This window comes from Cajanus cajan, chromosome 8 (assembly GCF_000230855.2).
Source record: "Cajanus cajan strain Asha chromosome 8, NIPB_CcT2T_4, whole genome shotgun sequence".
NCBI lineage: Eukaryota > Viridiplantae > Streptophyta > Magnoliopsida > Fabales > Fabaceae > Cajanus > Cajanus cajan.
This window is the reverse complement of record NC_138524.1, coordinates 52,508,002-52,579,354: the sequence shown is the minus strand read 5'-3', so window position 1 is coordinate 52,579,354 and position 71,353 is coordinate 52,508,002. Positions and strand designations below refer to the sequence as shown.

Genomic DNA, 71,353 nt, shown 5'->3' with positions numbered 1-71,353 from the left:
AGCCAGAATTGGGTTCGGGGGTCAGTTACGTGTAAGAAAGGTATTATGCACCCTACAATGCCCTAACTCAATACCCTATGGTAAAATTAGCATAAATGTAGAATAATAATGCAAATTTTTACTCCCTATTAAACTATTTACATTTGAATTTAAAATTACACAATCTTAGTTAATATGTCTACATGGTTGTTTTTATTGATTAGCAATGTTATATGACAAGAATAATAGATTAAAGGAAAGACTTTTATAAAATACCTCTTGATGAGCTTTATTAGATTTTCAATGGCAGAATCTAGGTGTTTTTTGGCAGCTCTTTGCACTATAATTACCTCACAAAATCCAAGAAATACAAGGGGAAGAAGAAAAGAAGTACATAGACTCTATAAAGACTCTCAAAGACTAAAATTTTAAGACCTTAATAAGCCAAAAACTCCTCCCCACACTATTCACAAATTCCTTATTTATAGTTTCAACTCATACCGAAACAGCCTGTTTAGGTGATCGAAATGCCCCGTTCTAGATGAGTTTGCTATGGACAATTTTTGAATTTGAAACGGCCCGTTTCGAGATTATAACAACCTATTTCGAATTTGAAATTAACCTATAACAAATTGGGTCAGAATGGCTTGTTCTGGATTAGGAATGACCCATTCTAACTTAAGGTTTTCAAGCTATTCTGGAAGCTTGAAATGTACTGTTCCTAACTGAGAATGGTCCGTTTCGAGCTTCTAACTTATTTCTTTTGGGCTTTGGGCCTTCTGATGCTAATATGTTTTGATGTTGTTTTCGGGCCTTCGAGAATTCCTTATTCTCATGTTAAAAGTCCATTTTCTTGTTTATGCGTCCTGGAGGAAATTAGGTGTCTATAATACGAAGGTGAATATAAATGTGTATATGAAAGTTTGAATTATGATGTATGTATGTTTAACTATTCTTATGTCTTATATGTGTTATACATTATGAGATGTATTCTCACTCTCAATTTGTCATTGCTTTTTGTGTTTGGATTGATCAACACTTACAGGCTTAGATCAAGTATAAGAGGAAGTGTTTGGCAGAGGTGAGACCTAGTACTTTGATGGTTACTCTATGATCTTGCTCTGATAGCGTAATATTAGAGTTAGAGAGTTGCATGTTTTCTCTATTTTGATAGAGTTTATGTAAATGAGAGGAGTTGCCAAGTTTTGAGAGTTTAATTGTGTTTTAATTTAAGAGTTTCATTTATTAAGGTTTTGCGAACCTTTTTACTAAAATGATTAAGTCTATTTTATTTTTATGAAAATGTTTTTAATTTTTATTTTTTTCAATACGAAAATTTCTTATTGAATTTGGGTTAGAAGGGTATCATAAACCACGTGTGAGCAAATACTTTGTGAGAAATAGAGAATTCTTGGATAATCATTCCAAAATTTGATATATTAAACACTTTAAAGAAATTTAATAAAGAAAAATAAATAAATAACCAACCTCTAAATGATTTAAAGAAATTATATTTAAAATTTATCTTCAAATAAATTTGGTCCTAATTTTAATTTTAAATAACTTAAATAAGTAAAAGAAATTGAAATAACATTAATTTCTTTCCAGCATCATATCTTTAGTTTATATTTAATTAAAAATAGCTAAATTTAGTGAAAGGAGGGGAGTGGCTCACCTCTTGGAACCCTACCTAATGAAAACATTTTGTTTAATTTTAATTTTCCTTAAGATATTACTTAAAAACATTGGTCTAAGATTTTATTTTTATATATGAATATTTTGAAACCCAAAGTCTTTTTTTTTTTAGTTATGCTTCAAAGGTCGTGGCCGCCAAGTCGTTTGTTACATTGAACGGAAACCTCAATTTAAGGTAGCAGGTGTGGGGTCACATGATATATGTGGCTTAAAACTTAACGTGAATCTTCACCTATTTTATTTTTTATTTATTTTATTTGTTTTTGAACCCCATTGTCTTGTCCGTCAAACTTTCTATTTCTGTTTTCCATTCCGATGACTTTCAAGTCATCAGTTTGACTATCATTGGTCATGTTCAAGGCATAAAGAAAGGAGAAATGTTATATTTTCATAAGATTATTTAAATATTTTATAAAAATACTATATCAGAAAGTGAATGTATTTAATATGTTGGAAATGTAAAAACATATTTAATACTTATCATATAAAATAAATGCAAAGATTAATAAAATTATTTTAAGGAAATTTAGAACTTAGAACTACTCACCCAAAAATAAATAAAATTACTACATTTGACTTCCGGTACTTATTTGGCGGCTTTTGTTGGTTTAAATCCCACCTACCTGTTTAGCACCGAAGCATATCTTTTGGGGGTGCAAATAGTGGTTTCATCTTTCATGGTTTGCTTGAAGACAAAAAATAAGTTAATTGTCGTTCTATATTCATTGGTATTTAAGGTTAATACATATAGTTTTTTAATAAATATAAAATTTATACTTTTTATTAATATATATATATATATATATATATATATATATAATACCATGGCAACATATTATACCTTTAAAAGTTTTATATTTTTAACATAAATGTTATCTTTTCTTTTTTTTATCAATGGAAAAGACTAAAAGAGAAGGAGAATGAGAAACTAACTACCCCTAAGACATAAGGTTCTTATAGTATTTGCATGGACAAAAAGAGATAATTGTCTTGAATACTAAAACAAGCCAAAACATTCATACGAAGAATTGACTTCTAGTTTTGTCAATTAATCAACGCATTTATTTCTTTCTCTATAAATATGTCTAAAGGAGATGTTCAGAAAGAGATAGAAAAAGACTTTAATTTTAGAAATTAGAGGAGTATAAAGGTGAAAGAACAGCAACCATTGTTTGATGAACAACAACTCATTTATTGAATATAAGTATGTGTGACTCACAAATAAGAGAGTTATATCTCGTCTCATACGGAATAAAAAAACCATGATAAATGTCCAACAGTTTATCATACATATTAGTTTAGATACCACAATATCTAATGAATTCTTGAATCCATTCTCAGATATGATAATAAAAGACTATCAAAACTTGACTTGTCAAATATTAAAAAATAAAAATAATATTTTTATATTTTGAAGGCATAAAAGACAAAATATATTTTGTAAAAACTAAAATCAAAATTTACTTATTTTATAGAGACTAAAAACATAACTTCAAATTTAAAAGATAAAAAATAAAAAATAAATATATAAATTTAAATCAAAATTTACTCATTTTATAAAGATTAAAAATATAGTTTTGAACATATTGCTAATATTTTAAAATTTAAAATATAATATAAGATTAATAGTAAACACACATAATTTAAAAATATTATATATACATATAAATTAAAATAATTATATTGAATAAGAGTATTTTTTAAGAAGTATTTAAACGATAACATTTTGAATTCATTTTCTTTGGATTTTTTTTTGAATATTTATTTCTCAAACTCTTGTACCTTTCGATATATTTTTATTTTTAGTTTAAAATTGGATTTCAATATTTTTAAAATTTTAATAGTGAAAAATAACTTTGTATTACAATAATTTTTTTTACTAATAATTTAAAATAATTTATATATTAAAAATATTTATTATATGTTAAAAACACTTATTTATTATAAGTTATACTTATATAAACATTTATCCTATGCATTGTGTATACTTAAATGCTAGTAATAATTGAAACTAGAATCGGTAATTACTATTATTGATTTTAAAAAAAATATTATAAGAGTTTAAAATTTATTAAAAAAATATTATAATTATCCAAATATATATATATATATATATATATATATATATATATATATATATATATATATTCAGCCATAAAGTAAAAACTAATATATGTTCATTTACGTTTATCAGATACTTCAAGTGTTCAACAGATAATTTTATCATACAATTATAATTCAATGAAATAATTAGACAATACAAAAATTATTATTAATGTTTAAATCTTTTTATATTAAAAGGAGTGCAAGTAAACTCAGTATTTAATACGCTAGATACTAAATAAAATAAAATTATTGTGGTGTCAAAAAAAATTATTGTAAAAATTATCTCATCATATCTAACACTAAACAAATGTTTATTACTGCGTGCATAGATGATTAAAACAACAAAGAGAACAAAATATTATACTATGACTTAACTAATTGTACTCTGATATCAACATGCACTAAGCATCATGAATAATACTCAAAGAAATTGTCATGTGTTCTAAACACTTTGTGAAACTTTTTATTTTTATTATCCACTTTTAGGGCTCCCTAGTCAATGCATACTATAAATGTTTACTATATTGCAATTTTGATCATGGTTTCAACAAATAAATAAATACGAATAACATTACTATATAAAATTAAGGGTTTGATCATTAGATCATCTTGAACATGCTTAAAAATAGTATATGAAAATCCTTTTTTTGAATAATTTGTTGTTTATGATACAAACCTTCGAATTACTTCAGCCACGAAGACTGATTTAAAAAATGGTAAATTTTGTCTCATGGTTCATGAACAAAATATTAAAAAATTATTATAGTATTGAGTCGACCTTTCTGCTTTAACAGAGGGAGGGTATCATTCTGTCATGCATCTTAATCTGCTCCATTTAACAAAGTCAAACTTAATCACCAATAACTTGGTTCGAGTGTTTCCACACGCAATGTTTTTTTTAAGTAAGATCTTTTTTTAAAATTTTGTGAGTGAAAAAAATATTGTTTGTTGTTGCACTTTTTTTCTTTTGTTGCATTTGTCCGATGTAACATTCTGGATTTTTTTAATTTATATAATTGTGTTAATTATTATTTATTTTATATTTATTTAGTTATTTTCTTATAATTATTTTAATCAATTAAAAAGGTTTTATAAAATATTTTAGAGATTTTTAATAATAATTTTATTTTATGTATTATTTATTAAAGAAATATGTATTTTTTGATATTTTATTATAAAAAATGTTAAAAGAAAATATATGTTTTAATTATTTACGTAATTAAATATATTTTGAAAAATATGTGTTTTATGATATTTTAATATATATTATTAATTACTATTATTTTATTTTGTTATAATAATTATTTGAACTGATTTTGATAATTGTTGAAATTATTGTATATAGATATATATATATATATATATATTTGAATATGTTATAAGGTTTTATAATTAAATGAATTATTTATTTTAAATTATTTTGAGGGGAAGAATTTGTAATTTGGTTTAAATGTCTTAACTGTTGGGTTAAGAGGAGTTAGGTTTTTTAAATGGGAGTTATCTTATCAGTTTTCATTTTACACTTTTTCTTTCTTTTATGCGTTTACACTCTAAAGGCTTAGGAGGATCATAACTTGTAGGAGAACACACAAGAGATTCACATTCATCTTCTAGCACTCATCAAGGTAAAGAGGAGTGGATAATCCCGTTTTAGAACATGAGATAATTGTTGAATACTGAGGTTGAGTCGCAGCCTGTGTCTATTGTATGTGTTGCATGAATGGCGAAATCCCAATTTTTTTTGTACTCATTTATGACTTCCTTATGATTCTTTTATACGCTTATAATTTTTTTGTAATTATGATTATTCATGGTTAATTTCATGTGTTAAAGTTTGTTGATGTGATTTGAGTTGCTTGTGAGTTTTTGTGGGAACCTTAAGGGATTTGGGTAATTATATGAGGAAATGTTATGGGTATGCAATTATGTAAAATTGAGATTGAATTCTAGTAATTGATGGTACAATAGAGAGATATTATGCTTTAATATATATTTTTACTGATTTGATTGAGAGAAAAAATTTGAATATGAGTTGTGCCTAATTCTAAAAATTTTGGTATGAATATACCTTTTTATTTATGTGATTTCTCTATGTGTGACTGATGAAATAGAGTTCCAATTAGAATGCAGATATTTGAGACTATAATTTAGACTTAAGAATTACATAAAAATGTTAAAGAATGACTGAATTATGCAAGTTAAAAGATGAACTTCCTGTTCTATGTGCGAATGTAGCATGTGTATGTTGTAAGCCTTTTGAGTAGATTTAAATGTCAAAATTAGGTTTTTTAATATTCATGCAAGTTGTGCCCTGGATGTTACCTTTATGAAATTGTTGAAATCATCTAAAAAGGAAGTTATAATCAAATTAGTGAGCGAATGTCAAGCTATCAAATTTGGTCTGAAACATTATGATTTTGTATTTTTTTTAAGTAGTAGATAACAAGTTTAGCTCTTGAGGTTAACATAAAAGTTGTAGATAATTTTCTTAGCTTTTTAATAAAATTAAGATAAACTTAATAACATATATATAGCTCTAGATAAGGAGTTTGGACTACACAATATATTAGAAGATTAAGTTATGAAAATATAATTTATGAATGATGATGAATAGTTTTACCCTTTAAGTGTTTGATTAAGAAGGAGAAATCATGATACAAAATAATAATAAATAAGTTATGATATAAATTGATTGTTAATGACTTGAAATGTTTTAATGATAATAATGTCTAAGGATTTGATGTGTAATATTAATAAGATGCTTGATTAGTTTTAATGATGTTATCTTAGTGACAATGGTTATATATGTAAAAGAATTATCAAGTTAGAAACAAATCAATAAATTTATTTTTTCATAACCTGTTACCATTTTATTTACAAATCTCTTCTTAACATTTAATTATTAATAGCGTTTTATATAAATGATTGGATATAGTATAAAATGTCTGATTAAATTAGTCTCTAAAAAATATATATATATTTTTTAATGAGAACACTCCTTAAAAAAAATAAGTTAACCCCATAAAGTCATAAGACTAATGGAATTACTGGTAAAAGAATAATAATACATCCTCCAAAATAACCTTCGAATCATTTTTCAAAATATTAATATTTTTTTAACAAATTTATTATAAAATAATTATTTAATTTAATATTTTATAATTTAAACTAATATTTTAATCATTCAAAATAATTTTGGAAACATGATCTATCATTTTTCAAATTTTTTACGGATATAGAAATTTAAAAAAAAAATACCAAAAAAGCATCTGTTCAGCTTTATTTACATATATAGCACTATTTACTGTACACACTCAGAATTCGGTTCCCCACTTCAATTTTTTTTTTTGTTTTTTTTTTAGGTTTGTGGCCCAGTTTGGGCGAATCTGGGAAGTGGAACGGCCCGTTCCGGAAGCAGAACGGGTCGTTCTGCTTGCACACATAGACTGATATTTTTGAAAGCAGAACGGGCCGTTCCACTTTTAAAAATACCAGTCTACGTGTGCAAGCAGAACGACCCGTGCTGCTTCCGGAACGGGCTGTTCCACTTCCCAAATTTGCCCAAACTAGTTCTGAGTGCAAAAAAAAATATTTAAAACTACTCAGCATTCAGTTTCCCGGGAACTGAATTCTGAACACACTGTTGGATCCACTCGAAATTATGGGACTCGAAAAAGATTGATAGCGCTGCCCGAGAAGTAAAATCAACACATGCTGAATACTTGTGACAAATCTCACGTGAGACGTGGGAGCACTCGAGATAGAATCGAACAAGCAAGTGTTACTCGAGAATAGTTGAAAAATTGAGACTCTCTCAGAACATGGAGGTTAAGCCAAAACGGTTACCAAAAAATCAATCGAAGAAACAAGAAACGTGGGAAGAGCGGTTAAAGGAAGTTATAATTCAAGACCACGTAGCAAATATAGTGGATAGAGGTTATGAGTTAGAGGCGTACATGCACAGAATTAACCGCTCTTGATTGCTCTATAAATACAAGGATTACGGACCTTTACAGAGGTCGGAAAAACTCATACTTAATAGAACTCTGAAGCACTCTCCGCCTGCGCATATGGCTTTCGTGCACAAGATCATTTTTGGGTATGATTGCTTCTTGACCACTTTCCTTTTTTCTTTCTAGATTAGGATTAGTTTAGTCTTCGTTCTTCTTGTAATCACATAGTTTAAATTACGTAAATTCTGATGATATTGTAATGTTGGCAAATTATGAACCATGATCTGTATTGGAAATATATGTTTTGTTCATTCTGTTCACATTATTATTTGCGTGCATGAACGTTGCTTGTTAGTATTAATAGAAGAACATTTAGAAACAAGTAATTACTGAGACTTTCTACTCTACTCTTTGTTCTTAATAACGCAATAACACAGTGAAGTACCTAAATTGAAACACATTGTGTGCTAGTCTAAATAAAAAGAACCCATAAAACATATTCCACCGTAAACAAATTGGCACGCCCGGTGGGACTGTTTAAATCTAACATAATTGGACTAGTTTTGGGTATGTATGTTGCATGAGACTTAGGAGTGGAAGAACAATGTCTACGTCTAATAGAGAAACATGCACTAACAACAATAATCACGTAGATGTAGAACAAGCAAATTCTAATCCTGATAATGTGACTAATGTAACCAGGGGGCAACGTCTTCATCCCCTGTGTTACTCGAAAACACAGCTAGGCAAACAAATGTTACTCAGGAACTAGCGAATGTCACTAGAGAGTATCCCTGGGGTATGCCACAGAATTGGCGAAATACCCAACCTGTGCATGTCGAAATGCCAATACCGTTAATAGGACCCAATTCACAAATGCATGTATCCCCACAGGGTTATAATCCTGGGCCGAATGGCATGGGTTTTGTTATGCAAGACCCGTATCAGCATATAGGAACAAGTCAGGAGGGTTCTTTGATTCGACCAGGGAGTTATGTACCTACGGGTATTAGTAACCAAGCCATGATGGCTCTTCGACAACAAATGGACCACAGTAATCATGACATGGTCAATTTGTTGTCTACACAAATGCATAATATTATGACTCCTCTGTATGAATTGATAAATAAAATTGGAGATAAATTAGGAGAGGGGTCACCTTCGAGAGCCATGAGTGGAAATCTGAATGAGATGGAAAATCCTGGGGGGCATGAGAATTTTAATCAGAATGTGGTTCGACCTAATAGAAACCCACAGGATAACTTAGACCAAATGGTAGAGAGGATACTTAATAGACATGGATTCGATGTGGGTCGAAATGAACGCCCCTACTTTGTGTCAGCTTTCCCAGATTATATAACTCAAGTAGAATTACCCCGAGGAATAAAAGTACCGAAGTTTTCAAAATTCGCGGGAGAGTTAACTGAGTCAACAGTCGAACACATAGCTAGGTATGGGGTCGAATGTGGGGATTTGGCAAACAATGAGTATTTAAAAATGAAATATTTTCCAAGTTCATTGACTAAGCATGCCTTTACATGGTTCACAACCCTGCCCCCTAATTCGATACACACTTGGGTTCAGTTAGAAGGTAGTTTCCATGAACATTTCTTCCGAGAAGAAACGAAAGTGAGTATAGTTGATTTAATGAACATTAAGAGGGAAAGCCAGGAAACTTTAGATGATTGTTTAAATAGGTTCAGGCAATTGAAATCGTGATGTTATACTAATATACCTGAACATGAATTAGTTAGGATCGCAGCAACAGGATTAGATTTCTCGATACGCAAAAAATTAGTAAATGAACAGTTGAGAGATATGGCCCAGTTAGCCGAAAAGGTGAGAAGAATCGAACAAATTAAGTTAGAAAAAGAAAGGTTAAGAAAATTTGATAGATTTGTTCGAAAAGAAAAAGTGGCTTATTTAGAAAACTCTGAGCTAAGTGACGATTCTAAGTACGAGATTTCGACTGAAGATTTTGAGGTTAACTTAGCAGAGTTGCGCCCTGGTCCTATGTATCGGTGTCAAATGTTAAAACCGGGAGATAATGTAGAAGGGAATTCGACTAAGAAATATAGTTTTGATGTGAGTAAGGCAGAAAAGATATTCGATACCTTGCTAAAAGATAAACAGATTATACTCCCAGAGAATCATAAAATTCCACCTTTCGAGCAAAGAAAAGGAAAGAAATTATGCAAATATCATAATATGTATGGACATTGGACTAACAGTTGTGTGCGTTTCAGGGATTTCATCGAGAAGGCGATTACTGATGGTCGCCTGGCTTTTGAAGAAAAGGAAATGAAGGTGGATGTTGATCCATTTGCTGCCCATACTGGCTACGTTGAACCAGTTTCGATGCCCATCAACATGGTGGAAGTTGTTGTTGAGGACGATGATAGCATTGAGCCCATTTCTGACGAGAAGCTCGAGGAGTTAATGGAGGATTTTGCTAAAGAGCAAGAACCCATATACCCAAAGGAAGGGGATAGTCTGTTGGAGTTTCTGTCGAAGAAAAAAGAAGCTGATAAAGAGGTCATGTTGTGTCCTCGATGCAGTGCTGTCTTCGATAGGGCAGCGGCTAAGGCTTTCGAAGAGTCAGAAATGATGAAGAATTACAAAGCTGAGAAGCTGCGTGAGAAAGCGAAACCCAATGCTAGGTCGAATGCTGGTTTGACAATGAGGCAAGTTCATATGCCTCAATATAATGCCCCAGTTGGGAAGATGGAGATGTATAACTCGTCTAGGTTCGGCAATACTTTTGTGCCGAACGCGAATGTACCTGTTGGAAGATGGAATGCACCACCTAGGCCTATAATGGGTCGAGGTAAACAAGTAATGACTAGCATGGGAAACCCGGTACAGGGAAATGCATGAAAATATTTGAATTTGACTACGGGGAATGTTAGAATTTCAGCTGGGGGATATGGACGTGGCTTTCGACAGCCATTTAACAACTTAACCAAAACCCAATGGAGGAGGCAGCAAAGGATGCGAAAAGCAACCTTTGAAGGTATGGGGGGAAATCGTTTTTCGATTCCAGTTCCTCAAAAAGGGGAGTCTTCTCGAAAGTTCATCGAAGACGATGAGGACATGATAACGGACTGCTTCGAGAGCGGTTTTGAGGATTCTCTGGAAGATATTTGCGGGGTAGTTTCCATTTTACCTTCGGAGTATGCTGGTGCTATGGAATCCGTGAATGAACAAGAGGATATCAACAGGGAAGACGTTTTCGAGGACCCCAATTATGAGTCCAAGATTATATGGGTCAATCAAATCTCGAGGGTTGTACCCAAGTTCAACTCAGCTGTGTTTGACTCTCCCACCGAGGAAATGAAAGGACACCTCAAGCCCTTGTTGCTAACTTTGATGATTGAGGGGCAGGAGGTGAATAAGGTTTTAGTCGATGGAGGCGCCGCTGTGAATATCCTGGCCAAAACAATGTTGAAAAGGTTTGGGAAATCTCTGGCTGACTTAAAGCCTCACAACATCATGATCTCGGACTACGCAGGAAAGTTCTCACATCCTGAAGGTATGATTTTGTTGGATGTGCAGATTGGGAGTGTGAAGAGGACTACTATGTTTATAGTGACGCCATCGAAGGCGAATTTTAATGTCCTACTAGGTCGAGAATGGATACATGGGGTAGGTGCTGTTCCTTCCACGGTTCACCAGAGGATTTTCTTCTGGAATGAAGATGAAGGGTTGGAGGTTCTCGAGGCTGATCAGAAGACTTATGAAGTTGGCATGTATTTTGCTGATCAACAACTGATAGCATTTGCCAAGACCAAACCATTCGACGCCTACAATTCTGGGGTGATGGATGAAGAGGAAGACGTCAAGAAAACCTTTTGTTGGGACGTGAAGAGAGGATTCGTGATTCGAGCCGAAAAGAATTCGGCTCCACTGGATGCATGAAGGACGAAGATCCTTACTCGAGCTTCTTAGCTCGAATATCGGCCTACGTGGCCGATCAAACGGCCAACTTGGCCGAGAAAGATCAATTTGACAATGAGGTTAGCACGACCATTTTGGCCGAAGAAAAACAAAAAAAAAAGAGATGGATTTCGAGTCAATAAAGAAAAAAGAAAAACAAAGGAGAAACGAAAAGGACTTCGAAATCGAAAAGAAGAATGAAGAAAAACAAAAAACAGAAAATCAAAGGGACCAAGGAATCTCAGATAAAAATGAAAAGCAAAAGAAAAAAACAGACCTAGAGATCGAAAGGACAAAAGAAGGTAAAGAGCAAGAACTAGAACTCAAACTGGACTGCATTTTCGATGATTCACCTTTGGGGTTCGAGAGGGCCACTAATGAAGAACATAAGTTAGAATCCCAAGATCCGCTCGAAGAGGTTAATATGGAGACTATCGAAAATAAGCGAATCACTTACATTAGCAAGTTCTTGCAAGGGGAGCTGAAAGAGGAGATAATTCGAATGTTGCATGAATACAAAGATTGCTTTGCATGGGATTATGATGAAATGCCAGGACTAGATCGAGAATTGGTGGAGCATAGGCTACTAATGATCCCAGGAAAGAAACCCGTGAAGCAAAGTCCTCGAAGATTTGCTCCTGAAGTGATCGAGAAAATCAAGGGAGAAATTGAGAGATTGCTGAAGGCAAAGTTCATCAGAACTTCGAGATACCCTGACTGGATCTCGAATATAGTGCCGGTTATAAAGAAAAACGGGAAACTCAGAGTTTGTATTGACTTTCGAGATCTCAACATGGCAACTCCCAAGGATGAGTACCCTATGCCCATTGCTGAAAATATGATAGATGCCACTGCAGGTAATGAAATTATGAGTTTGTTAGATGGTTATTCTAGGTATAACCAAATTTATATTGCAGCTAACGATGTGTCTAAAACTGCTTTTCGATGTCCAGGTGCCTTAGGCGTCTATGAATGGGTGATGATGCCATTTGGACTAAAAAATGCTGGTGCTACTTATCAGATGGCAATGAATTTAATATTCCATGATCTAATTGGTAAGTTTGTACAAGTATATATTGATGACATAATTGTTGGGTCAAAACAAAAAGAGGATCACCTAAGCCATTTAAAATTATCTTTCGAGAGAATGAGAAAACATGGTTTGAAAATGAATCCACTAAAATGTGCTTTTGGTGTTACAGCAGGAGAATTTCTGGGGTTTATCATACACCAGAAAGGAATTGAAGTAAATCAAAACAAGACGAAAGCTATCATGGAGACTAAATCTCCATCGAACAAGAAGGAACTTCAATCTCTCCTAGGTAAAGTAAACTTTCTACGAAGATTCATATCGAACTTGTCTGGTAAAACTAAAGTGTTTTCTCCTCTTTTACGCTTAAAAAAGGAGCAAGAATTTCGATGGCATGAAGAGCACCAGAAAGCGTTCGATGATATCAAAGGTTACTTGGCCCATCCTCCAGTGCTTGCACCAATCTCTGAAGGGAAGCAACTGAAGTTGTATATTTCAGCTAATGATTCGACTATTGCGGGCATGCTGACGCAAGATGATGAACATGGCATCGAGAGAGTCATTTACTATTTAAGTCGAATGTTAGTTGGAGCAGAGATTAGATATACCCCTTTAGAGAAATTATGTTTAAGTCTTTATGTTGCTTGTACAAAGTTGAAGTACTATATTATGACTCGTGATGTTGTAATATTTTGTCGAAGTAATGTGATTAAATATATGTTGTGTAAACCTATATTGCATTCTCGAGTCGGTAAATGGGCACTTGCATTAACAGAGTATTCATTAACTTTCGAGCCGTTAAAATCAATTAACGGGCAAATAACTGCAGACTTTCTCGCTGATCACTCGAGAGAAACAAAGGATGTTCTATACTTAACTACAAAACCTTGGCAATTATATTTTGATGGCTCTAAACACGGATCAGGCGCTGGCATAGGCCTTTTAATTATATCCCCCGAAGGGTTCCCGACTAAATTATCATTTGCAACGAACAAAAAGTACTCGAACAATGAAACTGAGTATCAGGCATTAATAACAGGGCTTGAAATCCTTGAAGAATTGGGCGCTCGAAATGTATTGATTCGAGGTGATTCGCAATTAGTCATCAAGCAATTAACACGAGAGTATAAATGTTTAAATGAAAATTTAATTGAAGCTAAAACTCGAGTTTTTCAATTGCTTAACACTTTTGATGAAGTTGAATTACAACATATTCCTCGAAGTTCAAATGCTATTGCAAATAAGTTAGCCCAAACGGCCTCAGGATATAAAGTGAGTAAAGAATGTTTTGAGCTTCTATCGCTTATAGAAGGTGAGTTAATACCTTATTTAGGGATGTCAATTCTAAATGTTGGTTCCTCGAGTCAACAAGACTGGAGAAGAGAATTAATCGAATATTTGCAAAACCCCAATTCAAAGGCCGAGAGGAAAACTAAACTTCAAGCTCTCAATTATGTCTTGTTAAACAACGAGTTATATAAGAAAGGTTTCGACGGGGTTTTATTTAAATGCTTGGGGAATCATGAAAGCTATATAGCCATGGCAGAAACACATGAAGGTATTTGCGGAGCACACCAAGCTGGGCAAAAGATGAAGTGGGTTCTGTCGAGAAAAGGTGTGTATTGGCCATCTATGATTAAGGATTGTATCGAATTTGCCAAAAGCTGTGAAGAGTGTCAGAAACATGGACCAATACAAAAGGTACCAGTAAGTGAATTACATTCAATCATCAAACCTTGGCCATTTCGAGGTTGGGCAATGGATTTAATTGGACAAATACATCCACCTTCCTCGAAAAACCATAAATATATATTGGTGGCTATAGATTATTTTACGAAATGGGTTGAAGCTATTCCTTTAAAAGACGTTGAGCAAAAAGACATTATTGATTTTATTGAGGATCACATTATTACGAGGTTTGGGATTCCCCAAACAATCACTACTGACCAAGGTACTGTGTTTACAGGTCGGAAAGTTGCTCAATATGCTGAGTCTAGGGGAATTAAGTTGATAACTTCGACCCCATATTATGCGCAAGCAAATGGTCAAGTTGAGGCTGCTAATAAAGTGGTGATTGGACTAATCAAAAAACATATATCGAATAAGCCTCGAAGTTGGCATGAAACATTGGTCCAAATTCTATGGGCTTACAGGAATTCACCTCGAGATGCCACAAGGACTTCTCCATATAAATTGGTGTATGGACATGAGGCCATCCTTCCTATCGATATTAATTTACAATCAATTCACATACAAAAACAAAATGAATTACCTTCCGAGGATTATTGGAATTTAATGTATGATGAGTTGATTTCTTTAGAAGAAGAAAGGCTAATTGCGTTGCAAAATCTGGTTCAACAAAAAGAAAAAATCGAGAAATCGTATAATAAGAAGGTGAAAATGCAGCGTTTTTGAGTCGGGGATTTAGTCTTAAAAATCATCCTACCCATAGATCAGAAATCTCGATATTTAGGGAAGTGGTCATATAATTGGGAAGGTCCTTTCGTAGTCGAACAAGTATATTCAAGCAATGCATATGTGATTAGGGAGTTAAATTCGAGTGCAAGCAAAGTAATAAACGAAAAATACTTAAAATGCTTTCACCAAAGGATGGAATGTTAATTGTTCGATACAAGTTAAAAAATAAATGAAAAGAACTGAGGATAAGACAAGAAAATCTATTTATTACAGAATTTGGACTTAAAATCCTTGAAAGCTTTATAGGCATCGTCCAAACTTTTTCTTTGAGAACGACATTGGGCTTCTAGGTGCTTCTTCTGCTCCAAGGCTGTAGCAAGTTTAGAAGAAATCAATTTGCCTTCCTCCTTAAGGCCCGTCTGACGCTGTTTGATTTCTTGACTCTGAACCTTGACAGCATCTTTCTTGGAACGAGTCTTATCCAATTCATGCTGCATAGCCTTAATAGTAGTCTCGATATCTATTTCTTCCTTTTGCAATTGTTGCAAAGAGGAAATCATCTCTGCCGTTGAATCCTTGAGGGAGATCAAGTCATCACGGAGTTTTTCGAGCTTAGCCCTATCTTCCTCGTTTTCAAATTCGACCTGAGCCACTTCTTGATGAGCGTTAGACCATTGAGTTCGAAGGTCCCATGCTAGGCTAAAAGGCTTGACGAATTCTTGCAGCTCAGAATGGACCTCAGGAGGAAGGTTCGAATAACACAGTAAATCGTCCATCATTTGTTGAACCTCTGCCTTGATCAAGGTCCTCAACATAAGCCTTTGATCGAAAAGAATCAAGCAAAGGTTGATACGATGGAGTCTCAGAAACTTGCTCAACATTTTTGCCTTTCTCCTTCTCCGTTTCAGAAGGATCACTGGTCCAATTATCCAAGACTTCAAAAATATTGGAGATATCTTCATCTCCATCGTTGAAGAAGCTCATCAAATCGAAATCCGGAGAGGGAACTGATGAAAGCCCTTGAATCGAAGAAGTAGCACCACCTTGAGTTAAAGGGGAAGTAGTGAACGGTCTTGGAGACTCAGTTGAACCTAAACAAAAGAAATATATGAGGTTTTCATTAAGGCACAATCACACAAGAGTTAAGTTAAAAAGAGATATACCCTTATTTGGGCTGAAAGGGGGTTGCAACTCGAAGGAAGGTTCACCTTGTGCCGAATTCTCTTGATTCTGCGCGGTAGGGTCAGACTCAACCGTCCTGGTCTCTTCGATTTGAGGAGGTATTTCGATTGAAGCTACCACAGAGGCAATTTCAGCGACGTTCAATTGGGTTGGAGTTAGCTGCATACAAAATTAGAGGTTAGAAAATCGAAGCAAGGAGGTTAAAGGCCTAGAGTTAGAGATTGAACCTGAGGAGTCGCTGTAGTCACCAGAGGCACATCCTTCAGCAACTCTCGAGACATTTCTTGAGAGGAATCTAACTGGATGATCTCAGTGTCCTATTATGTGTTAATGTTAAGTCAAAGATATGGAAGACATAAGGAAATATGCATGAAAAAAAAAAGCGAAATACCTTCGGAACGGACTTCATGGCGTCTTTGAGTAGTTTCTCACCAATAGGCTTGGGGGGTTTCTTGGAAAGAGACACGACCATTTTGCCTTTTCCTTTGTCTGGTTTCTTCGTAGTCAAGATCTAACAACAAAGATAATGAATTGGTTATAAAATGCGAAGGAGAAAATAACTTCAATATTTTGACAATTCACTTACGGTCTTAGTGCTGTCAGACCCTACTTTTTGTTTTTTCGAGGTCTCAATGCTCTGCCAGAGAAATCAAGAGTTAAGGAAGGTAAGACAAATATTTCGAGTTTGAAGAAAGAGAGAAGTCTAAAAGAAATGTACCTTAGAGCGAAGTGAGACCTTTTCAGCAGCAGTCTTTCTTTTTCGACCTTTCTTTGAAGGCTCCATGTCTTCATCATCCTCACTTGCCCACTCGGGAGTTTGCTCAGCATGTTGTGGAACACGCTGAGGTATGGCAGCTACAACATTCGAGGAAAGAGTTGAGACCAGTTAAAACAAACTCGAAAAGAAGTATGAAAAAAGGAAAGACATTTACCAAGAGGATGGTTAACATTATTGACCCAACATAATGGCCACCATTTGCTTCGAGGAAAATCGTACACAGAACACCTCGCGTAGGTAACTCGATTCTTTACAGGAATCTCTTTGCGCTCAAGGTAAAACGGATCAAGTGTTTTCACCCAAGGAGGGTGAGATAAATGTTTAACTAGACCAAAAAGAGCATTTGGAAGAGGAGGTATATGTTTTGGACAAAATTTTCGAAATCAGTTTTACCTTGAGGGTTTATTACCTTTTTCGCGCGGATATTCCGTTGTACCATTTTCGATAAGGATACCGAAGCGTCAAAGATGGTTCGGTGCACATTATCAGGTCGATAACAAACTTTAAAAAATTGTTCAAATTGATAAATTATAAGCTGATTCTTGAAAGTACCTGATTGCTTGGGCCTCTGCGAACAAGAGAGAGGAGAATTAATCAGCTTCTTCAAAAAAATATCAAAATTAAGAAGTCTATCTACACAGTAGTCACACCACCATCGAAGGTAGCATCTGGAGGTTAAGAAAGAGGGTAAAAAATTGCATGGTGTAAGAGTTAGTTCTTTGCAGGGTCGAAGGACAAGGTCTAGAAGTTCTTCATAGTTCCCTTTCTCGACACAGATATCAGCATCGATGCTTTCCTTGCATCGAAGAGGAAGATGTTTCATTTGACAAAGACCAAATTGTCTAGCAAAGAGTTGCGGTTGATATGGGTAGACTCTCACATCCTTTTGTCGCATTCCTGATATAATAATATCCCAAGAGAGAATCCCAGACCACATCTCGAGAGCATCAGGCGTTATATTCCAAACTTGGTTAGTGCCGCGAAGCCATGATGGACCAGATAAGGTATGTCGAATAAAAGGGGCGAGTTCTTCAGAAAATTCAGAAAAACTAAGGATAGCGCGGATATACACTGCGAAGTTGTCAATCAAACGCTTACGAGGAGTTAGAGTTGTTAGTCGAGCGCCCTCGAATTCGTAGGAGGGAGTAAAAGATGAAGAAAGAGACAGTTTCTTCTCGAAAATGGCATTGAGCCATAATTGGAGCAACCACAGCGGACCAGAGAGATTTCGAGGCCCAGATTCACGAGAAAGGCTTTCCGATGCCTCATCGAGACAAGTATACAAGGAGGCCAAGAGAAGTTTACTCAGACAGATTTTCTTTTTTAAATGAAGAGCTTGAGCAAGAACGTAGTAATATTTGGGAACTTGAAGTGAGGGGGTACAAAAGACACAAGATGATAACCAATACATTAAAAATGCTATATGTTCAGAAGGCGAGACAGTAGAACCAGGTTGCCCCATATGAGCGTTGATGAAAGTTAAATAAGTTTTCTTATCCCAAGTAATCGAAAGCTCATTCATCGAAATCTCCTCTTCGAAAGCACCAGGGTAAAATCTTTCCCCAACAGGGGACAAACTAGTGATTGCAGCTATATCTAACAAGGTGGGGCCAACAAAACCACAAGGGAATTCGAAAGCTCTAGTTTCTCGATTCCAAAAGAAAATGGCTGATAGCAACATCTGAGGGTCGAAAAAGTGCAGGTCGAACTTAGCTAATTGGATAAAATCAAGTATACCCGTCTCAGACCAAGAAGTTTCCATTGCGTTTTCTACCCGAAGTAACCATTGGAAGTGCCTATCTTTAACAGGGGGAAAAGCCCTAAATATCTTGGTTGTGTCATTAAACAAGGTAAGATCTATCTTGGCAGAATGGATGAACGGGAGGGTAGAGTCATCTTCAGGTAATAAAGTATTGCCAAATTTTTTCTTATTTTGCCCTACAAACGGACCTAAGAAAGCATGTACATCTCCGTTCTCAAGAGAGAAAGGGATCAATACCTAGGATTGGAAGATTTTCAGACTTGCTTCTTCCATGCCGGGAATAGGGACAAAGGTTTCATCCCCATCTGGAATTTTTTGAACTTCAGCATTAGCTATTAGCAAGGGAACCGCTTGAGTAGGAGCCATGGTGGTAGCAGCGGTAGTGGTCAAAACAGGAGATGTCGTCTGGACAGGAGTTGATGCAGAGGCGGTAACAGGAGAAGCCGTAGAAACTATAGCAGCAGAGCTAGAGGCAGCGGAGGAGGCCATTGAAAGAAGAAAGCAGGGAACTTGGCAAGATAAGAGAACGAAAGAACGCAGAGTTCGCCGGAGAAGAGGAGCGGAGATGGAGTAGTGAACCTTAGGCACGAAGAAAGACAATAGTAAAAGTGGTTTTACGTAAGGTAAAAAAAAAAAAAGAAAAGGGGGTCTTAATGGGCTTAAGGTGAATGAGCCCATAAATGAAATTCAAATTAAATGATTGTAACAGCCGCCAAAATATTTTGATAACAGAAAAGGAATAGAAAACACGAGCCGTCTCTGCCATTAATATCAATTCAACGGTCATATACATTAAATGCAAAATCCAAATACGAGTCAGATTAGGGTATCATCGAAAGAAGTATGCCTCAAGTAATCCATAGGAACTCGACTTGCTATATCAGCATACATATCAAGATCGAATTCCTAGGGGGGCACTTGTTGGATCCACTCGAAATTATGGGACTCGAAAAAGATTGATAGCGCTGCCCGAGAAGTAAAATCAACACATGCTGAATACTTGTGACAAATCTCACGTGAGACGTGGGAGCACTCGAGATAGAATCGAACAAGCAAGTGTTACTCGAGAATAGTTGAAAAATTGAGACTCTCTCAGAACATGGAGGTTAAGCCAAAACGGTTACCAAAAAATCAATCGAAGAAACAAGAAACGTGGGAAGAGCGGTTAAAGGAAGTTATAATTCAAGACCACGTAGCAAATATAGTGGATAGCGGTTATGAGTTAGAGGCGTACATGCACAGAATTAACCGCTCTTGATTGCTTTATAAATACAAGGATTACGGACCTTTACAGAGGTCGGAAAAACTCATACTTAATAGAACTCTGAAGCACTCTCCGCCTGCGCATATGGCTTTCGTGCACAAGATCATTTTTGGGTATGATTGCTTCTTGACCACTTTCCTTTTTTCTTTCTAGATTAGGATTAGTTTAGTCTTCGTTCTTCTTGTAATCACATAGTTTAAATTACGTAAATTCTGATGATATTGTAATGTTGGCAAATTATGAACCGTGATCTGTATTGGAAATATATGTTTTGTTCATTCTGTTCACATTATTATTTGCGTGCATGAACGTTGCTTGTTAGTATTAATAGAAGAACATTTAGAAACAAGTAATTACTGAGACTTTTTACTCTACTCTTTGTTCTTAATAACGCAATAACACAGTGAAGTACCTAAATTGAAACACATTGTGTGCTAGTCTAAATAAAAAGAACCCATAAAATATATTCCACCGTAAAAACACACAAAAAAATAATTTTGAAGTTCAGAATTCGATTCCTCGGAAATTGAATTCTGAGTGTATACAATAAATAGTGCTAGATGTGTAAATAATGTTGAATAGGTTCCTGTTTAGTAAATTTAAGAAAAATTCTATATCCGTAAAAAATTCATCATTTTTCCTGGCAAAAGGTCTGGTCATTTTCTACTTTTAGTAAATTCCATAAAAATTTAAAATCAGAGACTACTCTGTCATCAAATGTCATCGTTACTATAAAAATAAAATATAAAGTAATAACCCAACGTCACCTAGTTTCTAGTGTTTCCAAGCACCGAAGTTTATCCGATCCCAGTCATACAAGGCTGCGCACGTGCGAGTATCATTCATTGAACAAGAACAATAATGATTAAACAAACATTAACATAACGTTGTCACAAACACACATACCACTTACGGGTCACGTAAGCATCTCCAATACTTTAATCTCATCCTCCAGATCAATTAATGTCGCCCTCACTATTATTTTCAATAGTCAAATCACGATCCAACTTTTTCAAACCTTAGCCTCTTTCCTCGAAGTTCCCTCTTTGACCAACACCCCCCATGACCCACCCTATAAAAGGGCTTGTGCAACTTGTTCATTTTATATTCCACTACACACATGGTACTATGTTATGAACCATAGAGACACATAAACACTACCACTGTTTCATTTTGTTCTTGTTTGTGTTGTGTCATCAACATATATTATTGACATAGATTGGATTTGGATCAATCATGAAGAACAAAAGGGTAAGCAGAAGGGACAAAAATAAGGAGATCAAAGTTACATATATTTCGAGCCCCGTGAAGGTGAAGGCTAGTGCCTCCAATTTCAGGGCCCTTGTGCAAGAGCTCACTGGCCAATACTCCAACGTTGCTGAAACCATGCCTATGGAAGAAGAAGAAGATCAAGAACATTTGCATGGGTGCCATTCCGAGAGAGTGCACAATAATAAGGGTGGAACTCATCAACAATTTGCAAAGGGCTATTTGCCTCTTGAGGATGCCAATTTGTTGAAGCCTGAGTACAGTGACTTTCTCTCGAGGTCCTTGATGGAGCCCTTCAACCAACAACACCTTCAATATGGTTTGACGAGCTTCGACATGTCATAGGTTTTGGTTTTTCTGTATGAATATACATATGAATATGATGATCCTCTATGTGTTTCATTTTGCATCGATCTGTTGTTGAATTGATGATGATGTGAATAGGAATGGTGTTTGTGTATATGTACGGATTATTAGTTGTGGTTATCTAGATTGCGATGGAGGAAAATGAATACATTATATGTCTGAGAGGAGGTGCCATGTATCAAAGTGATGACGCAACACGATGATGAGATTTCGAAAAATGTTCTTTTAATTTGAGATAATAAAAATAAGGTTTAAATATGTTTTTAGTCTTTTAAATATAAGATAATTTTTTTTTTTCAAATTTAAAATTGTTGATTTTAGTTTTTTAATTTTTAAAAATTTTATTTTAGTTTTTTATGTCACTAATAAGATATTTGAAAGTGACTAATTAAGACAATTATGCAATATCAACTGGATTTAATGTGATATTTTCATTAATAGGATACCAATAGGTAGATTTTATGTAATAATGTTTGATAAATTTTTTAACAAAATTTGAATGTAAGGACTAAAATAAGATTTTTTGAAATTACAGGGACTAAAAACAACAATTTTAAATTTGAAGGATCAAAGGGACTAAAAACATATTTAAGCCTAAAAATAATAAGAAAAATAAATTGACGTTAAATTAATGTCTTCCCATTTCCACCATAGCACATTGACATCACGACTTTTGCACCGAAAATAAGCTAAGTGCATGAGATATATATGGACATATTTTTTTACTGAAATAAAATTTTTTTAAATTTTTTTTACCAAATCAGCATCTGTTCTAATTTATTTACAGAAGTAACACCTTTTACTGTTCACACTCAGAATTCGGTTTCCCAATAATCGAATTTTGAGTAGTGTTTAATTTTTTTTTTCTTTTCTGTTTGTAGTTCAGGTTGTGTATTAATGTTGCAACTGGAATGACCCGTTCTCCAAGCAGAACGGACCGTTCTGCTTGCACGCGTAGTCAGTTAATTTTGAAACTGGAACGTCCAAGCAGAATAGTCCGTTTTGATCCATTTGTCATGTATATATTTTTCATCCGGAATGGCCCGTTCTAGATCCAGTTTTACACCATACTCATATCCAAAACGCAAAAAAAAGAAAGAAAATTTAACAGTTCAAAATACGGTTCGCCGAGAACCGAATTCTAAACGTGAACAGTGAAAGGTGCTACTTGAGTAAATAATATAGTACAGGTGTTTTTTTTTTATTATATATTTTTGTTAAAAAAATTTTATTTTAGTGAAAAATTTTATATGAGCTGTGTCCTAAATCTCTGATTTCATTTCGGATGCTCTAATACGATAAAATTACTTAAAAAAAAAACAAAAAAGATAAATTAATTAATCCACAAACAAGAATATACAAATGCATACGGTAAAATATGTAGTTAAAAATTATTAGATTCACTATTGTGGAAAATGTAATTAAGTGAAATATTTGCAAAATTTTTGCATTTATAATAATATTATTTAATTTAAGTAGAATTTTTTTTCATAAAAAAATAATTCTCCAACTTATTAAAACCGTTGAATTTTTATAAGTAATATTATATAAAATATCAAAAAATATTATTAATTATCAATAATAAAATAATATAAGTCGTTAAAAAAATCTAGTAATAAGTAGAGATAAAAATAAATCAAGATAGACTTTGAATATATAAATCAAACTTGATATATAAAATTAAAGACTAAGTCTAGTCTACTATTTATTATAAATTTTTTTTAATAGATTTTGATTTTATAAAATTATGAGATGATCTATTAGTCTATTGAAAAGTCAATTTTGCGATTAGTCTGTTTAAAAATTTATTTTACTTTAACAACATTAAATAGGTTAATGAATTTAAAATTTTAAATAAATTAACAATAACATTTTTAAGTACACGTATGAGTCTTTATTTAATTTGTATGATATAAAATATTTTACTTTATTATTATTAAAATTTAAAATTTAAAATAAAAAATAAAAAATTAATTAAAAAACAATTAAGACATATTTATGTATACTAACGTATATTCATGTACAAATTATAATAAAAAAGATAATCTCATTATTTTTTAAAAAAATATTTTTTATATCATATTTAAAGTATTTTAAATAATTAACTATAAAAATGAAAGAGAAAAGTAAATGAAGATGTAGTTATTAGGATTTTCGTTTTTGATATCTTTATTTTGTATGTACAAGGAATATTTTAATAGAAATATAAAAAATAATAATAATTTTAATTTTTATTAAAATTTATTTATTTAATTATATTATTAATAATGTTATATATATATATATAAATTTTTATTATATCATGAATAAATAAATTGGCTTATAAAATCTAATAATTTTTTTTATAAGTCTAAATTTATCTTTTTCTAAATATATAAATTTGTTAAAAATCTAAATTTGATTTTTTATTAAATAAATTATACTTTAAATAATAATAAACTTAACCTAACTGAAATAATTTATACATTATCCTAATTTAAAATTTGTTATGGTCATCTTAATTTCAATTACAATGAATAAAAAAATATAATCAATTAAAGGAAAAATATATAGGACTGCAACATTACTACCATAACAATGTAATTAAAAAATAATATTCCTTGGAAAGTGGAAGATTTGAGCAGAAGAAGACATCTAGACTCTAGAGATTGGAATCATCCGTCTCTCTCATCATTCCCTCTCCTCTCTCCTCGGTTTGTTACTTCAATTCAATAATCCAATAACTACATACAAAGTTGAACAATACTATCACAGCACATCATCATCAGAATTCCAAGGTGGGTTTTGCTTAATCTTTTATTATAGTTTCATGTTGCATGAGTAGCCGTCATGTTTACTGTGGATTTTAGTGCAACTGGAGCTAGGTGATTTTTGAAATTTTTGATTTTGAGCATGGATTTGGTGCTCTTATTTTATTTTTAAGTATTTATTTTGTTTTTAAATTTGTTCATTTGGGGCATATTGGGTGGTGTCAAATTGGTCATTTTCTTCTCAAAGTGTGTTGCTTTGACTTTGGAGCACTTGCTTGGTGGGGTGTGTTCTCGTTTTCCGTGAGTTTGGCTTGTGGGTACACGATGTGCTAAAGTTTGCACTTTTTCGACACATGTGGATGATTTTTTTCTCGCACGAGTTACTGAAACTTCAGGGTTCTTGGTTCTGCTGCAGTTTGTGATTTTGTTTTTCTTTCTTCTTGGTCTCACTATGTTGTTGTGATTGAAATTCACTTTATGCTTTTTAAGGTTGCAATTGTAATTTCCTTTTGTGATTGGTTTGCTCTGTGTTCTAGTTCTGAGAATTTCTTTACTGTTGGTTTTAACCTTACTGAAGCCGCTATTTTGTTCTTAAATTTGTTGTTTGTTTTTGTTGTTAGGTTTTTTTGTTGAATTGCCGGGGAATTGATGATGTGGTGGTGAGAATGATGTATGGGGAGTAGAACCAGGGTTGTTGGTGTTGAAGATGACAGGGGAGCTGAAAGAGGGATGCCGAGCTTCAATTCTGAGTGGCCCGTGTCCAATGCAGGGTAAATATCCTCTTTGCATTTATTCATGGCTTAGAATTTGAATTGGTAGAGAAACCTTATTTGTTTCTTCACTCCTTTTATTTTTGCTGTGAATGTTTGTTTTACTTATTAGTTGTGGCCTGTGGGTGTTCAACACCAACCTCTTTGAGGATTTTTAGCGGTAATATGGATGGGCTACCCCATTATCAGCTCGCATAGAAGGATATAAAGCTTAAGAGAAACCGGATTTGATCCCAAGGCTTTGTTAGGCAGGTTTCAATTCATGATTGTTGGGGCTATGCATAGGACTAATTTCAGCAAACCACATGGTAACTGAACTCACAGATGCAGCACAGTTACCTGAGATTTAATGTGAAAGCCTTCAGCTTCAATTTGGGGATGGGGAGGGATGAACTGTGATAATTTTTTATAGTACCATAGACAAAGTATAATGTATGTCAAGGATCTCCTTGCTCACTTTTGTTTCCCTTTTCATTTTCAGTAATCGTGCTCTTAAGTTTCTCCTTTTAATGGAAATCTGGATTTTGTTTTAGTAAGAACAGGATAAGCATTGTAGAAGGAAAAATCATGGATTTGTGTTAGAACCCCAATTAAGAATGTATACAGCAGAAAAATCTCAAGTTTCTGTTTGACTTTACCCAAAACCCATTCCTTACAATTTGGTAATTTGGGAACTTGATTCTGTGTTCTACCTTTTATTTTTGCATTCACCAACTTATACATGACTTCTGTTTTATGTGATTTTTCTCTAAAATGAAACATAAAGACAGATTTGTTTTAATGCAATTCTGACAAAGTATGGCTTTCAGCTATACAGAGAGGCAGACAATTGATTCCTTTTGTGTTTCTGACTTTGGAGCATTTGATCAGTCATATCGCATAGCAGATGCTGTTGACCTGAGTAGAAGTAAGATTCCTGCAATCCAAGATAACAGAGTTTACATGTAATGAGTAAATGGTGTCAATATGCTGCATTATCTCATGTTATGATGCATCAAATCATCTTTACAAGACCTTGTTTTTTTTGTTTGTTTGTCTAGATGATGCTTAATTATAATTTATAAGAAAAATGGAATTATGCAGTGGTTGCTCATTGATCACGTTGAGGTTGTAAATTGATTTCTTTTAGTAAGGAGCTCTAATTTGTAGCTTGGTAAGAGTTCAGAACTTAGAAGATTTGAATTAATAAAACGAAGTATCAAATGATTTTTAAATTTTTAAAAATTTGTAGAATTGATCTCTGCATTAAAGACTTTAAATTTAACGGTTGGATCGTTGAAATTTGATGTAGAATATGAATTATTGAATGTCGTAAGTCTACTTTAAACTTACTCCTGAAATAAATGGATCCCACCTGGGTAATTTACAAGGTAAAACAAAAGATGAAACAATACAGTAACAACTAGCAGGGACAGTTAGGAAGATCATATGCAACCAAAAACAACTTTTTTGACAAACAAAGCATCACAAAACAAAACTTTTCTAACACTCTCCCTCAAGTTGAAGCATATAAATTATATGTCCTAGCTTGGAACATATGTAATGAATTCGAGGTCCTCTCAAAGACTTAGTCAAAACATTTGCAAGTTGATCATTGAAGTTGATAAATTCAATACAAATGTTTTTGGACAACTTCTCTTAGAAAGTGGGGTTAGACCTAATTGAATTCTATAAAACCAACTTATACGGTGAGGATTGGTCCCTAGTCCCCAATTGTATACACTATTATAGTTATCTTACTAGTCGATGTGAGATTTCCAATACCCCTCACCTTCTACAAGTGGCTCGATAGTAGCTAGTTTGATAAGTTCAACAATAACTAATAATTGTTAAGATAGACTCTGATACCATCTTAAAATGTGATTTGCGCCCAACTCAATATTACAACTTTGACTTGTTTGGTGAGGCTTGTTTCCTATTTATATACTTTTTGTTGGTCTTATCTCTATTCGATATGGAACTTAGATTTTTTCCAATACATCCCTTCATGTCTAATATTATTGGACTTGGTGTGTGTGTGTATAAATGGTGGGTGACTCTTTTTAAATAGATCTAGGTTTCTTCTGATACTATTTTCCATGGTGGGTTTAGGCCTAATTCAATTCTATGAAACCAACTTCTAAGGTAAGGATTGTTTCTCATTTTTGTACACTACTATGTCCATCTCATTAGTTGATATGGGATCTCCAACTTCTCTCAAACAAAATGACAATCTCTATGTGTATGGTTCTCTCATGGAAGATTGGATTAGAGACAATGTGAATAAATGTTTGATTATCACAATACAACTTCATATGTTGAATTTCATAGAACTTTAATTCTTTGAATTATTTGAGCCACACAAGTTTACAAGTAATTGTAGCCATTGCCTTATATTCTACTTCAACATTAGACTACATTCCGTTTCTTGCTCATCCAAGAGATAATATTTCCTACAATGAATACAAAATATCCAGTAGTGGAATGCTTGTCTATAGAAAATCCCTCTTAGTTAGCATCACAATGCGTAGAAATTTGGGCATTTCTTGTATCCTCATACAACAGTCCTTGTCTTGGGGATTTTTTATTTACCAAATCACAACATTCCAGTAATCAATATGAGGAGCCTCCATGAATTGACTAACAACCCAACTACGAAAGAGATGTCAAGTTTGGTAATTATGATACGAGGTAAATAGTTTTCCCAACTAGCCCCCAATATCTCCTTTGACTTGAGAAAGGTTTACCTTGTTTTGCCATTAACATCTGATGTGGGTCCATAGGGCTATAATGGGTCTACATTTAGTCATGTTTGTCTCTTCCAGAATATCTAGAACATACTTTCATTGTGAAATAACGATGCTTTCCTTCGATTGAGCCACCTCAATACCTATAAAGTATTTAAGGCAATTGAGATATATTGTCTGAAAGTGATTGAATAAATGCCTTTTTAGTTGGAAAATTTTAGCAGCATCCATCATTCCATGTTATAATTATGCCATCAACGCAAAATTGGTTAAACACATTTTCTAGGAGAGGTGTGACAATAAAAAAAAATGATCTGCTTCACTATGTTTGAGTCCAAAAATGTTAAATTTTCCAAACCAAGCTCGTGGAGATTCTTTGAGCTCATAAAGAGATCGATGTAGTTTACAAACTAACCCACACTCTTCTTGAGCAAAGAACCTTGGAGGTTTCCCTATGTAGATATTTTCCTCTAGCTCACCATGAATAAAGACATTGTAATATCTAACTGATGAAGAGGTCAATGTCAAATAGCAGCTATAGCAAGAAAGATCCAAACAGTAGTGATTTTGGTCACAGGATAAAAATTGTGACCATGATCATATATTTGATTGTATCCCTAGGCCATCAATTTAGCCTCAAGGCTATCAAGATCACCATTAGGCCTAATTTTAATGGCATAGACCCATGAACCAAATCCTACGTGCCATTGTTTTCAAGAGCCTGCATCTTGACAATCATGACTTGTTAGCATCTAGGATGAACAAGTATTTCATTGATATCTATTAAGAAATGGGTTTAGATCCTAACTCAGCCTAACAAACCTAGCTAATAAGGATTGCTTCTCACTTATAAACACTGTCATGGCCTTATCTTTGGTTGATATGCGATCTCTAACACACTTTCCTTATGCTGAGGACTATACATCTTGATCATGAAGTTTGTAGGATTAGACATTTGCGAGTGGTCTGATAGTAGGTGGCACAATATACTCAATAACAATCAATAGTCGCTTGGATATAGGCTCAAATATGCTCTGATACCATGTTAAGAAGTTGGTTAAGAGGTTAACCTTACAAAACCGACTTGTAAAGTGGGGAATCTGGGGATTGCTTCCCTCTTGTGTACACTATTATAGTACTATCACTAGCTGATGTGGGATCTCCAACAATATTTTTAGAAATGGTAATAGTAGACAAGAACCAGACAAATGAGAAATATGAAGGAGACAACTTATGAACTCATAAAATTATATATAGGATGAAGATTTTGGGTACATCAAATACCTTTTTGAAGAGAAATTGGCCAGTTAGGAGCTCATCATTTGGGATCATCGTATAGGCAACTAATGGTGAAGGACATGAAGCAAATGACTCTCTCATGTAATTATCTCTTTGTGTCCTGTGTTGGTAAGTGATAAGAGGTAGTGATGATGACTTAGGAGGACTGTTGGTTGGAGAGGAATTTTGATTTGTGTCATGGTTGGAAGTCTCACGAGGCGACAATAATGACCCAAAAGTTGGGACAGATAAGGCTTGTTGGACAAAATGAAAATCTTCCATGGAAGAAAAGAATAAGGTAGTTTCTTCAAAGAGGGTGATATCAACATACATGTAGTACCCTTTAGTGTTTGGAGAATAGTAATGATACCCTTTCTAGAGATGAGAATAACTAATAAAAACACATTTAATGGCCATTGCAAAAAGCTTATCCAAACCTGGAGACTCATCATGGACAAAACACAAACAAAAGTTCGAGAAGAAACATGAAATAAAGGTTCACTTGGGAAAAGAATTGAATGGGGGAATTTTATTCTCAAGAGAGGAAGATGCATTCTATGTATTAGAAAGTAGACAATAAGAATTGCATCATTGCAATGATGAATAGGAACATTGGCAAACAAGGTATGTGTATTTTCAACTAAATGTCCATTTCTTCTTTCTTTTATACTATTTGACTGTGGTGTGTGAGGAAAGGTAGATTGATGTAAAGTGTCGTGTGTGGTTAAAAATGAAGTAAGGTTAAAAAGAAAAATTATCTTTAACATCATCACTCTTGAGAATTTTGATTAGTTATCTAAATTGATTCTTATTTTCATTGAAGAATGACATGAAAATAGACAAAAGTTCAAATTAATCTTTCATTAAATAGGCCTAAGTACAACGAGAATATTCATCAAATAATGTGACAAACTTGGATCCCAAATGTCAGAGTGAAGGGTTGAAATAGTAGAATTACATCTTGTTTCAATTCTGACTGGAAAAGAAAACCTAACATGTTTATCTACAACTTGATTCACTTTATGTGAGGTTGGATTAGTCCATGAACCATTTTCTTCAATTTCTACAAGTGTGGATGACCCAATTGATCATGCAAAAGCTTAGGAGACAAAGATGCAATACAAGACACAAAACTGTTAGTTTCAAGATAGTAGAGTCCTTTGGATTCATGTCTTATGTCAATTATTTGATCTATACCACGTTCATGTATTACAAAAGGATTGGCATCAAAAGTTATAGAACAATTTAATGACTTGATTAATTGACTTAAATAAATTATATTGAAAGCAAAATTAGGAACAAAAAGAATCGATTCAAGTATAAAGAGGGAGAGAGAGTTACTTGACCAACTCCTTAGGAGACAACCTTGGACCCATTAGCTAAGGTGATGAAGTGAGGAAATTTAGGTGGGAAAATAGAAGAGAATAAGGTATTATTCCTATAAGTATGGTTAGAAGTACCAGATTGGGCCTTTCCATGGATTGAGAAATACAGTTTGTTGAAATACTAGGCATTGAGGATGATTGGGCTTGAAGGTTGGCTTTCAATCGAAGGTATTCTTAATATTCTTCCTCAAAAAACTTATGTTCAAAGTTGAAAAATCAAGATTTTGCCACAGAGCACGGTTCGATGTTGGTATATTACACGGACTTCTTTTTTTAGGTGGTCATGGTATCCTAGACCAAGGAACCAATGTTCTCTCTCATCTTGACCAAAATAATATAGGAAGAAAAAAAAGGAAACTTTTAGTTTAAAAGTAAGTTTTAAGTTACAACTGGCAAACTACTTGGTTTTTAAAGCTCCTATTTACTTGGCAACAACAACATTGACTAAAAGGATTAATCTCACTCAAAGACACGAACATGCACAAATGTTATTGTTGGCTAAAAACCTATAGGACGTTTGTTTCTTGGAGTGATATTGTCTTGCTGGGAATCATATTGGCATGAATGTTATTCCTAGTAATATTTCAAAATATGTTTGGTTAGATTTAAACATTCCTAGGAATATTTTAAAATTTAATGTAATTAAAATAAAAAATTAAAGTTAAAATGGAAGTTAAAAATGAGTTAAATAATAACTTCCTGTATTCCCATGGGAATGGGAATATAACTTTCTCACCTCTCACTATGGGAATCAAAATGGTTTAAATTGTAGCATAACTACTTTTCCAAGAATAAAAATACCCAGGAATATATTTATAGAACTCTTAACAAACTTGGGAATACTACATTTCTAAACTCACTTTTAGGAATGGTGTTTTAATCCATGAAACAAACGCACTCCTAGAAATGCATGTTGATAACTTGAGTATTTGTTTTTGTTTTGCTAACAAACATGGGCTTTTTTATAGCCTTTCCTATGGTAATGAATTTTCCTAATCATTGATTCAGACTCAGTTTACAACTCAGTAAAAGTAAGTAGCCAAACAATTTCTCCAGTTTCTGTTCACATTAGCAGCCTTGGTCAGGTGAGTTTTTCTAGTTCTTTTCATCCATTGAGATTCCTGCGTTGGTAAATAAGGTGAAGTTTTAGCTGATTAATTGTACTTTTTTTTTTCCAACTTTTCTGTATTTTCTCCTTAATGCAGTTGCCTGCTTCACTTGAAAAAAGCCCGTTAACTAATCAAACAGAGCTGCATAGGTTGCGATTACAGAAGGGTCAATCATCAAATTCTGGCACCACAGTAGTTGGTAATACAGATAATCAAGAGGAGTCTGCCATGGCTGATGCCAGTCCTAGGACTGATATTTCTACAGATGTTGACACTGATGACAAGAATCAGCTGGTGATGTTTCTTTACATTCTATGCTGTCTTCTCCTTTGTTCAATTGATGCTTTCTCAAGTCCCTACCCTACATTTGGACATTTGGTGGCCTTTTTGGTTGAACTTTTGAACAGGTGTTCAAGTGCATAATTGAATTTCATCTAAATAGTGTTAAAATAAAATGTTTGAGCAGAAGTCTTTTTATAGTCTGTTCCTTAAATCAGAGAAGAAACTTCATTGGCAGATATTCTTGACAATCTATCATTTGATGTGCGCTATATTTGCAGTATGATAGAAATCTATCCATTGTTGCTGTTTCTGACTCTAGTGACAGATCCAAAGATAAATCAGATCAGAAGGTGAAATATATTATAAATTTTATTACATGGATAATATCTAGAATTCCAAAATGGGATTTGTTACAAGATGATAATTTTTTTTTAAAATATTATTGTAGACTCTCCGCAGGCTTGCTCAGAACCGCGAAGCTGCAAGAAAAAGCCGTTTGAAAAAGAAAGTATGAATTGAATCATGTTTACTGATGTTTTTCAGTTAATATTTATTTATATAAATGTGAATAGTTTCTTGGTTCCACCATGTAAATATTGTTATCATGTCATAATAATTCAGAACAGGATTTGATTTTTAGTTGTGCAAGTGGGAAATAAATAGAAAATGGCTATTTCTAGTTCTACCTGTGCCATGTATTCTCATTTATGGGATCATATGTATTTGAATTGACAATTTGCATATGCTGATTATCTGAGTCTGCCTGATCATGCATTGGACCCTGATTCAGCTCCAGTGTGTGCATGTGGAGTGGATTTTGTATAAAAGGGGAGGATAAGATGCTGTAAACATAGAACGTGAAAATACTCTCCATTGCAGCTAGGATGCCCTGCCAATGAATCTAGGATAACAGCAATTAAGGCGACTTTCCAACACTTCCCCCTCATGCCCAGGGCTACAAGCATGGAAAATGCAGGTGGCCCAACAATAGATTTAGGATAGGCTCTAATACCATATTATAACAGACAGAAATATTTTACTTCTCTAATTCATTTTGAATAATACAGCTACTGATTATAGGCAGAATTAGTCTCAAAGAAAACTTAATCTACTGCCATTAGTAAGCAATAAATATCCCATCATCTATGATTGGTTCATAATTTAAATGTGATTTTAAACAGATTACAAAATCAAATCAGGGCATAAATTAAGATAAAAATTATTTGTCATCATAAATCCTTCATATTGTCTACAAATAGGAATAGTATTAATCTCATTCTTTTCTTAAACTCATCCATAAAGAGAAAAATTTATAATTTTTGGTTCAGTAGGGGACAATATGTTGTTTCTATAATATGTATGCTTTTATGTCTCTGTTAGAGTTAGTTTGATCACATGGAAATGTTCATATCTTTTGTATATAAACATATCTTTTGTTTTGTAATACACAAGGAAATGTTCATTGCATTTACCGTTTCTCTCAATATGGTATCTAAAGCCTAATCCTTGACTTCCCAGTGGATCCACTGTTCATCGGTGCCCGGAAAACGTGTTTTCCGGCTGCCCACCTCTCCGTGCCTCTTTTCGGCAGTTTCTTCTCTGTTTTTCCGGCATTTTTCTTTGTTGCTGTTGCAGTCCACCGCCGCCGCCGTCCGTTTTTTGGCATGCGACCCACCCACCAGCTTGCCTTGCTCCGACGAATCCAATGCCACCAGTTGCGCGGCAAATGGAGGTTGCACGCACCCACACGCGTCAATCCCATTCTCGCACATTTCTCTCTCCTCTTCGTCTGCCACCACGCGTGGTGACAAGTTCGGCCATTGTTTCAACAACACTCACTGGCGCCGAACTCGCCCCGATGCCCTCTACCCCGATTTGCTATTTGTTTCTTGATCACACCTTGTTTGTCACAGGTCCCTTCCTTCTCGGGCCATTTTCTCTCTCCCTTTGTTGTTTCTCTCTCCTCTTCCAACATATATGGCTTCTTCTACTGCTGTCAGGCCTGACTCCTATTTTTACTATGTCAATGTCCCACTTTCCATTGACAAGTTAGATGGAATCAATTATGACACTTGGGCTTCTGATATCAAGCTTTGGCTTAAGGGACATGATTATGTTGCTCACCTTTCCCAGACAGCTGCTTCCGTTGATGAGAAAGATCATCCTCGTTGGTCGAAAATTGATGCTCAAATTTGCAGTGTCCTTAAGTCGACCATTCATCCCTCCCTAAAACAAATTTTTCGTGCTCATGAGACATGTGTTGATGTATAGGAATAGGCATGATTGTTGTATTCCAATGATACTCAACGTCTCTATGGTGTGTGTCAAAATCTCCAGAGTATCATTTCTCCACGACGCCTTGAGGGCTCCATGGCTGAGTATTTGGGAAAATTTCATGGCCTTCTCCATGATTTCAATGAACTTTTGCCTCCCGTTGCCACTCCTGCCAAGGAACTAGAGCAATGCTAAACTTTCTTTATGTTGATGGCATTGTATGGGCTTCCTGATGAGTACTTTTCCATTTGTAGTTAGATTTTGGGATCTCTGACCGTGCCTACCTTGAACTCGGATTGGCCCACCCTGTTGCGTGTGCCCTGCAAGTTTTCCCCTGATATACCTTATTTCGCTCCCACTGGTGACTCCTCTGCTTTGGTTTCTCAGTGTGATGATCGTCAGCGTTCTCGCAAACCAAGCAAAGGTCGTCCCAAGTGTGATCACTGTCACAAACTTGGTCACACAATTGGCTGATGTTACGTCTTACATGGTCGTCCCACTCGCCTTGCTACTGCTGTTGCTCACACTGCCTCCCCTGTCTCTACTGCATATGGTGCTACCCCCTCTGATGGTTCTGGATCTAGACCTCCAACACTCTTCCATGACTTCCTTAAATGGTATGAGGAACGTCTGGCTTCCAATTCCACTGCCTCTATTGCGCACAGAGGCCCTTCATTTGTTGGTCTCACTCACTTCACTTCTCTTGGCCCTTGGGTCCTAGATCCTGGTGCTACTGATCATATTTCTGGTAATCGGTCTCTTTTCTCCTCTCTTTCTACTTCTAGTTATTTATCATCTATTACTATAGCTAATGGCTCTCGTGCCACATCTCATGGTGTTGGTACTGTCCATCTTTCTCCTTCTCTCTCCATTTACAATGTTCTTTATGTCCCAGATGCTCCCTTTAATTTATTATCCCTTATTCGTCTTACTCGCTCTCTTGATTGTCTTGTCTCTTTTACCAAAGATTTTGTTTTCTTACAGGACTAGAGTTCGGGACGGATGATTGGCATTGGATGTGAGTCCCATGGCCTTTATCACCTATCCACTTCTGCTTCTGCTGGTTTGGTGGTGGATTCCCCTTCTCTCATCCATGCCCAATTAGGTCATCCTAGCCTTGCCAAGCTATCACGTCTGTCTACGTTGTCTCATTTGTGGTGAGTCGTGTCAATTAGGCAAACATAGTCGTAGTTCCTTTTGTCGGAGTGTCCCCAACCGAGCGTTGTCTTCTTTTGCTTTAGTTTACTCTGATATTTGGAGGCCGAGTAGGGTTAGGTCCACTTTAGGATTTCAATATTTTGTAACTTTTATTGATGATTATTCTCCATGTACTTGGCTATTTTTAATGAAAACTCGATCTGTATTATTTTCCATATTTCAATCCTTTTATAATGAAATTCATAATCAATTTGGTGTTTCTATTCATACTTTTCGTAGCGATAATGCTTGTGAAGAACTTGCATTTACCATTTCTCTCAACAGTCTCATATAGCTACATTAAAATATGATAACTTTTTGTAATGGCTTCAATACTTAACATATATCTATAGGTGAAATTTTCAATAGTACCATATTGGATACAAATACGTGAAGCATATTAATTAGAGTACTGGTTCTTCATAGTTGTTCAGTGTTGTGCTTCTAGAAAATTGGTTTAGTTGTGTTCTTTGTCATGATAATTTCTTAGCATTGAATTCAATGATTTCCTTTTAGTGTGTTTACCTTCTTTGACCTCCATGGTAGTCATATAAAATAATTATGTTTACGTTCCCATTTTCGATTCAAATGCAAGTATAAGACTATCAGGCTTAAGCTCATTTTATTCACACTTATGTGACTACTTTACATAGGCCTATGTCCAACAGTTGGAAAGTAGTCGTTTGAAGCTGACCCAACTAGAGCAAGAGCTTCAGCGAGCTAGGCAGCAGGTGAGTTTTAGTCAATCCTTGTGATTAAATTGTTCCCTATTGTTTACTTTCTTTCTCTCTCCTCTTTGCCTAATGTATGGCATATTCCTTTGCAAATATGTTCAATTTTAAATCAAAATCTCTTGTTTCTCCCTCTGTAGGGGATCTTCATATCAAGCTCTGGTGATCAAGCACATACATTGAGTGGAAATGGTATCTCATGTCTAAAATGTTACACATTGCTCTAGTTTGAATATAAAAATGTATTCTAAAACTAGATAGTATTATCTGTGTCTGATGTGTTGTGAAGAGATATTTCAGTAAACATTTAGTTATGGACTACATCTTACTTCTAATAACCAGTCATACCATAACCATTGTTGCATTGTTTTTCAGGGGCAATGCAATTTGATGCAGAATATGCAAGGTGGCTGGAAGAGCAGAATCGGCAAACTAATGAGCTGAGAGCAGCTGTAAATTCTCATGCAAGTGACACTGAACTTCGCATGATTGTTGATGGTATATTGGCACATTATGATGAGATTTTTAGGCTAAAAGGTGTTGCGGCTAAGGCTGATGTTTTCCATTTGTTGTCTGGTATGTGGAAAACACCTGCTGAGAGGTGTTTTTTGTGGCTTGGTGGTTTTCGGTCATCTGAACTCCTCAAGGTGAGGTTACACTGTTTATTCTCTTACACATTGATCCTTTTCTTTGTGGTTCTCATGGTTTAGAAAATGGGGTTTATAGAGTTGTAATATTTCCTGTTATTAAAGTAAAGTTCTCAATTCTCCTACAAGGTTTTGGGATTATAAGAAGTTAGATGCAGAATTTTGTGAAAAAGATGTAATTATATTCACATGCTAGGTTAACTTGTTGCATGACTTGCATCTATAGTTGTAGTTGCTTCCTCTTATCACTGGTTGGTCAAGAATCTAAACAAAAGGAGTATTACATAGGGCTCATTTTGTATGAATTATTGGCGGTATGTATGAATGTTGTTGTTTAGTTAGTCTGTGGCACTGGTTTTTGCTTGAACAAGGATATAGTTGTACCTGTGAGTTGTGAGTTAGAAACAAATGATAAGGGTTAGATGGTAAAAAATACAATAAGCATAATTTTTCTTTCTGTCCCTAGAATCCAGCATCTTTTTTTGTCTCTGAAGTTCAATGAACGTGCATAATGATTTTATCTCTAATGTTCAACGAGCATGCATAGTATGAACTTGCATTATCAGGGCTTTGCTTGTTCTCCTCATCTGGAAACTGTTATTGCACTCAGCTATTCTATTCAGTTTTCAACCTATGTTGCCATGCAATAATCTTTTGCAGTTATCCATGTATCTCTTTTACGGTCTAATAATAACTTGAGTTTCAAGCTCCTCTCCCCCCATGGTATAACACTTGTGTTTTGTGCTTCATGTTTTTAAAAACTGAGTATTCTAACCTATGAAGCCTAGATACTTAATGAGACACTCTTAAGAGAGTGAATTGAAATTTAACTCGACCTTGCAATATCAGCTTGTAAGATGATGGTTGTTCAACAATTATATACTCCTTGTTTGCCTTATCTTTGGTTGATATATGACTTGAGTTTTTTCAAATAGACTCCTTCACACCCAACACTATGAGACTTAGTGTGTGAATAAACGATGGGTGACCCTTTTAATGATCTAGGATAAGTAGGAGTGTAGGACTTGGAATTTTTTTTCCAATACACCCTTCATGCTCAACACTATTGGACTTGCTGTGTGTAAATGATGGGTAGCCCTTTTAGTATCTATGATAGCTTTATACCATCTTAGAATGTGAGTTTAAGTCTAATTTAACCCTACAAAACTAGTTTGTAAGGTGAGGATTGCTACTTATGTAGCATAGATTCAAACACGACATAAGGACACAAACACGAGATATGACAAATAAAAAAACATAGGACACATGAACATGGCATATACATAATATGAATAACATGACAAAAAAACTTATATATCGATATGACAATAACTTGTTAAGTCTCAACCAAATTACTAAGAGGCATCATAATCCACAACAAAAAATCTAACAAAAACCTTCTAATAAAGAGTCACTGAAAAAGAAATACTATGAGAAATCATCATTGTTGGTTATCATCATCATTGAAAAATAGGGGTGCTAAATCTAGTTCATCAAGAGACAAATTAGCAACTTCAAGAGTTCCATCATCATCCAGAAAACCAAATTCAGTGTGTGCTATTGTTAGAATAGCTTATTAGAGAAGCCTTTTGTATTTATTAATATTTCTTTTGTATGTCTGATGTGATGTCTTAGACTCCTAGGCCTTTCCAATCTATGTACTCAATCTGCTATATGGATATATAATGAAAAGGAAAGCAAAGTGTGTTACACACACTATTCTTCTCAAACCCTAATATTCAAGTTGGTATCAGAGCGGGTCCGATCCCGCTCTGTCGTTCGTCCGCCGCCGTCCTCCGCCGCAGTCCTCCGCCGCCGGCCATCGTCCGCCGCCGCCGGCGACCAAATTCTCCGGCGAACTTAGGGTTTGGTGCGCCTCGTTGAGCGCGACCCAACCCTGCTGGTTTCGAGCGCATCCAAGCTTCCACGCGCTCCCACGCGCCGCCCCAAGTGTCTGTCCGTCAAGCGCGTGTGTCTCACGCGCCGCCTCCTGGTCGCCGGAAGTCCGCTACGCTGCCACCGTTGTGCTCGCCTGAGCCTTCTGGGTCTGTTTCAGACCTCAGTTTAGTGTTCCAGTTGGTTGTTTGGGTCTTGGTCACTGTTCATCTTCTCTTTGAGTTGCGGTCACTGTTCATCTTCTCCGGTTGTTCCAGTTGTTCCTTCTTCTTCGTATGGAATCTCCAGGTCAGGTTGAAGCTTCTGCAATGGTTTCTAGTCAAGGGAGAAGTGTTCGTCCTCAATGCTCATACTGCAAGAGGATAGGTCATATCCAAGAGAATTGTTATTCTCTTCATGGTTTTCCAAATCTGTCCAAGTCTAAGAAATTGAGAAAAACTGATAGAATGGTCCCTAAAGATGACTATCAGAAATATCTTCAATGGAAATCTATGAATCAAGCTCAATCTTTCTCTACGACTACTGTTTCTACCGCTTGTATTTCTCATTCAACTGCAAATCAAAGTCCATGGATCCTTGATTCAGGAGCCTCTGATCACATAACTGGTAATAAGTCTATGTTTTCTACCATGTCTCCTCTTAAATCCCCTCACCTTATTACCTTAGCAGATGGATCCAGAATTGCTCCCAAAGGAATTGGTCAAGTCTCTCTGTCTCCCTCACTACATTTAAACTCTGTGTTGTTTATTCCTAATTGTCCTTTCAACTTAATCTCTTTAAGTCAGTTAACCAAATCTTTAAATTGTTCAATAACCTTTAATGCTGAATCTTTTGTTATTCAGGAACGTGGTACGGGTCGGAAGATTGGTGCAGGACATGAATCTAGTGGTCTCTACTATTTTGAAACACAACCACTTGTGTCTTGTGTTGCTGTTTTGTCACCCAAGCTCTTGCATGATCGTTTGGGTCACCCAAGTCTATCCAAGCTGAAACTTTTGGTTCCTAATCTAAAAAATTTAGAAGAGTTAGGCTGTGAATTATGTCAATTAGGCAAACATGTTAGGTCGTCTTTTCCCAAGCGAACCGATAAAAGATGTAACTCAATTTTCAACACCATTCATTCTGATATTTGGGGTCCAAGTCGTGTAACATCTTTTGGTTTCAGATATTTTATAACATTTATTGATGAATTTTCTCGATGTACTTGGGTATATCTAATGAAAGATCGTTCTGAACTGTTGCCTATTTTCATGTCCTTCTTCAATGAGATCAAAAACTAATTTGGGAGGATAATTAAAATTTTTAGAACTGACAATGCTAAAGAGTATTTCTCTTCTGAATTGTCCTCTTTCCTATCCTCACAGGGTATCTTACATCAGTCTACATGTCCACATACACCCCAACAAAATGGAATAGCGGAAAGAAAAAATAGGCACCTTGTGGAGACTGCACGCACCCTAATGCTCAATGCAAATGTTCCGGTACATCATTGGGGTGATGCAATCCTCACTTCTTGTTTTTTAATAAACAGAATGCCCTCTTCTTCCCTTGAAAATAAAATCCCTTACTCCATTATTTATCCTAAGGAACCCTTGTTTCATGTCTCACCTCGAGTCTTTGGGTGTACATGTTTTGGCCATAATGTCTCTCTTGGTTTGGATAAACTATCTGCTAGAGCCATTAAGTGTGTTTTCTTAGGCTATTCCCGTCTTCAGAAAGGGTATAGGTGTTACTCTCCAGAGACCAGAAAATTTTACATGTCTGTAGATGTCACCTTCTTTGAACAAACTCCTTTCTTCTCACGCACCACTCATGATTCTCTTTCAGTACAACAGGTGCTACCAGTTTGTTCTCATGTTTCCATTCCACCTCAAGTTTCACTTCATAACCAAGAGGTTACTCAGTCTTTTATTCCCGAAACTACTCCTATTCAAGCTACTCCACCTCCTCTTGTCACATATCAACGTCGACCACGACAACTTGATCCAACATTACCTGAAGAGTCACCGGTTTCATGTCCTTCACCATCAGATGTCCCTGCTACGGATCCTGGTGAGGATAACTCAGGATGGCCCATTGCTCTTCGAAAAGGTATTCGGTCTACTCGAAACCCTCATCTTATTTATAATTTTCTGAGTTATCATCGCTTATCCCCCTTGTATTTCTCCTTTATCTCTTCTATATCTCCTCTTACCATTCCTAAAAATGTTCATGAGGCTCTTGGTCATCCTGGATGGAGACAAGCTATGATTGCTGAAATGCAAGCTCTTGAGCATAGTGGTACATGGGAGCTAGTTCCACTTCCTCCTGGGAAACGACCAGTTGGATGCAGATGGGTCTATGCTATTAAGGTTGGCCCTGATGGTACAATTGATCGGCTCAAAGCCCGATTGGTGGCAAAGGGATATACTCAGGTTTACGGCCTCGACTATAGTGACACTTTCTCTCCTGTGGCGAAGCTTCCTACTGTTCGTCTCTTTCTTGCTATGGCAGCTATTCGTCATTGGCCTCTCCACCAATTAGACATTAAAAATGCCTTTCTCCATGGTGAGTTGGAGGAGGAAATTTATATGGAGCAACCTCCTGGGTTTGTTGCTCAGGGGGAGTCTGGTTTAGTTTGCAAATTGCGAAGATCCCTTTATGGTCTCAAACAATCTCCTCGGGCTTGGTTTGGAAAATTTAGTCAAGTGGTGCAGAATTTTGGGTTGAAAAGAAGTGAAGCAGATCACTCAGTATTCTATTGTCACACTTCACCTGGGAGTTGTGTTTATTTGATTGTTTATGTTGATGACATAGTGATTACAGGAAATGATGCAACTACAATCTCTCAATTGAAGAAACACTTGTTTAGTCATTTTCAGACTAAAGACCTTGGACATTTGAAATACTTTTTGGGTATTGAGGTTGCTCAATCAAAGGAAGGCATTGTGATTTCACAAAGGAAATATGCTATTGATATCTTGAAGGAAACTGGCATGTTGGATTGCAAGCCCATTGATAGTCCTATGGATCCTAACCAAAAGTTGATGGCTGATCAAGGTGAATTATTTATAGACCCAGAGAGGTATAGAAGATTGGTTGGGAAGCTTATTTATCTTACAATTACAAGACCTGATCTTTCTTTTGCAGTAGGGATTGTTAGCCAATTCATGCAGGCCCCTCATACTGATCATTGGAATGCTGTTTTACGTATCCTTAGATATATCAAAAAGGCTCCAGGACAAGGATTATTGTATGAGGACAAAGGAGACAGCCACATTTCTGGCTATTGTGATGCTGATTGGGCTGGTTGTCCTATAGACCGACGTTCCACTACTGGCTACTGTGTATTCCTAGGTGGAAATCTCATATCTTGGAAGAGTAAGAAGCAAAATGTTGTTGCCCGATCCAGTGGTGAGGCTGAATATCGTGCTATGGCCTTAATTACTTGTGAACTTATGTGGATTAAGCAACTTCTTCAAGAGTTGAAATTTTGTGAAGGTCATCCAATGAAATTGTATTGTGATAATCAAGCTGTGCTCCACATTGCTTCCAATCCAGTATTTCATGAGAGAACTAAACATATAGAAGTTGACTGTCATTTTCTTAGAGAGAAGCTGCTGTCTAAGGAAATTGTCACTGAATTTGTCACATCCAATGAACAACTTGCAGATGTTATGACTAAGTCATTGAGGGGGCCTCGCATTCAGTTTTTATGTTCCAAGCTTGGTGCATACAACCTATATGCTCCAGCTTGAGGGGGAGTGTTAGAATAGCTTATTAGAGAAGCCTTTTGTATTTATTAATATTTCTTTTGTATGTCTGATGTGATGTCTTAGACTCCTAGGCCTTTCCAATCTATGTACTCAATCTGCTATATGGATATATAATGAAAAGGAAGGCAAAGTGTGTTACACACACTATTCTTCTCAAACCCTAATATTCAAGTGCTATGTCCCACATTTTAGTCTCTTCTTGATTGTACTGTGGGGAATTTCTAGGAAGGAGGCGAAGATTGCTATGAACAAATACTAGATCTTGTGCTCTTTGAGGTGTCATCTTATTTCATTTCAAAGAGTGAATGAAAGAATGTGTTTCAATTTCTTTCACAATATTAAGATGAACACGGTGTTCCAAGTAGCTTAAAGTTAAAGGAAATCTTTTGAAGTGTTGGTGCATGAATACCGTGAACTAGCCACCAAGATTTTGCATAAATTTGACCTCTAATGCTTAAAGAGTCAACATCTTCAGAGCCTTCTCTTCCATCAGAAAAATTTGCAAATTCCAAATTGACTTGTCTCCTTACATCCACATTGACAAAGTACCTTTTAAAGCATTTATTCCTTTCAATAGTAAGATCCACATCTTGATGTAGGGGGGGTCTATGTGAATCTTCACTTAGTCATTCATGACTATAATATCTACAATATTAAAAAAATAATCATAAATTAATATCCCTAATTAAGAAAATGCATGTAAAAAAATATACTTCAAAAATAAAAGAACTATATTTAAGGATATAATGTATTACCTTGGTTCAAAGAATGAGCTAGACAATGAGGACGTGTGCTACTCTTAGTCCAACGGTTCATTAATATTGAGTACACTACCTTATAGAAGGGTGATTCTTCAACTTCCTTTCTTTCACATTGATGTATGGCTTTTCTCACTTTTTCAATCATAGAATCTCGCATTTCATACACTAATAAGCTGCACCCATATCAGTTTTCCTAAGAACCTCATAGATAGGATCAGTGAAAGCGAGTATATAATCAACTTTTTCCTGCCAAATAGCATCCAACAAAGTGTCTTTCACAAATTTTTCCTTTTGAACATCATCCTCCCTATAAGAAGACCATTGATCCCTGATGACCATCTCTTGCAGTCCTTTTTTCAATTTTCTAAACCTCCTAAGCATTATTATGGTTGGAGCAAATCTTGTCGAGGCAATAGGAAGCAACATCAATGTGTTGAAGTTGTTGAACATTGATAACCTCATAGAATGTCCCATGACAATTTTTTTTAATATAAGATGCATAATCTGCAATTTTGTGTGATCCAAAAGCATTATTCATAAACATCATTGTTTCTTTCAGTGTTCTTGGCTGCACATATTCTTCAATGCAAGCTTCAAGGTGTGCACTGCACAAGGAGTCCAATATATGGAAGGAAACTTTGCTTGAGCAAACCTGTTGCCTTACATACAACTGCATTATCAGTCCCAATTTGCACCACATTTGATGGCCCAACCTCCTTAATTACATCTCTCATGTATTTAGCAACGAAATCCTTGTCTTTTTACATCACTAGAGCAATTTACTACCTTTAAAAACATTGGTCCACTCTCAATGACAGTGACAACCATGAAATTGATAAGAGGTCTTCTTTAAGGATCACTCCACCCATCATTAACAATGCTCACACCTTTCTGACTCCATGAATTTATTATTGGCTGTAGTAGTTTCTCCACATGTTTTCTTTCCTTTGTGAGCAAGGTAGTTCTCAACTTATTGTAACTTGGTGGTTGATACCTGCTGAGATTAGAAATATTGGCAGCATAATGAAATGCCTTCCTATAATGAGGATTCCATGCTAAATTTAATGGTAGCCCTACAAAGTAAAACATCCTTGCAATCTCACAATCAAGAGTATCTCTTCCTTGCACATTGAAAGAAGCTTTCAAACGACCTTTCATTTTTGAGTTAGCGCCATTTTTTTTTTTTGTCCTTTATTTAGAGACTGGAGGCAAGGGGACACTTTTTTTCTTTGAATTCTCTGTTTCCAGTGATGCCTTTCCAACCTTTTCAACTCAACAAGTGTTTTAGGAGTTATCTTTGAACACCATCTAATACTCGTTCCTGAGATTTTTATTTTTTAGCAAGTCGTTACTCGAGTGTAAGATCTATTAAATAGAATTTCACAAAACTTGCACTTGATTTGAAAATTTTTCGCCTCCAAAAATCTTTCTTAATTTTGTAATGTATCTCCTTAGAGGTTTGATTTCATAATTTTTTTCTGTACTCATCTCTACAATAAAAAAGTAATAACATTCATGCTATTTTGTTATAAAATAAATTTGAAAAACTAGATACATAAAAATAATAGATCATCATAGATTGGTTTCATGTTGTGTAATTATTATAAAGAAGAATTAAAAACAGAGACAGAAATAATACAGCATCACATATTGGTTTTGTGCTATGTAATTATAAAAAATGAAAAAAAAAAGACATAAAAATAATAAAGCATCATAGATTGGTTTCATGCTCTATAATTAACAAAAGAATGAAAAAAAAAAAACAGTGACATGATAGAGCATCCGAAATTGGTTTCATGCTCTATAATTTAAAAAAAAAATGAAAAAACAGATACGTGAAAATAATAGAAAATGAAAAAATGAAAAACAAATACATAAAAGCAATAGGGCTTATGCGGTGATTAGAAAAATGAAAAACAAAGATAAAAAAAAAAATGGTTCCATTCATCAATGTTTACTGATTAGAGAAAATGAAAAACAGAAACAAAAGACTTTACCATGCCATGATGGTATAGTGATTCAACTTGCACAAGGGATGCAAGCTAAACAACGTTTCGGTTCCTTAGCTAAACAACACTTTGGTTCCGGTTCTTCTGCTCTGGTTCTCTTACATGAAGGTTAAGTAAGGAGAGAAAAGAGAATGTTTCTCTTCCTTCTTTCTTTCTAAAAGTAAAAAGTAATCTTGAACCCGCATCAGAGTGTTTAGCTGTGTCTGCGTGGAAGGTTGGGTTTTGATCATGTCAGATTTTTGTGGGTCGTGTTCGACATCATGTTCGTGCCGTGTCCATGTTGGATCCATTTCTGACACAGGGACATTGTTGTATGAAGGCACGTTCATGATTTATTGATTGTTCTCCACTTATATGCATTAAAATGACCATCTCACTAATAGATGTGGGATCTCCAACATGCACAAATACGGGAATATGACAATTATTTGAAATTTAGGATACAATATATTCAAGATACTTAAATAAAAATTTAAATTGATGTAGAACTTTGATAAAGAAAGAGACATTAATCATTTCTCGTTAATTTATATTATGATGATCACAATTCACAAAAAGATATTTGTGATCATAAAAAAAAATGTTTCTGCCCATACCAGCCTTAGTTAATCAATAACATCTTTATATCTCTAACTTATTTCAAAGATATTTTAATTTCAATATAATAATAAGGAGCTATTTGGCCAGTGGTAGCTAAGCATCGAGAAGAATAATTAATGTGTGTTGTATATCTAAATGCCCTGAGCAAGAGGTCTAACCTTTTTACCTGATAATGCTTATTCATGATTCATGTGTTTGTCTTGAACTTCTAAAATACAAGATTCTCATAACTGTGACAACCGAGTATTTATTTTCAACATCTAGAGTCACTTTATCAACTTGAGTCCCGTGAATTTTGTTGCATTGCAGCTGCTGGTAAGTCAATTGGAACCTCTCACAGAGCAGCAGCTGATGGGCATTACCAACTTGCAGCAATCCTCCCAACAAGCAGAAGATGCATTGTCTCAGGGCATGGAGGCATTGCAACAGTCCCTCGCGGAGACATTGTCCACCGGAGCACCTGCGTCATCTGGTTCATCCGGGAATGTGGCAAATTACATGGGTCAAATGGCTATGGCCATGGGTAAGCTAGGGACACTTGAAGGGTTCATTCGACAGGTACATTTTTCTTACCTGTGCTTGTATGCAAATAGTTTGGTACATTGGTATGGTTTTGGTGAATAATTGAAGAGTCTGAGTCCAGCCTTGATTTCCTAATATTACTTTAAATTGATAGTTAAAATATTCTTCCAAACAAAATGCTCCCTGTTCCCTTGGATTATTTTTAGGTAAGGTGATAAAATTTAGTTGTTAAAACTGTTGGAACTGGTCTACATTAGAATTTTCATGGTTTCATCTGCTCATGTATCCAGACTTGACATTGTAATGAACTCGATAACAATGCAAAATGAGTAGTGAAAATATGTCTCGATATTATTCAATCCAATAGCCAATGTCTGGTCAATCCAGAAATTGAACAGTGACAAAATAACAGAAATGTCAGAAATGATAAATACCAAAAGGGTCCTGAGAGAGAAAAACAGAAATGAGTGAAAAGAAATACACCACTTCCCCCCTTCCCATATTCTTGTGACAGAATATATTATCATCCTTCTCTCAACTTCCATGTGACATGTCTCTAACGTGTGCTGAGACGAATGTTGCTATCAACTATATTCTTCTTTTGTGTACCCTTTCCAGCATCCAACTCATCCTCCACAGCATATTCATTACTTGTAACATTGCCCCCCTCTAAGAGTGAGACCTTGTCCCCAAGGTCAAATGAAGGATTAAATTCCTGTAAGTCAGAAACATAGTCCCATGAAGGTGTGTCTACACCATCCCAACTAATCAAAGCTTGTGGTACCCATTGTAACCCCTTTTGAATGATGCGAATATCCAAAACAGCAATAGGCTAGAGAATAGGACCTTCTAAATCAGTCAACAGAGGCAAAGGAATGTTAGGTGTAGTAGCCAAACTCTCACATTTCTTAAGTAGGGACACATGAAACATTGGGTGGATTTTAGCATTGGTAGGGAGTTTCAAGCGATAAGCAATTGTTCCAATCTTCTGAACCACGGGAAAAGGGCCAAAGTATATAAGAGCAAGCTTTTGATGTTTTCTCCAAACCACTGAATGTTGGCAATATGGTTGAAGTTTAACAAACACCAAATCACCAACTTGGAAGTGCACCTCTGATTGCTTGCGGTCAGCAAACTTCTTCATTCTGGTTTGTGCCTTAAGCAAATTTGCCCTTACTCTTATCAACATTTGATAACGCGGTTGTAGTTGCTGATACAAATCAGTAGGATAAAATACAAATCTGGTTGTTTCTTTTCTTTGAACGTGTGGCAATTTAGATTTGTTACTGCCTGTTGAAAGAATCATGTGCTTGCCTTTACCAACTCATTCTGGTTTAACTGAAGTTACTCATATTTGTCCATTCCCCCAAAGCAAAAAAGAAAGCTCTTGTAAACGAATATTTAATGTCATTATTTACAATATATCTAACTCATGGCTCCATTTATGTGGTGATTATGATAATAAGGCTGACAATCTTCGCCAGCAGACTCTACAACAAATGCACCGTATACTGACAACTCGCCAATCAGCTCGGGCACTCCTTGCTATACATGACTATTTTTCGCGACTGCGTGCTCTCAGTTCCCTCTGGCTGGCTCGCCCTAGAGATTGATGGGCGTGGTAAATAGTATGTTAAATTAATTTTTATGGATCCATCACCAGCAATACTTGGTCATCATAGGTTTTACTCTTGACAACGTTTCTTGTGTTGTATTGTAGTCTTTGTATCACTGATGATCTTAGCGCTTCATCGAGTCATATAGTCTAGAAACGAAATTGACAAGTATGCATGTTGTCTACTAATAATATTCACCATTGTAATTGTTGAAGGGCTTTGTTTTTTCATACAAATATAGCTGGGCCATATGATATATTTTAGGGGTTGTTTCAGTTAACATAGTTTGCCCATGGATCTGAATTCATACAAAATTGTTAGTTTATTCTTTTATTTTCCTCCCAATTTGAGGATTTTCATTTCACTGGCCTCTGATTATTCACAGTGTAAGTGTGTTACGCTTCACTGCTTTTGCTGTTGTCATCAATAAGAGTAACTTTTGTGATTAAGGGAATGCTCTTAGTGAGGATGGTAAAATGTGTGTACTTATGGTTTTATGTTTTTAAGATATAACGTTACACAAATTCAAACATTATCTAAGATGGATGGGGCTCAAATCCATTGCTCTAGGATCTCTTCTAAGTGTCTGTCCACATTTATTTTAGTACAATGCACAAGTCAGTGTACGAGAATATGAAGAAATATTTGGAAAAGCAGCAAAGAGAATGAACATAGTTTAACAATATGAGCCAGGGTTTTGTATTTATATTTTATAGGCTAGGGACAGTTATAATGCCGTTATTGTGTTTAACATCTTATCCGTGAAACGAGGAAACAATGTTGAACAATTATTATTTTCCAGCAATCAAAATGCACGATTATAATGAAAATGATTAGAGTTTGAATAACTTACCATAATTTTATGTGCATCCATATTTTTTTATAAAATACCGATACTAGTAGTATGAATAACTTAAATGTCCATAATTTTATTGTACGCAAACTACTTTTTCTTTTATAACGATCCAAACTAAAATGACCATTTCAATAAAAAGTTGAATGTTGATTTGAGGGTTGTTTCGTTATACACGACATATGTCATCACATATACCCATAATTTTTAGAAGCTTCATAACTACCCTTAATTCAAGTTACCCTAATCCGAAATACCCAAATTGAAATATTAATAAGGTGTTATGAAACATCCATCCAGAATGTTAAATTTGCCATGGAACACCTGTTATGGAATATAGTAATTGTGTTTTGAAACATCTAATTTAAATCATAAAGTGTTTTGGAGCAGTCATTTTGGAATATAAAAAGTGTATTTTGAAATAAACTTTATGGATTATCAAAAAAATACGAATTTCAGCCTTGAGACATAGCATCCTCTTCATGGCTAAAATTGTAATGAGATTTGGCTCATTAGTGCACATGGGTCAAAAATCAAAATATGATAACTTTTAACATTGTATTCATCATCCTTAGACGGTTGTGTTTGACTCCTTAAATTCCAAAAAATATTTTCTCCAGCTTTCTCGGTACTCTCCCTTCATTGTCTTCCTCCTTGTAAAGACAATGGTCCAATGGTTTTGAAGATGGCGGTTCGTTTAATATCATATACCTTGTTTCTCTCTTGCTATTATTATCATATAAACTATGCTGTTGTGGAATTGACAAAAACACATTTTTCTATCGATGTATTCGTTAATAAAATATTTAAATATATTTTTAATCTTACAAATTTAAGGTAAATTTATTTTTAGTTTTTTAAATTTAAAACTGTATTTTTTCATTTTTATAATTTTAAAAAATATTATTTTAGTCCTTAGATCAGCAATAATATATATAAAAGTAAACAAATTGAGATAGTAATGTAATATCAGTTGAGTTTAATTTTATGTGGTAATATTTAACAGATTTTCTAAAAAAAATGAGTATAAGGATTAAAATAAGATTTTTTGAAATTACAAAGACTAAAAATACTATTTTTAAATTTGAAAGATTAAAAATAAATTTACCTTAAATTTGAGAGACTAAAAACATATTTAAGCCTTAATAAAATAACATGATCATCTTACAAGCATCATGATGAATATTAAAGGTCATAAGAGAGGAGAGTTCCATCTTGCTCCATCTTTGATGCTCTATTTCAAGAATAATTAAGATATTTTGATATTTAAGAAAGGTCATTTCATAATACATTTTTTTTTATATTTTGGAACAAGTGTTTCAAAAGCACATTTTAGATTCTATATTAAGTATTCTGAAATATAAATTTAACATTTTAGACTAAATGTTATGAAAAATATTCAATATTTCGGAATGAGTGTACTGTTAACATTCTACTATGAATGTTTTAGGGCACATTTAACATTATGGATTGAGTGTTTTGGAATGCATTTTAATATAAGTTAATCATTCATACATTGCTAGTGTAAATTTTTTTACACGGGAAACTAATCATATCTTTTAAATTATTTTATTTTATTTTTATTTGATTAAATAAGCAAATGACATGACACTATTAAAAGATATGATTGGTTGCCAATGTAAAAAAACTTTACACGGATAGTGTATGGATGATTAACTCTTTTAATATTTCAAAATGAATGTTTGGATTGGGAAAGCTTGAAGAAAGGGTAGGTTAGAAAAGATTTTAAAAAATGCCAAGTGTTTGTGGCAACATGTTTAGTGCAGGAAGAAATTCCCTAATTTGTGTTGGACCAGTTGAGCAACTTAGTTTAAAGAACACCACATTGTGTTGCAATTTCATGTTGTATTTAGTTAAATAACTGACATTTTCTTCTTGCATTCATTACTTAATTTTATACACCTATCGTTTCCAAAAATTTCCAAAACAACCATTCAACCTTTCCCAATTTGGAATACCCAATATGAAATGTTCAAAATTTATTCTAGAACACCTCATTTGAAATGTTAAATGTGTTTGAAAACACTCATTTTAAAATATTTAAATTGCATTTTAAAACACCCATTCTAGCATAAAAATGTTTCAAAACACTCGTTTTGGAATATTAAAAAATGTATTTCGAAATAGTCTTTCTAAAGTGAAAGGAGCTAGCCTTTATAAAATACTAGTTTCTTCAATTTGTTGTTTCTAGTTCTTGGATATCAAAGGGTAATGTTTTTATTTCTTGCAACCTAAAATATAATAAACACAAACTCTAAGTGGAAAAAAAGTAATTAAATAAAAATGTTATCATACACTTAATGCATTTCAAGTTAGGAGAAATATCAGGCAAACATTCTAAACATTTTTCATGCCCATCAAGTACTTTTTTTTACTTCCTCTCCTATTTTAAGAGGAACATAAGTGAACAACTCCACCTCTTGTCAAGCACATTCTTCCGTCTTAGCAATATGTCTATCAACTTCTCCACCAACTCTCTTCATTTTGGAATATGCATTTCAAAATACATTTTTAACATTTCGAAATGGACGTTTTAGAACACATTTTTTCATTTTGGATAAGTGTTCCAAGGCACATTTTGATATTAACTTTCTCTATTTTTAACATTCTAAAATTAGTGTTTTGAAACACATTTTTAACATCTTAAATTAGGTGTTTCAAATTGGAAAAGATTGATGGATAACTAAAAACATAACACACGATGTAGTGAATGTAACAAGTTCATAAGCCTAAAACACTTAACATGTATTTGAGGTTAACCAATCACAATACACTCCCATGAGCACACTTGATATTCATGAGTGTTATAGATATACTGCCAAAATTTCATAAAACTAGCCCCATTTCACTTATATAGGTAATTCCATCAAGTGTATGTTGGAATTCACACACCACTCATAAAGGATATGAAATTCATTCAAAAAAGATTATTTTGTTAAGCTTTCTCATAACCTCCTAAAGTTTAAGACATGACTTGTTTTTTTATATTGAACCATCTTCATGGGATCTCCAATAAACAAAAGGTTGGGTTACCATCATTGTTTGTTTTCAAGTGGCTTAAGTCTCATTCCTCTCAACCTTTCTAAAATCATTTTCTTTTCTATGCTTTTTAAGAGAGGATCTACTAAATTTTCTTTTGACTTCACATAATCAATGGAAATTGTTTCATTTTAGTAGTTGTTTTACCATGTTATGTCTAAATTGTATGTGTATATTTTTCCTATGATGTTTTGTTCTTAACTATAGATATTGTCGATTAGCATCACAATGCATTGACACTTATTGAGTTGGTTTCATTCCCAAAGGAATATTTGCTAAGAAACTTTTCAACCACCCTACTTTAGTACTAATCATTTTCAAAACAACAAACTTTGGTTCCATCGTAGATCTAAAAATTATAGTTTGTTTGGATGATTTCCAAGTAACTACTCCTCTATTAAGTTTAAGCACGTAATATCTAGTAGATTTTTGTCTCATATGAATCAGAGATCTAATTAGCATCATTGTACCTTTCTAGTATAGCATGAAATTCACTATATTCGATACCATAATCCATATACCTCTCAAATATCATTTTAGTCTTCCAAGTGCATCCTAATGATTGTGATTAGGATTATGAGTATATATGCTTAATCAACCCACTACATATGCAATATCAAGTCTAGAGAAATTCAGTGGATACAATAGGCTTCCAATGATTTGGGCATATTGAGATAGAGCAATAGGGTATCCTCTATTTTTCTTTAATTGAGAGTCAACATGATAAGGGGTACTCACTTACTTGGGGTCATAATAAACAAACTTCTTGAAAAGTTTCTCAACATAGTGTTCTTTGGATAGTAATATACTATCACCTTTCCTTATGATTTTAACTCCCAAAATTACATTTGCTTCTCCCATGTCTTTGGCATCAAAATTAGATGCCAAAAATTAACATGTCATCCACATATAAATATATTATAATGTAATCACCATCCATAGATTTTGTTTACACACATCTATTAGCTTCACTAGTTTTAAAATCATCAATAAGCACAACATCATTAAATTTTTCATGCAATTGTTTGGTGCTTGTTTTAGTCTATAAAGGGAAGGGATATAAGAAGTTTCCAAACTTTGTTTTCATCACCAAGAATGACACACCCGTTAGGTTAGGACATATATATCTATTCCTCTTAGTCACCATTTAAGAAATCCATCTTCACATTCATTTGTTGAATCACTAGCTTACATATAGATGTTAAGGCTATCAAAACACATACAAAGGAAATCTTGGTAATTGGAGTAAAATATCAAAGTAATTTATATTTGATTTCTAAGTAAATCTGATGGAGGACCATCCAAGGAGGAGGCATGCATGAAGGCCATTGGACTTTTAACTAGGTCCATGGTTAGGAAGCTGGAGGAGACTTCTATAGAGGAGGTGCTTCTTAACCTTTGCTCTTCATGAGCATTGAGTATGATTCCTCTTATTAGTCTCTTAAGCTTCCATTGTATATACATTGTATGATACTTGTACATAGTGTTGCTTGTATAAGTGTATTTTGCCTTTGTATTTGTGAGGCACTTTCTTTCTTTTATTTTAGGTTATCCTTTAGGAATTTAGGATATGTTACTTGGAGACTTTTGCTCTATTTGACCTTGTATTCAGGGTCATTCATTTTTGTATTTTTCAGTAGTGAAAGTGGGGTAACAAATAACAAGGTGTGTAGGTGCAACTAGTAATTGGGCCAGGACTGGGCCTGGGCCAAATTTTACATATTGGGTTTGTTTTGCTCCATATTTTTCAAGAAATTAATTTAGCTAGGTCTCACCATCATATGGTGAACCTAACTAAACCAATTCCAAAATTTTGGATTGGATTAAACATGGAGAAAAGTAAGTTGGCCGCCTAGCTTGGTGTCTTGGCCGAAATTACCTAGCTTCTCTTGTACACTTGGGAAGCTTGTAGCACAAGCTTCTAACTTAGCTTGCTTCCCAAGCTTCTAAGTTAGAAGCTTGCTCCACAAGCTTCCCAAGGTAACTAGACTGGTCAAGCTAAAGTAATCATGGTTCTCTTGAAACATAGTTAGCCTAGCTTGCACCACAAGTTTCCTTCACCCTATATAACTCTTTTTCTTACATTTGTAATGACTTTTTGGCATAATTGAGATTGAATTCCGAAATTGTTCAGCAATTTTCTCTCTTCTAAAAGTCCTAACCTCTTTGATATTCATCTAATTCTCTTATGCCTTCCATAGAAGAGTGTGGTGAGAATTGAAGAGACTTATCTCTTCTCCAAGAAGTTTCGCCTCTTGAGAGTGTCTCCTCACCAATGGTGAATCCAAGGTTTCTTCCTCCATTGGAAACCTTGGAGAAGCTTAAGAAGAATCAAGGAGCCAAAGGTCTAGGGAGGAGTTTGAAGAGGAATCAACATCAATCCGGTTTCTCAACAAGTTTTCCATCATTTGGTATCAGAGCTAGGCCTCCTTGGTAAATTCGTTCTTGAGCTTTTTCTTTCAATTTTGTTCAGTCAAAAACATGTAATATTGTGTATAAACTGTTCCTATATGTATTTCCTTTTATCGTCTTGTGTTTATGTGCCTTGAGTTGTTCTTGTGTCACATTAATAAATCTATAGAACAAACTCATATTGTCTTGCTTGTTTTTGATTGATGCACTACTTCTTATGAATCAATCTTTGTGTGTGCCTTTAGGTATTCCTTGTATGTTCTTTTTAATGTTTTAGGATTACTTTTATCTTCCATTGGACTCCTAATAATTCGGTCAAAAAGAAATTCCTAAAAAGAAACAAGAATACAAGCATTTTTTCATTTCTTAATCTTCTAGTTTTGTCTTAGAGTCATGTGTAGTTGCTTTGCTTGTCATCAAATCCTTTGTAAGCCTTTTTGTTTTTGAATCTATATTCATTCATCTATGTTCTTGTATGGTGTTATTTCTGGCTGGACATATATGAAATCTTAGATGTGCTCATAAAATGATTCTAATGCATGTTATTAGTCCTAACATGTTCTAGAGTCAATTTTTCTGAACTTCAATTGCTATTAGTTTCTTAGCAATTTTTGGCCAGCAATTCCTTGTGTCTTTTGTGTGCTTATTTTGAAAAACAAAATAGAGTAAGAATTGTATTAAAAATGAAAATCAAAGAGTACAAAAAAGAAGAATAAACTAGTACCAAAACTAGTAACATTTGTGATTGAATTTTTGACTAGTACACCTACACTTCTTGCTCTTCTTTTCTCTACCACTTGGAAACCTCTTTTTAATTGTTTGGCCTCTGTTTTTAAGTGCTCACATTCTGTATTAAAAAGAAAAAGAAAAGAAAGAGACAAAAAGACAAGAAAAAGAAAAGAAAACAAAAGAGAAAAACCTAGAAAAAGAAAAGTGAAAACAAGAAACTATTAGGAGCACTTGGCCTTGAATTTTTGTGTGACCTTTCTTGAGGTTTGCTTGCTGTCCAGTGGCTGGAAAAAGAATTTTAAATACTCAAAATATTAGCACAATTTTTGTTTTGGTTTTATAATCAATTTTAGAGCCATTCCTAGGACTATTCCTTTGAGTGCTAGTGTTGAAAATAAACCCTTAATTGTTGCTTCATGTCTTTCTTGGCTCTCTTTGTGTTTTTTCATATTACTTTATATTTGAGTGTAGCCTCTCCTAATTGTGAATTTTTAGTTTTGATTTTATTGGCCTCCACATTCTCTTGATGGTTGTTAAGCCTTGGTGAAGATAATTCTTTTTCAAGCCATTACACTTGGAAGGGAAGGATAATTAAGACACATTGGGTTCATCTCAAAGAGGCCACCACTTGAGGAAGATTGAGGTACTAAAATCCTTGAGTGATACACTTTGGAAAGGTTCACTTGTTTGTTCATTTTTGTAGCCAAGAATTTTTCTTATTTTAGGTTGAAGATTGGAGACGGTTTTTGAAAGGAACTTAGTGACGAATTGTGAAGATCACCTACCTACCCTCAAATTGGTCACTAAACTTGACACATGGGCTGTTCCAAATTCGGTCACCAATCTACTTTGGTGAAACTCTTCAATTTTCTTGATTTGTATTACTTTCTTGTTTGTAACTCCTTAACCGTACTCTTGGGTTAACTTTTAACTTTCTTTTGTTAAGTCAAACTCACATTTAGGTCTGGTTGTTGGGAAACTCTTTTGTTTTAAGTCCCACCACTTCCTAAATAGTTCTAAATAAAGATAACAAAACCGTTTAGTACTTGTGGAAGGGTCCCCAAAGGGCTTCAAGTGTCATTTGGACTTCCATTAGGATTCGCCTAGCTTTATTGCTTTTATAGGACGTTTAGTATTTGTGGAAGTGGTCCAAGGGATTCTAAGTGTCACTTGGACTTCCACCCTAGGAAAAGGCAACTAGTGTATGCTTTACTTGATTTCCTTTACTTGTTTAAATTCCAAGTTTGTTTAGAAGGCTTCCTTTACCTACTAGGGGTTTCGTGCACACACACACAAATACTTGACTTGCTTGTGCGAAAAGTTGTTTTGTGAGACGAGTATAAGGGGGTTTAGTAATTTCTACTTGAAAAAGCTTGGTTATTAAGTGGCTCCTTGTAGCTCACCTCCCTTGATAGTGCAACTTGTATACTTAGACCTTCAAGTACTTAGTCTTACACCAAAAAGAGAAAACCTTTGTGAAAACCTTTATCACTCAATTTGCAAATTCTTTTGAAAATTTGTGAAAATCTTTACTTTGCAAAATGAGTGATCATTCTCATAATAGTAGTGTGCATGGTCATCATACTCCTAAAAGTCATAGGAGTACTAAAGATGAACTAAGGGAGCTTAGGGATTATATTAGAAAAAAGAAATAGAAAATGAAAAAAATAATGAAACCATTAGAGAGTTGTTAAGCAAACTTGTGGTGGGGGTGAATCTAGCAAACCCCGTGCCAATGATGGTCATGGGCCTTCTAGGCCCAAAAGACATGATGGTGAGAGGCCTTCTAAGCCTCATAGAGGCAAACATGATGAAGAGCAATCACGGCCCAAAAGCCACCATTCACACACTCACTCATCTTCAAGTGAAGGGTTTTATAGTAGTCACCATGATGATGGCTACTATCAAAGACCCCCTAGGCAACATAGGCCTAGGCACAAAACAACCTCTCTAAGAGAATCTAGAGTTGACCTTCCTCCCTTCCATGGAAAAGATAATGTGGATGATTACTTAGATTGGGAGATGAAGGTTGAACAACTCTTCACTTGCCACAATGTGAGTGAAGAAAGAAGGGTTTCCATGGCTACCTTAAGCTTTCAAGGGTATGCCATGTATTGGTAGACTTCCCTTAAAAGGGAAAGAAGAACTCATCATGAGCCTCCAATTCAATATTGGAATGAGCTTAGGAGTGCCTTAAGGAGAAGGCACATTCCTCCTTATTTTGAGAGGGAGTTAATGGACAAGCTCCAAAGACTCCAGCAAAGAAACCTTAGTGTGGAGGAATATAGGAAACAAATGAAGTTGCTTATGATGAGGGCCGGTATCAGGGAAGAAGAAAGAACCACCATAACTAGGTTTCAAAGTGGCCTAAACCTAGAGATTAGGGACAAGGTTGAATTACTACCCTATAGAGACCTTAATGAATTAGTTTAACTTTGTGTGAGAGTAGAACAACAACTTAGGAGAAAGCCTACCCTTAGGAAGGAATCTACCTCATACCCTAGAAAGGACTTCAAGAAGGAGGGTCACCCCTCCTATTCAAAAGAAAGGCCACTAAAAGAAAAACCTTCCAATGAAACTAGGACTAGTTCCATTCAGTGTTTTAAGTGCTTAGGGAGGGGACACATAACTTCCCAATGCCCCACAAAAAATACCATGATCATTAGGGGCAATGAAATCCTAAGTGAGGAAAGCACTTCTTCTTCTTCATCCTCCTCAAGTGAAGAAGATGAAAACCTTAGTTCTAGCAACAAAGCACCATGTGAAGGTGATCTATTAATTGCCCAAAGGTTGCTTACTAACCAACCAAAAGAACAAGATCAATAACAAAGGGAGAAACTTTTTCATTCAAGATGCAAAATTTTTAAGAAAACATGTTCTCTCATTGTTGATAGTGGGTCTTGTAATAATTTTGTAAGTTAAAAGTTGGTTGATAAGATTCACTTAACTACTATAGCCCATCCTAAATCATATAAACTTCAATGGCTTAATGAGGATGGACTTATAGAAGTTAAGGACCAAGTAAATGTTCCTTTCTCCATTGGAAATTATAAAGATGAAGTTTTATGTGTGTCATTCCAATGGATGCAAGCCACATTTTACTTGGGAGGCCTTGGCAACATGATAGGAAGGCCATTCATGATGGTGTCACTAAAAAAATCCGCCTAGTCCATCTAGGCAAGAAACACACTTTGACTCCTCTTACACCTTCTCAAGTGTTGGAGGATCAAATATTTATGAAAAAGAAATTTGAGGAAGAAAAAAAAAAGAAGTTAAAAAAAAAAATCTCCTAAGTCTTGAAAATTCAAGGAGGAAGAGAAGGTTATAGAATTGGAAGGTAGTGTCCCTTCCAAGGAAGTTGTTCCTAGAAGTCAATTTTCAATAAACCATTCAATCAAACAATGTCGTCTAGTTCAACAACCTCTTTACCTTCTCTATGTTAAAGAGACACTTGTTGCCACAAATTTTGAACTTGAGTCTCTGCCTAAAGGGATACAAAATCTTTTGAAAGAATTTGATGACCTATTTCCCAAAGAAGTTCCAAGTGGACTTCCTTCTTTAAGGGGAATAGAACATCAAATTGACTTGGTTCCTGGGGCAAGCCTACCCAATAAGCCCGCCTATAGGACCAACCCCCAAGAAACTAAGGAAATAGAGACCCAAGTTAAAAATTTGATGAAGAAGGGATGGGTTCAAAAGAGCCTAAGCCCTTGTATTATGTTTGTTCTTCTAGTTCCAAAGAAGGATGGAACTTGGAGAATGTGCACAGATTGTAGAGCTATTAATAATATTACTGTAAAGTATATGCATCCAATCCCTAGACTAGATGGTATGCTAGATGAGTTGGATGGAGCACTCATATTTTCTAAAATTGATCTTAAAAGTGGTTATCATCAAATAAGGATTAAAGAAGGAGATGAATGAAAAACTGCTTTTAAGACCAAATTTGGACTATATGAGTGGTTAGTCATGCCTTTTGGCTTGACCAATGCTCCTAGCAAATTTATGAGACTAATGAACCATGTCTTAAGGGATTGTGTAGGTAGGTATCTAGTTGTTTATTTTGATGATATCCTTATCTATAGTAAAAGCCTTAAGGACCATTTAGAACACCTTAGAAATGTCTTGCTCATTCTTAGGGACAACCATCTCTATGCTAACTTGGAGAAGTGCACCTTTTGCCAAGAAAATGTGAACTTCTTAGGGTTTATAGTTGGCAAAGAAGGGTTGACCCCGAAAAAGTCAAAGCCATTCAAGAGTGGCCTAACCCTAAGAATGTGGGAGATATTATGAACTTTCATGGTTTAGCAAGCTTCTATAGGAGGTTTTTTAAAGACTTCTCCACCATTGCATCTCCTCTTAATGAGTTGGTCAAGAAGGATGTGCCTTTTATATGGGAGAGAAACAAGAAAAGGCTTTTTATAATTTAAAGGACCAACTCACACATCACCCTTTCTAGCTCTTCCAAACTTTTCTCAAACTTTTGAGCTAGAATGTGAGGCAAGTGGCATAGGCATAGGTGCGGTTTTACTTCAAGGTGGCCACCCCATTGCATATTTTAGTGAAAAACTTAGTGGTCCCACCTTGAATTATTCCACCTATGATAAAGAGCTTTATGCTCTCATAAGGGCCCTCAAAACATGGAAACATTACTTAGTGACTAAAGATTTCATCATACATACCGATCATGAGTCACTAAAGTATTTGAGGGGCCAAGGTAAGTTAAACAAGAGGCATGCTAAGTGGGTAGAATATTCAGAGCAATTTCCATATGTTATTAAATACAAGAAAGGGAAAAGTAATGTGGTGGCTGATGCACTCTTTAGAAGATACACATTACTTACAACTTTGAGTTCCCAAATTCTTGGATTTGATAACATTAGGGAATTGTATGAAAAAGATCTAGATTTTCAATCCACTTGTGAACAATGTCTTAAGAAAGCCTTTGATGGATTCTACATTGATGATGGGTATCTATTTAAGATGGGAAAAGTATGCATACCCAAAGGATCCATTCGAAAGCTTTTAATTAAGGAAAGTCATGAAGGAGGTCTCATGGGCCATTTTGGAGTTGCCAAGACTCTAAGTTTTTCAAAAGAAAGATTTTTTTGGCCACACATGAGAGTAGATGTCCAAAGGTATTGTTCAAAATGCATAGCTTGTTTACAAGCTAAATCTAAAATTATGCCTCATGGACTCTACACACCTCTACCTACAGCTAGCACTCATTGGGTTGACATAAGCATAGATTTTATACTTGGTCTTCCAAGAACCCAAAGGGGTCATGATTCTATTTTTGTGGTAGTGGACCGATTTTCAAAGATGGCTCACTTTATTCCATGCCACAAGGTAGATGATGCTAGCCATATCTCAAGACTCTTCTTTAGAGAAGTTGTTAGGTTACATGGAATCCCTAAAATAATAGTTTCGGATAGGGATGTTAAGTTCCTTATTCACTTTTGGAAAACACTTTGGGAAAAACTAGGAACTCAACTTCTATTTTCTACTACTTGTCACCCACAAATAGATGGGCAAACAGAAGTAGTAAATAATTCCTTATCCACACTATTGAGGGTAATTTTAAAGAACAACAAGAAGTCTTGGGATGAACATCTTCCTCATATTGAGTTTGCATACAATAGGCTAGTCCATAAAACTACCAATCTTTCTCCTTTTGAGGTTGTTTATGGCTTTAACCCTCTCACTCCTTTTGATATACTTCCATTGCCTAATGCTTCTTCTTATTTGCATAAAGAAGGAGTATCTAAGGCTGATTTTATAAAGAAACTTCATGACAAGGTTAAAAGCCAAATTAAAAAACAAACTAAAAAATATATTGAATACAACAAAGGGAGAAAGAAACTTATTTTTGAGGAAGAAGACTTAGTATGGCTTCATTTGATAAAAGAAAGATTTCATACTCAAAGGAAGTCCAAACTAAGTCCAAGAAGAGATGGTCCATTCAAAGTCCTCCAAAGGATAAATGATAATGCTCATAAGTTAGATTTACCTTTTGATTATGGTGTTAGTAATACATTTAATGTTTGTGATCTTATGCCTTTTACAGGAGATACTAACACTGATGATGAAGATGTAGATCTGAGGACAGATCCTTCTCAAGAAGGAGGGTATGATGGAGGACCATCCAAGGAGGAGGCATGCATGAAGGCCATTGGACCTTTAACTAGGTCCATGGTTAGGAAGCTGGAGGAGGCTTCTACAGAGGAGGTGCTTCTTAGACCTTTGATCTTCATGAGCATTGAGTATGATTCCTCTTATTAGTCTCTTAAGTTTCGATTGTATATACATTGTATGATACTTGTACATAGTGTTGCTTGTATAAGTGTATTTTGCCTTTGTATTTGTGAGGCACTTTCTTTCTTTTATTTTAGGTTATCCTTTTGGAAGTTAGGGTATGTTACTTGGAGACTTGCTCCATTTGACCTTGTATTCAGGGTCATTCATTTTTGTATTTTTCAGTAGTGAAAGTGGGGTGACAAATAGCAAGGTATGTAGGTGCAACTAGTAATTGGGCCAGGACTGGGCCTAGGCCAAATTTTACATATTGGGCTTGTTTTGCTCCATATTTTTCAAGGAATTGATTTAGCTAGGTCTCACCATCATATGGTGAACCTAATTAAACCAATTCCAAAATTTTGGATTGGATTAAACATGGAGAAAAGCAAGTTGGCCGCCTAGCTTGGTGTCTTGGTCGAAATTACCTAGCTTCTCTTGCACACTTGGGAAGCTTGTAGTGCAAGCTTCTAACTTAGCCTGCTTCCCAAGCCTCTAAGTTAGAAGCTTGCTCCACAAGCTTCCCAAGCTAACTAGACCGGTCAAGCTAAGCTAACCATGGTTCTCTTGAACCATAGTTAGCCTAGCTTGCACCACAAGTTTCCTTCACCCTATATAACTATTTTTTCTTACATTTGTAATGACTTTTTACAATAATTGAGAGTGAATTCCGAAATTGTTCAGCAATTTTCTCTCTTCTAAAAGTCCTAACCTCTTTGATATTCATCCAATTCTCTTATCCTTTCCATAGAAGAGTGTGGTGAGAATTGAAGAGACTTATCTCTTCTCCAAGAAGTGGCTTCTCTTGAGAGTGTCTCCTCACCAATCCGTGGTGAATCCAAGGTTTCTTCCTCCATTGGAAACCTTCGAGAAGATTAATAAGAATCAAGGAGCCAAAGGTCTAGGGAGAAGCTTGAAGAGGAATCAACATCAATCTGGTTTCTCAACAAGTTTTCCATCAAAATCGTGTATCCACCAATCTATCTTTATAATTTTCTAGATCTGTTAGGGCTATACTTTTTCTTAAAGATTCATTGACATCCAATTGGATTTTCTCCTAGGTAAGTCCATTAATATCCAAGTATTTTTCTTTTTATTATAATCAACTTCAATCTTAATTGTTTGTTTCCAAATATTAGCATTTGATGATTTAATAACCTTAGAATAACTCAAAGGATCATCATTAGCAAGATAAGTATGAAAATCACCTCCAAAATATATTTCCTTTCTTTTTGTTTTACTCCTTCTAAAGTATTAACTAATATCTCCACATGTTTTAATAGGTTATTCAAAACTATTTTCAAGATCTTCTGTAGTAATAACACTAGCTCTAACCTTTAAAGGAAATATGTCCTCAAAGAATTCAACATTCTTAGTTTCTAAGATAGTGTTACACTTAATCTCATTACTTTTGAGAATAAGAAACCTATAGGCAACACTATGTTTTGCAACACCAATAAATGTCCAATCAAAAGTCTTAGGCCCTATTTTTCTTCTCTGAGGATCAGGTAGCAACATTTTAGCTAGCCATTCCCACACTCTTAAGTGCTTCAAGTTATGGACGCCAATTCCAATTTCATTAAAAAAAACCAACATTGAATTTGGTTCCATTTATTAAGTTTTCAAAAGATAATCAACTTCAAAATGTTATGATTCATTTTATTAGGAGATGTTGATGGAAACCCTCCTAGCATTGATGGATGAAGAAGTATCAAAGAGAGGTCTCCTAGTGATGGAGACCCTCCTTCCATGGTTGATGATAGTGTGTTGAAGGGAGACACCTTGCCCATGATCTAGGCTCACCAAAGGGTAGACAAAAGGGAGGTTTATGGTGACAAGGGAAGCTAGGCGTGAAATGGTTGTAGGGTGGCGGAAGTGTATGGTGAATGGTGTATGAATGCTCAAGGTTGGTTCACTCCAAGTGTAGATGGAGGCCACTCTAGGGTTTCACTCTACAAGGGTGGAGAATGAAGGAGGTTAGCCGAAGTTAACCTAAGGACTAAGGATGAGATGTTGAGGCATGAAATGCTCACTCAAAATCTATATAATCCAAAGTATTTACAAGGTGTGGTGCATTGGGTATTTATAGGAGGGGAGACATCTAGGGTTGCATTTGGAGTAGGCAAATGCACTCCAAATGAAATGCAAATGAACCCTAGATGCAACTTGGTGGCCAAGGATGGAATCTTTGGGTTTAGATTGGTTATATCTAGGTGCATGATAAGACCGTGCAACCTTTGCCCTCCACTTGGGCCTAAGCCTTTCTAACACCAAAAATAGACCCAATAACACCAGAAAAACATGCGTCACCCTCTAATTAACACCCTAGCCGAAAATTAAAAACCCTAAGCATCTAGAGCACCCCATAATACAAGGGTAAAATGGGAAATACAAAAGAAAATAAATTCTAAGTCCTAAACACCCCAAAATACAAGGGTAAAATTGGAATAAAGAAATAAATTCTATACTACTCAAATTGGGCCTAGGAGATGGATCTATACATGGTATCTCTCCATACTCCTAGCCATGAACCATGTGATGAGTCTCACACGAAGTACCAAGGATGGTCCTCCATCATCCCCTCCTTCTTGAGAAGGATTTGACCTCAAATCTTTAAGCGCTTCCATTCCATTGATCCTTCAAAAGATGTGAAACCACAATTAGGGAAGTAAATTACTAAAAACTTAGCTATGCAATCCTTAAGTACACAATTTGTTGAATGAAAGTGCTAGGGAAAGAAGAGAGCCAAAGAGGCGTCACCATTAAAAGTTATTGACCCCATGCACTTCATGCACCAAATCATCTATTTTAGGGATTGGGTGCCTTTTATTCAATGATGGCTTTTTTTTTTTTTTAAAAGGTGCTCATCCTCCATTGCCATCTTTCTTTGGCACCAAAAGAAGGAGGATGGCACAAGGGTTAAGGTTCTCTTGAACCTAGCCCTTTTTCTTGCTCTTCAAAGGGAAAATTATTTTCTTTTCTTTTCTTTTTCTTTTTGTTTTTGCTTTTCTCTTCTTCATCTTGCTTAGCTTTTAGTTTGAGTTGGTCCTCATTCACTTGAGAGGGTGATAGAGGACACCACACAAACTTCTTACCTAAGTGTTGGAAACTTATTTTATTGGTGAAGCCATCATGGATTGTTTGCTTGTCAAATTGCCATGGCCTCCCAAGCAAGACATGTCTAACCTCTAGTGGTACTATGTCACACAAAACATGTTCTTTATAGTTTCCAATAGAGATTGGTATGCTTGCTTGTTGGTTAACTACAACACCTCTTTCCTCATTGATCCATTGCATTTTGTAAGGTTTAGGATGAGGTTTTGTAGTTAAGGCTAGCTTATCAACCAATCTAGTACTACAACAATTAGAAGTAGACCCACTATCGACAATGAGAGAACAAGTACTTTCTAAGACCTTGCATTTTGTTTGAAACAAGTTCTCTCTTTGTGATTGGTCAATTTCACTAGATTGATTGTTAAGGAGCCTTCTAACCAATAATAGGTCTCCTTCACAAGGTAAGATTTCTTCCTCGGAATCTATGGCTTCTTCTTCACTACTAGAGGAAGAAGAAGTAGCTTCATCAAGGCTACTATAGTGGTCTTGGGCTTTTAAAACCATATTTTTCTTTGTAGGACATTGGGAAGCAATATGTCCTCTTCCAAGACACTTGAAACACTTGATTTCACTTGACTTAGACTCTTTGGAAGGTGCTTTAAAAGATGATTTTTCTTTTTCTTTTTCTTCTTTGGGATAAGGTAGGGAAGAGTGGCCCTCCTTTTTAAAACTCTTGGGATAAGAGGGAGTGGAGTCTTTTCGAAAAGATTTTCTTGTAAGTTGATGCTCCACTCTTGAGCAAAGTTGAACAAGTTCATTCAAATATCTATATGGCAAAAGTTCAACTTTGTCCCTTATCTCAAGGTTTAGACCACTTTGAAATCTAGAGATTGTGGTCCTCTCTTCCTCCCTAATCCCAGCCCTCATCATAAGCAACTCCATAGATTGCCTATATTCTTCCACACTAGATGACCCTTGTTTCAATCTTTGTAGCTTGTCCATAAGCTCACGGTCATAGTATGAAGGAATATGCCTCCTTCTCAAGGCACTACGGAGCTCATTCCAATATTGAATTGGCGGCTCATGGTTTATTCTTCTATCTTTTTCTAAGGAGGTCCACCAATACATGGCATGTCCTTGGAAGCTAAGGGTTGTCAAAGAAACCTTTCTCTCTTCACTCACTCCATGGCAAGCAAATAATTGCTCTACTTTCATTTCCCAATCCAAATAAGTTTCAACATTGTCTTTACCATGGAATGGGGGAAGAGTGATGTTGGGTTCCCTATTGGAAGACTCCCTATGTCTATGGTGCCTTGGGGGTCTTTGGTAGTAATCATCATTGTGATGACTACTATAGAAGATGTCACTTGGAGGTTGGGTATGATGCCCTTCCTCCTCATGAACACTTGAATGAAACATATGCCCCTTGCCTTTTGAGGATTTAGGAGCAGTGACTCTTGGTTTTGAACCACTAGCCTCTCCTCCCACAACTAGTCTTTCAAGCAACCTTTTTATTTCCTCATTATTTTTTTCAAACTCTTTTTCTTTTCTTCTCAACTCTTCCTCTCTTTTTATATTTTCCTCTTCTTTTTTCCTTAGGTACTCCTTGAGTTGCCTAAGTTCATCCCTAACACTAGACCTAGTACTACATGAATTATGACCATGGACACTAGAATGATCACTCATCTTTGATCCAAAAAGGTTTTCACAAAGTTGTTTTCAAGAAGGTTTGAAAAAGTTTTCACAAAGAGTGAGTGATAAAAGGTTTTCAAAAAAAAGGTTTTCAAGGTGCAAGATAGGTAGGAAAAGGCCTAAGTGTACAAAGTGAACTATCAAAGGGAGGTGGACTACAAATAATCACTTAATAACCAAGCCTTATCAAGTAAAAATCACTAAGCCTTTTCCACTTTTCTTACAAAAAAATTTGGCACAACAATAAAGTGTGTGTGTGCATGTTACCCCTAGTAGGCAAAAGCAAGCCTTCTAAACGTAATTGGAACAAAGATAAAACCCTAACAATTATACTACCAAAACCTTAAAACATGCAACAAGGAAGGCATTAAAAGCATACTCTAGTCGAAGTCCTAGGTGAAGGTTTTCAAATCACCTTCAACTACACGAACTAAAACCAAAGTGAAGAGGTTTAGGAATGGCCAATTACAAACCAAAAAAGAATGAAACCAAGGCCAAGAACAAAAGAGGCCGAAAAGAAAATCAAGCAAAAAAATATGAAAGACAAAAGTTTGGGTCTTCAACTCCTCCACTTGGGTTCCTTCACAAAGAGAAAACTTGTTAGTCCTCTCCAAGTGTTTAGACACTCCTTTTGGTGTGGTGTAAATCCCTCCAAAGGCTAGGTTTGGATTCGGTTCACTCCTCCACTCAAATCCACCAAAGGTGTGCTAGTTTGCTAGAGAAGTTCTTCACCTACAAACAAAATGAAACCAACCCAAAGAGCAAGAGTCCAAGAAATAAAACTGAAAAGCACAATTAGGAAAGGCTAAACTCAGAGAGAATTGATGGAGACAAAACAAAAGAGGCCAAAGAAAATACAAACTAAAATTAAGACTCAATTAAAAATAGGAAGCACACAAAAGAGTAATCCTAGAATGGCACTAGAATGGGTTAGTGTTTAGTCCACTTGCTTAAGTCTTTTAAGTGATTCGGTCCAGCCACTCATAAGGTCTCAAAATAGGGTCAAAATGTCACAAGTCCAACTCCCAAATGCTTAGGTAAAGGTCCAAGTCCACAAGTCTAGCAACAAGTCATTTTTTTTTGGTCCAAAATTATTTTTTGTTCTATTTTCACGTCAATTTCTTTGTTTTTGATGTTCCTTGGGTCCAATTTTTTTTTTTAATGTTCAGCCCATTGTTGCTTAGGTTTTGCACTTGTGGGTGGGAAAAATTAGGTCAAATTTAGGAGAAAGAGAAAGAAGACAAGTGGCAAGTTCTTAGAGGTGTTTTAGGGAATCTTTTGAGTGGAATTAGATTTGTACTATCTAGTACAAGTTGTTTTGCACAAAAATTTCAGCACACCTCTTAGATTCTTTTAGGGTTTTTTTAAGCATAGAATGTTGACTAAATCAAGTGAGAATGCAAGGAAAGTTGGCGGTCATGCATGTGCAAGGAAGCATTTCACACATGAAAAACTCAAAAATACAAGGAACATGCTAGGACTAAGTAGCATGCATGAATGACTCCTAGAATGGTAGCTATATGTCACGCCCACTATATCATGCAATATGGTATTTTTTTGTTCATGTATTCATGCAAAGTGTTTGGCACATACATGGAATTTTTTGTAGACAAAATATAGGAAACATAAAATGACAAAACTTAGGTGGGTTCAAAAATCAAAAGCATGTTCTTCATGTTCATGTGAGACTCAACCTAACAATTAGAAAAGCATGGCAAAAACCTAACAATGGAAACCTAAAATGTTCAAGGAAGGTTCACAAGGAGCAAGAATATGAACCCAAAGCATTCGGCCATACAAAGAAAGACAATAAACAAGGCAAAGACCGAATACAAAGAAAATGACAAGAATACAAGGAAGACAATGTTTTTACCCTTGATAATCCTTGGCTCTAGATACCACTTGATGGAGTCCCTCCTTCCATGGTTGATGATAGTGTGTTGAAGGGAGACACCTTGCCCATGATCTAGGCTCACCAAAGGGTAGACAAAAGGGAGGTTTATGGTGACAAGGGAAGCTAGGCGTGAAATGGTTGTAGGGTGGCGGAAGTGTATGGTGAATGGTGTATGAATGCTCAAGGTTGGCTCACTCCAAGTGTAGATGGAGGCCACTCTAGGGTTTCACTCTGCAAGGGTGGAGAATGAAGGAGGTTAGCCGAAGTTAACCTAAGGACTAAGGATGAGATGTTGAGGCATGAAATGCTCACTCAAAATCTATATAATCCAAAGTATTTATAAGGTGTGGTGCATTGGGTATTTATAGGAGGGGAGACATCTAGGGTTGCATTTGGAGTAGGCAAATGCACTCCAAATGAAATGCAAATGAACCCTAGATGCAACTTGGTGACCAAGGATGAAATCTTTGGGTTTAGATTGGCTATATCTAGGTGCATGATAAGACCGTGCAACCTTTGCCCTCCACTTGGGCCTAAGCCTTTCTAACACCAAAAATAGACCCAATAACACCAGAAAAACATGCGTCACCCTCTAATTAACACCCTAGCCCAAAATTAAAAATCCTAAGCATCTAGAGCACCCCATAATACAAGGGTAAAATGAGAAATATAAAAGAAAATAAATTCTAAGTCCTAAACACCCCAAAATACAAGGGTAAAATTGGAATAAAGAAATAAATTCTATACTACTCAAATTGGGCCTAGGAGATGGACCATACATGGTATCTCTCCATATTCCTAGCCATGAACCATGTGATGAGTCTCACATGAAGTACCAAGGATGGTCCTCCATCACCTTGACTCCAAGGATCATGATTCTTCAAGTATTCTAGCCTTGGATGATGATGATGGTAGAGAATGAGAATGGAGGGAAAGTGTTTGATGAAAAGCTTGAGAGGTACTCTAGGATTTGGCTCACTCCAAGGTAGATGAAGGCCATTCCTAGGGTTTATCACTCAAGGTGGAGAGATGAATGGTGGTGACCGAAAATGACCTAGGGAGACTAAGGAAAATATAAAGGCTCAAAGTTTCACTCTATATCATATATCCAAAGTAATTACATGTAGCATGGACTAGGGTATTTATAGATTAGGTTGTGAAGTCATGGCCTTTCATTTAGGGTGATGGCTAGGTCTAGATGTGTTCACATTTCCATGCTAAATTTGAAGGAAATGCAACACAAATCCATGCCAAATGTAACCCTAAATGACATGCCTACTTGGTGACCAAGGATAGAATCTTTGGTTTGGCTAAGCTACATCTAGGTGCATAATAAGATTATGCAACCCATGTGCCCTCCTCTTGGGCCTAAGCTTCTCCAAACCAAAAATAACTCCAAAAATTACCAAACAACATGTCTAGGCCATTCCTCCCACCTTATCATAATTCCCTAACTGTAAAATAAAATCCTATAATCTAAGGCACCCCAAAATACAAGGGTAAAATAGGAAATACAAGCAAAAATAAATCCTATATCTAAGGTACCCAAAATACAAGGATAAGATAGGAAATTAAAAATAAATCTTTTACTAATAAGGTTTAGGAGCTAAGGCTCACTATAGTTTTCAAAACTAACCCATTCCTCTTTTTCCTTCAATATATCACCTTTTAGTCTTCTTGGCTTTAGTGTGATTCCATCATATGTAACATTATGTTTTCCTGTATGCATGTTTTAAATAATTAAAGTGTTTATTAAAAAAATGTTTTTAATTATATGTGGCCTTACCATACCATTTTTGATGGAAAAACTCTTGGAGAATCTGAATGGCTTGGCTTCTCCTCAAGCTCCTCCATAGATCTTTTGCTTTTTGTCTTTTCTAAGCTTTCCCAAAATCTCCAATGGAGGTAGAGACCTCTAGTTTCACCTTATAAGGTAAGGAACTCTCTTCAAGTGGTGTCACTCCTAGAAGGAAGATAAACCACTTCAACTTTCACCACACTCTTTAGGAAGAGGATAAAAGAATTGGAACCAAATCAACGAGATTTCAAGACTTTAGAGAGAGAGAATTCATAGATACAACTCAACAATTCTCATATATCACATCCAAAAGTGTTTACAAAATGGAAAAATTACAATATATAGAGTGTAGTTGTCTTATGGTGCAAGCCAGACTAACTATGGTCAAGTGGAACCATGGTTAGCTATCTTGTACTTAAGCTAACCAACTCTAGTTATCTTCCTAGAACCTTATGGAACAAGCTAAGCTAATCTTATTTTAGAAATAACCTAGGTTAGCTTAAATTAACTTCGTTTAGCTAACCTAATGATTACTTTAAACTAGTTTGTTGAGATGTCACTTTCAAGGCCATGTGACTTATTTTAACAAACTTGGATGGCTTCCTCACCAGGCTTGGACGTCCAAACCATATGCTTAAGCAAGTGGATGTCCAGCCTTTATGGATTTAAAATTTGTTTGGGCCATCCAAGCCCAAATAAGTCCATGGTTTAGACTAGTTACATCTCTCCTAAACTACTAATTATACCCTTAAGCAAAAATAGTATAAGGACAAAATTACCTACACTACTTGACCCAAAATACAAGGTCAAATAAAGTAAAAGTCTCCAAGCAACATACCCTAAAATCCTAAGGGTATGATCTACAAATAAAGATAAAGGTGCCTTAGAAATACAAAGACAAAAATAAGCCTATACTAGTATCTACTATATACAAGGTACAAAAACTCAAACTATACAAGGTATGTATAATAGAGACTATGAGACTAAAAAGAGGAATCATACTCAATGCTCATATAGAGCATAGGTTTAAGAAGTACCTCCTCTATAAAAACCTCCTCTAGCCTCCTAACCAGGGACCTTGTTAAAAGTCCAATGGCTTTCAAGTGTGAACTTCCTATGGATTAACCTTCACCCTTCTTGATCTTATCTCTTGCAAAGGAAACCTTGGGAAGTAGGTTTCCATCATTCCCTCCCTCTTCAAAAGGATTTGTCCTGAAATCAAGTGGTTCTTCCACATAGACAATATCACCTACAAGAAAAGCAAGAGACAAAGCATTAGAAATGATATATTCCAATAATATGTGTGGAAAGTGCACCCTATGAGGATTTCCTTCTATATTCCTATCAAGGTTCCCTAGATTAGGAAGGATAGATTCTCTAAGAATAAGGATAGAATCATCACTATAGTGTAGTCTACATGTAAAACTAAATCCTAAAAATGTGAAAGTACTAAAACTATAACAAACTAAGGAAGTACTCCTACGTACTAAGGTATCTTGCCTGAGGCACCCTATGAGGTAA

The 71,353-nt window shown here is 35.2% G+C and overlaps 2 protein-coding genes across 8 annotated transcripts; both read left to right on the top strand.

Annotated features, from left to right (window-relative positions):
* Positions 1-21,202: 21,202 nt before the first annotated feature.
* On the top strand, positions 21,203-21,997 carry LOC109802956 (uncharacterized). The gene has a single exon (XM_020364390.3). The coding sequence runs from the start codon at positions 21,340-21,342 to the stop codon at positions 21,715-21,717; it is 378 nt and encodes a 125-aa protein (XP_020219979.2). The 5' UTR covers positions 21,203-21,339; the 3' UTR covers positions 21,718-21,997.
* A 2,345-nt stretch (positions 21,998-24,342) lies between these two features.
* On the top strand, positions 24,343-48,405 carry LOC109802224 (transcription factor TGA2.2). Of its 7 annotated transcripts, none has more exons than XM_020363486.3 (12): positions 24,344-24,515; positions 25,109-25,258; positions 26,068-26,165; positions 31,656-31,732; positions 31,853-32,050; positions 32,317-32,388; positions 32,487-32,546; positions 36,163-36,240; positions 36,381-36,432; positions 36,616-36,887; positions 46,218-46,466; positions 47,897-48,405. In XM_020363486.3, the coding sequence occupies exons 2-12, from the start codon at positions 25,161-25,163 to the stop codon at positions 48,041-48,043; spliced, it is 1,401 nt and encodes a 466-aa protein (XP_020219075.1). In that variant the 5' UTR covers positions 24,344-24,515; positions 25,109-25,160; the 3' UTR covers positions 48,044-48,405. The 7 variants fall into 7 exon arrangements, with proteins under 7 accessions (XP_029128003.1, XP_082918314.1, XP_020219075.1 ...); XM_020363487.3 differs by lacking the exon at positions 24,344-24,515 and adding an exon at positions 24,795-24,977; XM_020363489.3 differs by lacking the exon at positions 24,344-24,515 and adding an exon at positions 24,866-24,884.
* Positions 48,406-71,353: the final 22,948 nt, after the last annotated feature.

Excerpts from the sequence above, each read along its gene's own strand:
- LOC109802956 (XM_020364390.3), top strand. The coding sequence starts at position 21,340 with ATGAAGAACAAAAGGGTAAGCAGAAGGGACAAAAATAAGGAGATCAAA.
- LOC109802224 (XM_020363486.3), top strand. The coding sequence starts at position 25,161 with ATGGGGAGTAGAACCAGGGTTGTTGGTGTTGAAGATGACAGGGGAGCT. Across the intron at positions 36,241-36,380 it reads TTCAGCGAGCTAGGCAGCAG|GGGATCTTCATATCAAGCTC; the intron begins GTGAGTTTTAGT and ends CTCCCTCTGTAG. Across the intron at positions 36,433-36,615 it reads ACATACATTGAGTGGAAATG|GGGCAATGCAATTTGATGCA; the intron begins GTATCTCATGTC and ends ATTGTTTTTCAG.